The sequence below is a fragment of the Semicossyphus pulcher genome, unplaced genomic scaffold (assembly GCF_022749685.1).
Source record: "Semicossyphus pulcher isolate SPU_LCO1_2020_fin unplaced genomic scaffold, fSemPul1.0.p SCAF_4, whole genome shotgun sequence".
In the NCBI taxonomy this organism is placed as follows: Eukaryota; Metazoa; Chordata; class Actinopteri; order Labriformes; family Labridae; genus Semicossyphus; species Semicossyphus pulcher.
The window spans coordinates 32,399,027-32,453,600 of record NW_027211715.1 but is presented as its reverse complement, the minus strand read 5'-3'; the positions used below and the strand labels follow the sequence as shown (position 1 = coordinate 32,453,600).

Sequence of the window (54,574 nt, the reverse complement as noted above, 5' to 3'; positions counted from 1 at the left end):
ATAGTCACTGATAGATTAATGTAGGTATCTCTTTAATGCAGCTGGTAAAGGTGGAGATTATTTTAATCGCTTTAATATTCTGCTGTGATGCTTAATCTTTATTAATTTAACATATTTCATGTGATTAGAATATTTGATATACTCATGGCCTTCGTCCACGAACAATTTTTTTTTCGCTGGCAGTGCCCACGACCTTAATTTCAGAGCGCTTCTTGGCGGCACTCGGCGGCACTTGGTGGTGCTTGGCGGTGCTTGGCGGCTCTTCCGTCTCCCTCGTGGGTGACCGTTGAGTCTGTTTTAGATTGCTCTGTGGGTGGAAATATTTGGGATATGCAATATATTCTGTATTATTCTGATGTGTTTTTGAATCACGTTGGTGAAGTTTGTTTTGTTTTAAAAAGTGTATACATGTTTTAATTTAATTATTTTTCGGAGCCTCTCCTTCCTCCTGAAACCAACAAGCCATTCAAAGGTCAGACCTTAGCCACGATTGGCTGACAGTATTTGGAGTGACCGCATAGCCGCTCTCACATGTGTGCGATCACACGTGTGGGAGCGGCCGCACCGCACTGTCAGTCCAAAGTTGTAGAAAACATGGCTGCTCTAGGATTGGCTATTCAGCCTTATATGTACGAGCCAGAATCACCAGGAGGTTTCGGAATGGTAAGTTGAAATCTTGACTACAACTTGACTACAAACTCGTGCAAGAAGGCAGCCTGAGGTGAATGATGGTGAATGACGATTGGTCGATTTCAGCAGAAGCAAGGTTCCATGTAGAAACCTGCAGCTGAAACCATGAAAATGTGAGAATATTCATTAAATGATATGGCCCCTTTAATATTTTATTTAATAATTTTGAAAAGAAAAGAAAAACGATGGAAAGGAATTATTAACAGCAGCATAGCATATCTAAAGCATTCTTGGTTTCTATTGGTCCTAGAGGGAGATGTGACATTGAGGAGCGCGGCGGTGTTCCAAAAGTTGAACTATTTTCAGAGAGTGCTGTGAGCGCAGCGACAAAAAAGAGCTGACGCTGGATGCTGAACGCTAAAAGATCTGAACTGCAGTGGTTTTGTAAAGAAAATAGGCACTGCCAGTGCAAACACGCCGTAAGTGGACACAGGCCCTTATTATGAATAAGATGTAGTGGAGGAAAAAGTAGAAAGCAACAATGGATACACTCCGGTAGAGTACACGTAGTTAAAAAATGTACTTATGTACAGGACTTGAGCACTTCATTACTTTCATCACTGGCAGTGTTCACATCAGCATGAGCTTCAAAGCTGCCCATACATTCATTGATGCTCCACCAACATACCCACTTATTATTAGTTTTGTTACTTTTAGAGATGCATGTCCATTATTAGATATCTGCTGAGTGTGAACTGCACGGATTAAACACAGATCAATCCCTTGTTTGTTTTACAGCCACCATCTGTCTGCAGCCGATGTGACCTTACAGAGGCTCGAAATCAGCTGGCGTAGTGGAAAATCTCAGCGCGCGGAAACTTGTCGAGTTGTCAAGTATGAAACCACCATCAGCTTCAGAGTTGTACTACAGACGTGTGAAGTATGAAGCGCATTCATTCTTAACTCTCCAATGAGTAGATGAACATGTCCATCTTAATATTAATGTCTTATGTTGCAGCCATTGCGTCTGTATCGCAGCTACGCCGGAGGACATCTACTGGACCAATTCCAAAAGTTTTTGTTCCTATTTTTACCAATTTGTAAGAAATAGGGCCCAGGTTTAAAAATACCTAACCAACTTTGACATGCAATATTCACGACACTAAGATGCATTTCTCTTTGATAGGTGTGACATATCTTCAGAAGATTGTTGGTCAGAATAGCCAAAATTGGGCATACTAAGTAGGATGGAAGTATTCTTATTGGAATGCAGCCTTCTGCTCAATGTGTTACTAGTCCCGAATGCAGCCTTACAGGGCCGCTAGCTCGGCCAAAGACTCAGGTATTCTTATTTTCTATTATTAACGGAGTCTTCTCATGTTAAAATCTCCTTAGGGAGGGTTTCTGCACAGAGTTAACCGTTTAAAAGGGAAGCAGAGCGAGCAAAGTTAGAAAGAGAAAAAAAGTTACAGTTTTTCATGTTGTGGCAGTTTTTGAGTCAAGACCGATCATGTCTTACTCTTTACGATCCTGCCTTGGCACACAAGCAGCTCATCAGTAGGCCTGTTTTTACTTCCTTTGACCTGATGCAGTTAGCTAGCACAGATAAGGATAAAAATCATATTTTAATGATATCATATGATTGCCAAGTCAGTCCATGTTGTTCAAGGACACTCTCCCTACATCACCCGATAAAACTCAGCAGCTACTGAGGAATGTAACGTGTGCTTGTGAGTGAGTGGGATTGTGAGTTATGTGTATGAGCATGCAAGACTGAGAGGACGAGACAGAGAAGCAGAGACAGGAGTTCTAATCAGGGTTTGTTTGCTGTGTGTGATTTATTACAGTACAAACAGCTGTTTTTATTTAGCTCAAGCATAATTGCAGACTCGGTGTGGACGAGTGGGTGCAGAGGAATTTTTATCCATCATATTTTGGGATATGGCGGTAGATCCAGCAGACCTCCTCATGGACTCAGCACTTTTATTAGTATCGACTTAGCCTTGGAGCGTTTAATGCGCGCTGTCAGATAATAAATAAACCGCTCCAACATTTTTCTCAGGGGAAAAAAAGGCCCGCCTTGCCATCATGATATTCCCCCTGGCGAATGACATTCAAGAACACGCCTTTGCTTGTACACAAACTCAGAAGGATAATGCACCTTTGGCCAAAACAGCATTCCAGCGCTGGTCTTCCCTTTTTGAAAGCTACAGTTTGTGTCCTAATTTGCAGCTCTGCAAAGCTCTGGTGTCAAAAAATGATGAAGCACTTAAACTTGAACTCTGCATAGTGTGTTTTCAGGTTAAATAAGAAACTAAAACCCAGTAAGACAAAAACCTTGTCCTTGTCTAATGCACGAAATCCCTTTAAAACTGTCAAATTATCACTGAATGCAACACATGTACTATATGTAAGTATCTGTCTTGTCTGAATGGGTTAAATCATTTTAGGGAGTGTGCATCTGAGGCGTAGTCCCAGTGTTCCCACCCTTTTCCATCCCGTTTCATTCCTGATCACCAGAGACAGGATAAGGCTTGCACATTTTAATGGGTTTTGAAGTTTGTGACATAACGCAGGGAGTATGACAGCTCGTAAGTGCAGAAGCTCTCTTGTTTTGAAAGGCTAAGGGATAGGAAATGAGCATACTGCCAAAAATTCTTGAAGTGGTATTTAATTTAGCAGTAAAACTCGTTTAAATCTGAACAACCTTCCCGATCAGACACTCCCTGATCTGAGAAAGTCATCTGTGCCCTCAAATCTTTCCATTTTGAGTCCTTTTACTTGCTATTCTTCGGTATCACCCCGGCATCTTTAGCTCAATTCGTCCAGAACTGCTCAACAGCAAGAAGCCCTGTTTAGGTCTACCAAAGTCCTTCAAATGAAACGATTTTGTAGAAAGACTCTGCTCTGCATGATGACTGTTGGGATTTAAAAATTTAGTTTAGGTTAAGACAGAAAGAATACCCTAACCCCCCATCCAAAGGAACACTTAATTCTTATAACTGAAAAACTCAAAATTACTCAATGGTTTTCACTGAACAGCAGTGATACGCAGTGCATATAGCTGGCAAGATGACTATAGCACTATGAAGGTCAATCAAGGTCAGCCGTAGGCCGGAGATATAGTTGCAGCTAAACCTTTTGTTCACGTACAAAACCGGCTGCGTCATCAACCTACTGTTCACATACTTGTCTGTGCACTACATGTGTTACTGGAGGATACCTCTAGAGGGCGCACCAGAGAGCTCAGGCCGTACCAACCACTGTATGTGTGGGATGTAAACAGCAGACAGTCGCTGTGTCTCAATCCACGGGCTGCAAACTTTGAAGGAGGGGGTCCACGGAGGATGCTCCATTCATAGCCTGCGTAGGCCGTTAAAGCCGAACTGTAATGAGAAGGTCTGGTCTACCCTTGCGTCACCAAATGCCGCTCCTGTCGCCTAGCAACAGGTAGATAGCGGGCTAAATAGCTTGCATAACAGCCTTCGAAGGCTGCAGCCCCTGGATTGGGACACAGCTATGGCGACACTCGAGGAGGTTACTGTTGTGATAAATCTGAAATCAGTGGACAGAACACACCGTCGGGAACCCCCACTCCGTCTCTCCAACATCCTCCGTGCTCGGACGTAACGGTCCCGGACTTGTTTCCATTTAGTTTTGCAGGTTTCCACGTCGGCTTCTAAAATGGATCTTATCTGTCTGCAGCTGTTTGGCAGCGGCAACGACACATCGTACAGATGTGAATAATTGTGGACTTGGTCTATCAGTTTGTCTTCAGAACTTTCTGCCATTGTTGTTTCTGCTGCTGTGTTGTGTGCCTCTGCACTGCCCCTACTGGTCATGTGCAGACTGCATCTCGCGTACGGGTAAGTGTTTTTGAGGACGTGCACAGCCGACGCTCCAAGCAGACGCAGGGAACGCGGGGCAGCCATCATGTGCACATGAATTCGTACTTAACAGCAAGTATATCTCCGGCCTTGGAGTTGTGTGAGTGCAGGATTGTTCAGAGATATTTACCTTTCAATGCGTCTATCCAGGTTAAGCATGCAAATCACATCAGTCCATGTCTGACTGCACCTAGTAGGAAAAGTGATAAAGAAGTGAGCCAAGTTAACCTTATGGGACGGGTTGGACTCTGTGTGACAACTGTGTCAGTCTTGTTCAAACTACGGAGCCTCATGTAATTAATACGGTGCACACGGAGCAGCTTTGCTTTTCAGAGCAGTATCTTGGACCCATGTTGTTCAGCATATAGTTATTATAGTTTCAGTGCCATATCACTGTATTTTCCATCTGGCAATATAATAATATTCAGCCATAGTTAATTGAGCCAGAGAGTATGGTTTGAGAAATGCAGCAAAGTAAGGCTGCAGCTCTGGCTCCTGGCTCGCAGTGCATCCTGGTACATGTAGTCACTGCCGACACGGCTTCATGAAAATTCTCTTTCAGTATTGCAAGCACTGAGGAAATTACACTTCACCTGACTGCATTAACAATCAACACTGATAAGACATCTACATATTACATGGCTAAAATTCCCTTTTAAATAAAATAAACTATATTTGAAAGTAAAACATTTCAAGGTATAATAAGTAGGATGTTTTTTTTTGCATTTTGTCAACAACACATTCAAACTGGGCCCCTCCTCCTGGGCTCTTCGTCAGAAGCTCACTCTCTCGTCCGAGAAGATGCCCACCCTGCCGAGCTAACACCGACAGCATCCCGGTTACCTTTGTGCTAGCATGCTACCTCTCCAACAGAAAGAAGTCATGTTCGCCGCTCTGAATGGGGCCCAGATGCTAATTTGAACCACTCCCACACTCACCTGTACGCTGTGATTGGCTCAGGGAACCACAACAGCGCCCCTCCTGAAAACGTCCCGCGCAAAGTAAAACAACAGAATAGATGCAGAGGGAAGGGTCTCACAAGGGTCTGCACACACACTCACCAACACACATGTATAGAGGCCCATAAGTGGTGATTTCATATCATCCTACTTATTATAACTTAACCAAGTTAACATGTAGTTCTTTTGGAGCAGATATAACTATTATTTATTTATTGTCCCTTTATTAATCCCCGAGCGAAAATTTTATTTTTTCACTCTGTTAGTACAAACATGCTACACACACAAAGGCCTGAAATACACACATGCACAAACAGGAACCAGTGGACATGCATTGAAGGAGAGATGTCAGAGTGAGGGGGCTGCACATGGGAATGCACCCCGAGCAGTTGGAGGATTCTGTGTCTTGACGGTGCTCAGGAAAGGAACTGCCACCTCTCCGGCTGCCAGCCCCAATTCTACGCTCGGTCCGTACCGGGACTTGAACCGACCACCCTCCGGTTCCGAAGCCAGATCCCGACAGACTGAGCGACCTTGAGCTACCGTCTACCCCAGGTTCATACATTCAGGTTCATATTAACATATTCAACACCAATCTGCAATCAACTCCAGCTTGGCTCTGTCCCACAGGTGAGCTGAGGGAACCACCTGGGTGAATACAGGCTCCACACCCATGAACACACCCATCCTTTGCTGGAATGAAGGGAGGAGTGCTGTTTTTATTAATCCTACTAACAAGTGAAACCCCCTCCAACACACACACACACACACAGACACACACACACACACACACACACACACACACAAACAACTATCTTCTCAGGTTAACAGTGCTGTGCTGACTCAGACCACATGTGCATGTACAGACAGCTCGTCTCTCTTCACTCTGGCGATCTGTAAGAGGAGGAGCGTTTTAAATTGTTTTGTTTAGGTTTTTCCTCGTCTGAGGGGCTGTCTGATCTTGTCAGGTCTTTGGCCTCTTCAGCCTGCATGATCTGAACAATGCAGGCGTGTTTAAGTCAAGGGAAAGTTTTGAGTCACTAATCGAAAGGATTTAAAGCGATTAAGAGCGAAGATGATAATTGCTGTTAATCAGGTGTGGCTGCTCGTTCTGGCATTGTTCTCAGGATTCAAAGATATCACAGGAAACAAGCAACATGAAGGAAACATCTTATATTAGAAGGTTTCTTTGCCGTTTGTCTGACTTCCGCATTGAAGAAGAAGTGATTAAGACAAAACACAGACTTGTTGTTCATACACTTAAATATCTGTCAGCTTATTACTACAAGTAAGAGTTCACATAGTGAAACAAAGCAGAGCCGGTTATACACTCACTCATGGGCGCGGCCCTGCAGTGTCTTCTCTGCACTCAAAGCCCTCAAGGATATTGGCAAGTCCTGATAACATCCATGCCTGCACCTGTAAAAGCAGGTGGTGCAGAGAGGACAGATGTAAAAGTAATTATATTAATGAACCAGAAATATGAATCAACTGGGTTTTTACTTTGAAGAATTCACTAAGTTGTTCTTAATAAGTTCAGGTGACCACAAATTGGCAATCAGGGAAGGAAAATGTGTGTAAGAATAAAGGAATGAAACATTAAATACAGAAGGACACCTGGAGGGCGGAGAAAGGGTCGGAAGCTTTAGAGTCATAATCTTTAAGATTTTCATGTAAATAAATGTCTGTTAAGTCTCTATCTATCACCGAATGAGGTAACACTATGGTGACTGATGAAAGCCTTTGCATTTGCAGTATTACAGACTGGGTGTCTGTGGCGACTTTCACGAAAAAAATCACAAGCGGCGCCCAGTTAGTGACGCGTTTTCCATCAGCCAGCAGTGGTTGGTCTGCCAGAGAGGGTAGGCGGAGCTAAGCGGCTGCGTTTCCGCTCTCTGCAAGTGTTGCGAGTAAACAGTAATCTACTATGGCTGAACAAACAAAGAAAAGATGGATGACTACAGATACAACTTCAACAAGAAGTGAAAATCCAAAGAAAAAGAAACAAACTGGACGCTCAGATGAAGCAAACTAAAAAGGAAAGCGACCGTCAGCCAGGAAAATCAAGAGTTACAACCGGAGCCAACCGTGGACGTCACACATGCAGCACTGTCTGGATATCTGGGAAGTGTGCTCCCGCAATTGTCGTTTGTCGCCATCGGTGCCGCCAAAGAGAAGGAAACTGAGATCTTGGAGATTATAACTTTAAATAAAGTGAGTGTTTAGTTATAACCGAGTCTCTTCCACTGAGTCATATCTGTCGAAATGTTCTTTATATGTGACTCATTGATGTTGTTTTATAACTTATGTAAGTGCCGATGAATTCTGAAATTGGCCACGTCATTTGGATTTGTTTTGTATACACAGACACTATTTGCACACACTTTAAATTGTTTTGATAGCGCTCTGTTGGTGGAGGTTAGGGTGGAGCCGGGTACAAAGCCACCAGAAACCAAAAGACACAAACACACACACATGCACACACACACACACAGCAGTCATATTAGGAAAGGGTCTGGTCTCACATCCAAGAGGGTTTGTCAGCCATAAATCCCTAATAGAATATACAGTGAATCATAGGGAGTGTGGAGAATTACAGGAAGAGCTGTTAGTGTTGTGTTTCCACCTGTGCAGGTGTGTGTGTGCATATAAGGAAGGATAACAGACAGCCAAGACTCATTCATCGCCTGAGGGACTTTGCATAAAGTAAAAGAGGCAAACTGTGAGAACTGAGAGGAACACTGTGCTCAGTTTCAACATGGCCGCCTGCATCTCCATGTTTTTATGACATATCTGCTTGAGTTGCAGCTCAACAGCTACATGGAAGCTGCATATCCATAGGAGCTGTTAGGGTTAGTGCTGGCTGTTTTAAGCTGCAGCTCTGTGATCCTGTAACAGAGGTTTACCTGTGCAGCAGGGTGACATGGATATGCCTCCGGGGGACATGGAGACGGAGCCAGGTAGGGAAGGAGGGGGTGAATAGGAGGGAGGGGCCTTTACGGAGCTGTCACATGACACCTGAAGTAATGTGGGTCACTGGTCTCATGGAGACAAATGATGCTTGTACAGAGGAAGTCTTTCACTCCAGGCCTGTCAGTGCAGTACTTCAGTATTAGGAGTAGAGTAGTTGTGTAACTAAATGGACCATGATTTCACATGTTTATGTTACATATGTCTGACTTACATTGTGCAGAGACAGGAAGTCATGCATGTGTGATGGAGTATAAAGAGCACACTCAGGGTGGAGTTCAGTGTGGATGGACGGGTCACATCAACACACGGCTTTCACCCTTAGTTGACCACGCTCTGAGCCCCGTGTGAACTGTAACTATTATTCTAATTCAACCTTGTTAGCCGTACCAAGTAGCTTTGGTGCCTAAACTACACCAAACAAAGACTGTTTTTCAATGTTAACCATGTTTTTTTATTACTAATACAACAATAAAGGTCACCTGAGTATAACAACAAAGGTCACCTGACAAAGGTCAATCTTTCCATTCTTTTCTGCACCTCCAAAAGTCATAACATGCAAAGGCGTTGACCTGACACGTGTATAGCTACACTGGTGCGATGAAATAAAGGCCACGAATCATGCAGATGTCTTTTGATGATTTATTTTATCTCTCTCTCTCTCTAGCCGCTTTCCCACTGATCAAAAAACCTACTAACACCCGGCTTTTTTGCTTAATGGGAAAGGTTACAATCGGCATTCAGACCCGGGTCAAATGACTCTGCAGTAGACCCGGGTAATTATCGCCTCGGCTCCGATCGGCATTGATGGGAACACAAAACCTGTTTCGACACGCTAATCTCCGCCCCCTTCCCGGCGCGATGCTATGCTCCGTCTGTAACTTCTGCGACTCCTCGTCATCTCAGCTACAAATTCCACCCGTCTCTGTCCGAGCAGCGCTCGAACATCGTTCCAAATTTGTTGCCGCCGAGTTTGATAAACAGACTGAATGAGTAACAGACACAATAAAGACCTAACCACCGTAACATCTTCACTGTTTACTAACCCTGTCTCCGGCAAGTTTGTGATGTCAGACGGTGACGCAGCAGAAAAGAGGCCGAAGGCAGTATACTTCACTGGCAATGGGAAAAGTCTTTACGGGTCTGAAAAACCTGCGACAATCTGCTAATTTTGGTGGGAAAGAGGTCTTTCATCAGCAGACACTGTGAAAACTAGAAAATTAAATTATTAAAAAAATTAAAGACATAAAAGGTTCAAATATAAAAGTCATTTTTAAGTCTCTCAAGCTAGCGTTCGTCGAACAGGTTTGGACACGTTAGCAAACAAACAAAACATTATGCACAAATATGAAACAACTTAAAAACTATTTAACATGTGCGACTCTTTGACCACATGCAGAATAAAGTCTTTATATATATATCTGGGTATTCTCTTAACTAAACACTGGTCATGTGGCCCGTAACACTGTACTTCAAAATAAAACATAAACATTGTTTTCTGGTGGTATATTTTAGACAAATCTTTCTCGGTTTTACCTTTTTAAACATCTTATTTATTACATTTTTCAATCATTTTAATGGACAAATGAATTATACATATAACTCAATGAGTCTCTGAGACAGTTGAAATGGTCTTAAGCATTTTCATCCCATTAGATGATGTTGCCCTGCGTCTTGCTGTGCTCTCAAAGAAATCATAAATGTTTCCTCTAAAAAATCTGCTACAAAATAACATTTAACAAAACTGCACTCGTGCAAAAAGTGAGCGAGAGCAGCAGGAACAGGAGCTGCAGCACACTCTCTACTGAACTGACCTATTAGTCTCGATTGAATGCTGCTTGCTGCACTTTGCCTTTTAAAAATGTCAAACATGTGGAACTGAAACACAACATGCCTTTCTGCAACAGAATGTAATGCACTGTGAGCAGGTGTACAGGTTAAACAGATGAGAGAGGACAAGATAATTAATGACCTTTAAAGGTGCTGGTGAGTCTCTTTAAACTTGACACAGAGACAGGCTAACTGTTTGCCTCTGCGTCAAGTCTTTATGCTAAGCTAGGCTAATCTTCTGCAGTGGATTTGTGCAGCAACAAACCACAATAAATCATTATAATGATCATTCTGATAATAAGGACAATTACCCACAAGTAAATACACAGTGCAGACAATGACATTACATAAATTAACCCTTATTTAATTTGATTTAATTTGACTTGTACTTTTTAAAAGTACTGTGTATAGGTGTGTGTGTGGGGGCGTGGGTGGGTAGGGAGGGTGTGTGGGTGGGGGTTACTGTGCCTGAGAAGCCCTGGTATGTCATATAACATGGGTGTGGTTGGCAGACTGTAACAGATGACACAGAAACACACTCGGCCTCCGCCTCCCCCTCGATCCTAAACCTTAATAAGGAGGAGGAGGAGGAGGAGGAGGAGCAGGGTGGGGTGAGGAAGGAGGTGAGACATGAGCACAAGTTGTCACCTCTCTGTTACACCGTCAACCACACCCTGAATACCAGCCCCATGCCAGTCAGATGCATCAAGAGCCAACTGTTAGGCTGCTATCAGGTTTATACACACAAAATACACACACACACACACACACACACACACACACACACACACACACACACACACTCTCCCTCCTTCTCTCTCACACACACACACACACACACACACACACACACGCCTTGTCACATTATCCTGGCGGCAGGCCTCTCTGCTGCTGAGGGAAAATCTGTCACTCACTTGAATCTCAAGGTCACTCACACACAGTCATTTGGGAGCAGCTGCACACACACCACCTCCAGCATGTGTGTCCGTTTATCTGACTCTCACCTTCTTGCATCACTGCACCAAAGACCATCCAGCATTACGAGCTATACTGTTCTAATCATTTTGCTGTTACTGTATTTAAAATTGACAAACGGCTGCAAGGACATGGAACATGATCGCTTGACGCCCCCTCGCGGCTGACAGGCAGTACATCATCCCAAAACCCTGGCATCCTTCTTTTGTCTCCTCAGAGCAGCAGGAACTAATACTGCCTATTTATATGACGGTTATGAAAAAAACAACCGTATGACGCAAATCAGCCTCCGTGGGACGTTCAGCAAACGCAGCGCCACAAACAGCGTCAAAAAAACCTCCCGCAGATTCTCCGCTTGATCATATCATCTTAAGTCATCTCGAATCGATGGAAAACGTGAATAATTGAATCATAACAAGCTTTACATTCAGTGGAGAGGGCAGAGGCTGCACAAAGGGGATCATTGTTGCCTGCAGATGCCCGTCAGTGGTGCAGTCGTCCTTTGAAGAATCTCCAATCGCAGCGCATAGCGCGACCGAGGGAGGGCGGGGCTTGGTCTCCCCCCATCTCTGCTCCAAGCCCCGCTTTGGCACCGTGTCCCATTGACTAGACGGCGACAAACCGAGCAGCATTTTCCTCCACGTCTCTGAAGCCAGCACCATCAGATTGGACCAGGATGACTGGGAGCTTGGGTACACTGGATCTGAGATGCTAAGACATGCGCACCTCCAGGAGGTCACAGTTTGGACAGGTATGAGACCTGTGGCGCTCGTGGATGAAGGACCAGCAGATGTTTAGTGAATCCCAGTGTGGATGCATCTCCATATTCCACTTCTTCACCACCAGCAGGCCTGGCCCACTTCAGCCCCACATGGATGGATCCCGCTGTAGGAGCTGTACTCATGGAATACAAACCTCATGTTGGTGAGCATGCCTGCCTGTCCGAGTCCACCCGCCTCCGGGAGCCTCACCACAGCCCTCTCCTCCTGACACAGCACCTCCACACGGATATCCCCTGGTCGCTTCGAGCCCCCTCGCCATGAGGACGACTGCTCGGTGATTCGGTGCTTCTGCACGCCTTCACGGACCGGAGACCACCCTATTTTTGGATCGTGCTTTTGTTGGGTACACACAGGATTTATCTGCACTGTGGGCTTTCTTTGTGTCAAAGGGCTTAACGCAGAGTGCGCGGACAGCAACAGAGCGGGGCTTTGCTTCACCCGCTGTTGCGCCCAGCTGCTCTCTTTGTGGCCGGGCCGTGATGGCAGCCGGCCGGCCGGAGGCGCAGGACCACCCGCCCGAGAACGGCTTCACCCCGCTGGAGCACCCGGTGCCCCGGCTGCTGCCGCACATAGACGGCTCGGTTCTGCCGTCTCTGGGGGGCTTTGGGAAGCATCAGAAGCAGCTCGTGGTCCTGACCTGGATACCGGCATTGTTCATCGGCTTTAGCCAGTTTTCGGATTATTTCCTCCTGGCGCAGCCAAATGGCACGTGCGTGCAACCCCTCGCGAACCAGAGTAACTGGACCGCAGCATCCCTACCGGTCACTGTCACCGGCGCTGCGCCCGCGCTGCAACTCACAGACAACGGCACCGGGGAGGGATACGGGGACGGCAGCGCTTTACTGTGCGCCTGCAAGGAGTGGAGGCTCGAGCTTCAGACGGGACTTAGTCAGAATGTTGTTACCAAGGTAACGAGTGAGAACCAGATAGACCTACAGTGTTATCTCTGTTCTCCATCATCATCTTCATCATCCTCACCACTGTGTCTTCATCATCACTGCCAGCATCAGCTCAGAGCAGAGGCGCATACACCAACACAGCTGATTGACAAGTTACCCACTGACCTCAATATGAGTGTGTGTGTGTGTGTGTGTGTGTGTGTGTGTGTGTGTGTGTGTGTGTGTGTATGTATGTATGTGTGTGTGTGTGTGCTGAGCTCAGAGAAAACAGCAGCGGATGACTAAACTCTGCTGTAGGATGCACAATCTCTCTCTGTGTGTGAGTCTGTGTGTGTGTGTGTGTGTGTGCGTGTGTGTGTGTGTTATAAAGACTATTTTTAGACATTCATACATAACATATAGCAAATTTATACCAAATCACATAAAAGAACCAAGTCAACATTAAGTCAGCGCCCCGTGTTCCCCTGTTCTGTTCTGAGTCACACAAAATGCTTTCTTTCTGCGAGGCTGGATTGCACACTTGGCAACAAGGGCAACTGTCCCAGAGCCAGAGAAGCAGGGATGCACAACACACCCCTTCTCTCCTGATACAATGCTGATACCTCAGCTCGGTGTATCTGCAGGTGCCAATACCAAATCTCGATCACACAAGCTGGGCCACAGAGGGCTGTTTGCACCCAAAAAAAATGACCATACAAAGCATTTGTGCATATTAAGACCCATATTAACGTTCACAGCAGCGTTACTGCAGGAGAGATGGTGAGAGTCAGGGGACGTTGTTTTAGAGAGAGAGAGAGAGTCCATTGTGGTTGGAGGTCGGGGCTGATGAATAAGGGTAAAAGAAACAGGACTTAAACGCAAAGAGAGTTCTGCTTTATACTAAAAGTCAACATCTTCGTCTTTTAAGTTATGCAACTCACAAGTGTAATTCAGCTTACATAACTAGCACACTTATGTCAACCTGAAAAACAACCTCCTCTTCATTTAGTTTTTTTGGTGCCTAGCTATAACCAACCTGCTACAACTTCACAACACAAACCTCGTGTTCCGTGTGTTTTTCTGGTACTAATGTGTCGGTACAAGAACATGTCGACTGCATGGGTAGGGGCGCTCGCTTAGGAAGCGCTCCTGTAGGTCTTATAGAGGGCAGGAAACAACTGATAGGATCACATGGTTGGAGGCATGACGGATAGCAGAAACATACAGAGACACAGACGAAGAGTAATGTGGATCGTCTCCAGAGGCCCTGAAAGCTCCAGATTCCTAACTAGTCTGTGCTAATTTAACGTGAATATAATTACAATATATATGAGGCCTTCACATGCCTTATAAGCTAATCTTGATGGCACCTTGTTTTGGAGAGGGTCCCTGAATCCTTCATCCTTTCCGTCTTGCTTAAATGTTGCATATTCTGAAACTAATATGTTTTAATCACATCACAGCGTAGCCAATCTGGAGCCAGATCTCGCAGACACAGGGCTCCCGGGACCCCGGCTTAATCCTGCAATGCCCTTGTGAAAAATACTGAACTATAAAACTGTTTATGCCTTGAAATAGAAACACAAATGTATGAGCAGAGCACAATATTATTCCACTGAAACATCTCGAGCAGTGCATGATTGATATCCGTTTTCTCAGAGCTAATAGCCCATACATAATAAACGCACACTGACGGAGTTCTCCGGCCATTTTACAACCAAAACCATCATTCATAAGTGATAATCACCTCCTTTATTCTCTCCTCTCTGCTCCTCTGCACAGTCGGAGACTCGGCGGGGGATTCTGTAAATCACAGTTAAACACAACACCACTTTCTATCACAGCCTGGATCGGTCTGCCCGACTCTTGTGGACACTTTCAGGGTCGTGCACAAGCACTGAGTACACATTGTGCTTCCACACGTCCTTGGCTTACATTCAGATGCTGAGAGCTGCAGCGGTGTGTTCACTGACCCGTGTGTTTCGAGGAAAGAGTGGAAAGCTATTGATTTGTGTTATTATAGACACGCGCCCACATTCACACACTCACACGCTGCTCTTTCCTCTCACACACATACACCTCTGCACTTTTCCCGACAAGATGCACATTTGAATATTTCAGAAGCGTTGGTAGCATGTTTGCACACTCATCAACCTTCATGAATTATCAAACAGTGAGTCAGAGGGTGGAAGAGTTTGACAGACTTTGGGTGGTTTTCTGTGCAAAGCTGTTGACTGATTTCCCTCTTTGTGTCTTTCTGTTTCAGTGGAACCTGGTGTGTGACTCAGCCTGGAAGGTGCACATTGCCAAGTTCTCCCTGCTGGTGGGCTCCATATTTGGCTACCTAGTGATGGGTGTCATGGCTGACTGGTAAGCCGCCTCTTTTATGTCTGTTTTGTGCCTCTCTTAATTAACTCGATGCATTCTTCTTCAGGGTATAAATGCATCACTTTATCCACTTACGGGAAATTCTTAACATGCATTTAGAGTTGGTTTTATTTGCACATTTTTATTAGATCTCTGTCTCTTAAGATTTCTGCGTCAAGCCCAAACGGATGGAGCTGAATTTAGTGTTTGTTAATGCACTTTTTAAGCTTTCACAACCTTGGCCTTGTGGGTCTGTGAGGCTGTACTTTGAGATAGTGGTACGCTAACATTAGCATGCTAATTCGAAGCTAAATCTTAAAAGGGAAACTGGACTGAAGTTCTTGAAGATGTTTCACTTCTCATCCGAAAGGCTTCTTCAGTTCTAAACTGACTGGTGGATGGAGCTATAAATACAAGCCTCTGTATAGCATGCTAACAGAGTCATAATTAAAGTGCAGCCAGGCTTTTAGCATGTATTATGTTTACCCTGTTCCCCATCTTTATTTAGTTTATTAGTATAATTCTAACAGCTACCAAAGGGTCTGACAAATTAAGATTTTGACCTGTCCTTTGCAGTTGTCCTAAATCGTTTAATTGTTTAATCTTGATGAATCGTTTGATTATGAGTTTATTCAACGCCCCTGAAATGACATAAAGCTGCAGCCACCAAGTTTCACTCACAAAAATGCAACCAGCGTAAAAAGATTTTCACAACGCAGAGCTTCAAGTTCTTTCTGTCAGAAATCAGCAGAAAGAAGACAAACAGTTGATCAGCGTCAGCAGTCATGTAAAATGAAGCAAAACAATTAGAAACTATTAATAGCACAGCTGTCAATCACAACAGAGCCGTACAGTGACAGATAGGAAGAGCGAATGCTTCGACATCGTTCGTCGTTCTGAAGCAGAGCAGTCTGATGACTAATGTGAGGAGAGGTCGAGGAGACGTGAAAGTCACAGAGACAAAGAGAGAAGATTAAAGCCGCCTTCTCTTTCAGTAACTGCTGCACCGAACGAGCTGCTGTTACGAAACAGGAAACTATTCATCTCCAGAAACCTCTCAGTCAATTTGAAAAAGCCAAAATGACAAAGGTTTAAGATTGTGTAAGCTGTTTTATTTGAATTTATTTTGTTATGTTTTAGTCACATTTAAACCCCAAATTAATTCAGATTAATGTGCTATACCTCTTAAGTCAAATGGCTTCTGGATTATCTGCAGCTAATGTTTTTATCTTCATATTTTTATCTTTATATTCTCACAATTATTAGATTACTCGGTGAAATGTCCCAAAAAATGTGGAAAGCTTTTATTGCTACTTCCTAGAGGCCAAAGTCTCGTCTTCACATGTCATTTTCTTTGTGCAAACTAAAGTGCAAACCCAAAGAGTCTTCAGTCACTGCCGTAAATGACAAAGAAAAGCTGCTGGGTCTTTGTAGTAATCACACACAGGGGCTGTGGTCATGTTGAGAAGGGGTCGTTGCATTGGTAAAAATGTAACTCTTTGTAAAATGCAGTGTCCCTCAAAAAGGCACGTTTGTTTATAAAGCACCATCCATACATGGAGCAAGTTAACCTGCTTTACACTGTTACAAACAGAAATAACTCTCACTAATACAGAATACAAATCATAGTCAAATATACGAATCGGTCCGGTCAGAACAATGCAACAGTGTATGCTTCTTAAGTCTAACAAACATGGCACTCTGTAGGATTCATGCAGAATAACAAAACATTATAGAATAGCCGTCGGGATGCGACCAGCTGGGGTCTTCATCAGGGCCGCTGTCAGCTGCTGATATTTTGCCAGATAAAATAAATGCTTTTTAATTCTACATAGATCCTACAGAGCGCCTTGGAGTGTGTTTTTGAGGTTCAATTGCTTTTAACAATATTTGAGTGGAGACAGCAAATGTTTGACTTTTTTCACCTGAAAAATGACCAATGAAACGATGAACCGAAAATCGCTGTCAAGAGAAAGTTCTTAGTATGAGAAAATTGATAAATGGCAGAAATCCTCTAAAGCCGCTTTCCCACTCGGCAAAAAACCCGCTTACACCCGGCTTTTTTGCTTAATAGGAAAGGTTACAATCGGCATTCAGACCCGGGTCAAATGACTCTGCAGTAGACCCGGGTAATTATCGCCTTGGCTCCGATCGGCTTTGATGGGAACACAAAACCTGTGTCGACACGCTGACCTTACCGGCACGATGCCATGACGCGCACTGAAGTTCAGTACTAACCCTGTCTCCAGCGTGTTTGTGACGTCAGACGGTGACGCAGCAGAAAAGAGACCGACAGGAGGATACTCCACTGGCAATGAGACTATCAGCATCTATAAGCGGGTCTTCCCGGGTCTGAAAAACTTTGACAAATTTGAAAATGCACGAGGCCCAATCTCCCAAATTGTCTGGCTTAGCTAAATCACATTTTTGAAGCTGTGAGTGCCACAAATGATGTCTCAAAATATTTTGTTGAAAACCAAAACTATTAGCATGACTAAGAGAGGAAATGTGTTTACATGTAATTGGGTGAACTGGCCCTTTAAGCCTGCAGTTGACTGTTACATTCACTGTAGTCACGTCTGCAGCCTGTGAGCCACCTGAGCTGCAGCGTGGGAAAAAAAGTCCCTGCATTGTGTTCGGGATCAGTTATCATGGCAACAATGTAAAGAAATGTGCGGCCACGCAGGCCTCAGCTCTGACCTGACCCATTGACCTACAGACCCCCCCCCCGTCTCCTCTTAGACCAGGAAGTCAGAGGGACACAAAGCCGGGAACGTCCCCTTTCACCATCCTGCACATCAAAAGCTTCATTTCTCAGTTTGTGACGGTTTCTCTCTCTCTCTCTCTGCTTGTCTCTGCTTCTAAGGTTTGGTCGGCACCCGGTGTTGATTCTGTCGGTTCTGTTCATGCTGGTGTTTGGTCTGAGTGTTGCCTTCTCTGTAAACGTCACCATGTTCAGCACCTTGCGCTTCTTTGAGGGTTTCTGCTTGGCGGGCCTCGCTCTCTCCCTCTACGTGCTCAGTAAGTACATGCTTTCACCTCCTCACGCATGTCGGCTGGTTGATTTCTGCTTTCCTGCTGTGTTTCCTCATTCCTGCTTTGTTTATCTCAACCATTCATGACTGCCTGAGTAGTATGGATCTCTGGTTTCAAGCTATAAACACAATTTCCTTACATTACTTATAATAATCACCTTTACATACTGTTGTATCTCACACATTATTGCCTTACAAACACCATGATTTGTCTGTATCAATCAAACATTGAGTCATGTCTTCGAGGAGCTGTCAGTGTGCTAACCGTTAGCTATAATAGCTAACAGAAAGAGTCTTATCAAAAGAAATCCAGGAGCTGTATTCCTTCCTTCGTCAAGTACATAAAATAAAAATGCTGCATTCAAGGTTTCCATGATGTTGAAAATTGCTTTGTTATGGTGAGCTGAGCACTGAAATAGCCCAATTACGCCCATCCTGATAGAAAGGCCGATGGTGCGTTCATAATTGCATAAATGTGCGCGTGCATGAATGTGTCAGGGTAATATGGTTTTAGGGGGTTTGAAAACATTGTCACGCTATCGACCTACTTTTGAGTTCTCTCACAAGTTTTCAGAGTTATTTTGCTGGTGTCCCAACATAAGCAACAATAAACCCCTGAAAACTGACCAGAATCCAACATCCTGAAGTGTCCACTGTGTTCTGTACGAGACCAGTGCAGTTCAGTGTTTTCAGCGCAAAAATGCCGTCAGTGTCAGCAGTTTTTTGTCGCTGCGCTCTCAGATGGAAATAGTTCAACCTTTGGAATACGGCCGCGTTCGTTAATGTCACTTCTCCCTCACCGACCAGTCAAAATCAAGAAGGGGCGGGACTTCCAATATCAACTTGCAATGTCAACAACAATGGCAGAGGAGAAGCTAATCCACGCGTTTTTTCATGGGCACAATTTCCAGGTGTAGAGCTGCTGCTGTCTGTCAGGACACGATTCCTCTCCTCAGTTTTATGTTTCTTTAAAAAATAATAAGCACACAGAGCGATTTAAAACAGACTTAACCATCACTACTAAAGGAAGCGGAAGTGCCGGCGGAGAACTTTCGTAACCTAGCAACAGTAAGTGCTGGTGAGAAACGCTGAGGACACAGGCCCTCATTCTCACTTCCGTCTGACATTGCCAACATAAAATATTCAGTCAGTAAGCCCATCGCGCTTGGAAGGAAGTTATCAAAAATATTAAGAATATATCACGTAGTATCACTAGTTAGTAATTAGATCAACTAAAGCTTCATCGAAAATCACTCTCAGATTTGTAATAAATCAAATGACTAAAAATGCAGGCTGACAAACATGTTGTGCCTTTCACTCGGCACGTCCACACAGAGCTGGCACATTTCTCATGTCTGAAACTTTAGCGGGTTAAACGTCAGCCACTCAGCAGATTGAGGAAAGTCAAGAGTGAACGGCTGGTTAAGAGTTGGCTGTAACCAAAGCAGGAGGAATATTTGGGGCTTGTGCCATGGGCAGTTTTTGTCAGCAGACATTAGAGCAAAAAAGTTGGACTGAAGACAGGAACAGAGCGTTCGTGGTTATTGGGAATAAGGGAAAAACTGTTTAAAAACCTTTTGGGAGCTTCTTCTTTGCCAGCATCAAATGTTTGTTCATCATTGACAAAATCACGAGAGGTTTGACTATTAATACCTTTGCAGAGATTCATAATATTCGGAATATAGACAGTGACAGATGCAATTTGAAGACTTTTGCTTTCATTAGGTGTTTTTAATTACTGGGCACGACGGTGGCACAATTATTGGCTTAAATTCATAAAGTTTGTGGAGAGAATAAATCTGTTTTCCCTCCTCCCCATCTACAATAAAGTCCTCTATGTCTCCTCTGTCGCTCTGCAAAACAGCCAACAGCCAAGGTGTTCTTTACAATGACGCCAAGCTGACTGAGCATTATTCCCAAGAGTGCCCTCACCCTCCTCTGCATTCCCCACTGTCCCCTCTCCCTGCAGTGTCCTCTCTCTCACCCTCTGCAGGCCTCATCTCTTTCAGCAGATTAGTCATAACATTATGCGTGAAGCGAGGTCAGACTCGGAGCTCGGGCGGTGGGCCGGGTTTTGTCCCTCTCAGCAGGGGTTCCAGATAAATCTCTGCTGAACCGCTTCTAAAAACAAACAAACAAAATGGACGCCTCCGAGCCGTCTGCCGAGAGGCGGAATTAATCTGCGATGTATACAAGGGCAAACGAGACAGGAATAGAGCTGTGATTTAAAACATGGGTGGTTGTGAATGTGAGAGTGGAACAGGATTTAAAGCTATCTTATATCTAAGGCATAAGATGAAGACAACACTGTGAACGGGAGCTGGTTTGAGTCGGGATGCTGTGATTTATGTTACGGATTACGGGAGAAAAATGCCAAATATATTTAATTCAGTTAATTGGCCCCTGGAAAAAGCCACAGTCAGGCGCCATAGCTGTAGAGAAAGTTGTACAAACAGCTCGTGGTTTCGCCCATTCTAAATTCCTACAACACCCAGCATGCATTGCGTCCCTCCTTCTGAAAGGAACGGCCCAGCGAGAGACGCTGGAGTGAAATACTACCGTTTTCCAGTCAAGGAAATTGATTGCTGCAGGCGATGGCTCAGAGCGGTACAGAATCCAAAATTAACGACAATATACTGGTGGATCGTCTAAAAAATCTCCAGGCCTGCAGTCTACATCTCAAACCTGACGATTTTGAACGAGACATGACATCGGAGGCGGCGTCATAGACTGAGGAAGTGCAGTTTAGCGAGCTCCCTGGGCCCGTTGGAGAAGCGGATAGCGTCCTCCAAAGGGACAGAGCGATACTGCATTTGTTTTATACCATAATGGCGTTAGCTCCCCATAGTAGCATGAAAGGACTGAGGGTGAAAATCGGCGAACTGGCCCTTTAATGCATTTCTTAATGTGTTGTTAAAATCAGGCCTGTGTCGATACATGCATGCCTACCTGAAGACTTTAGAAAGACTAGTCTGACAGGGAATCTTGCAGGGTCACTGTTTACAATCATTTGAGCGGGAACAGAAGCAGCTTTAGGCCACAGCTGACCTTGTTTGTGCAGTGGGTGGTGTTATTGAAACAGCGGGGTTAGCAGGGTTAGCATTATTATTATTATCTAGCACGGCATCTCCTTTTTCTCTCCCTCTTCCCCTGGTTCATTAGAGCGCACTGTCACGGTGCTAACACCTTGTCCGCACACGGAGCATCTAATTAGTGTAACATTCAGTTAGACCACAGTGAGGTCAGCCTCATGCTAACTATCTGCTCTGTCTGCTGCTTCCTGTTTCTAGTTGTGGGATTTTAACATCATTAAACTTGTGGCGAAAAACATTTAATAATATTAACTAAGCATGTTTTATTTTTCTGTGAGGTTTCAATTAATCGTGTTTTCAATGGTTTCTTTTACATTACTGTAATTCCAGTGCACATTCCCTCCTCTCTATCCAGTTTGTTCATTCTTGTCACACACAGAAAATCACTCACACACACGTTTCCCATCTCTCTCCTGTTAGCACAGCCTGTTTGCCAAACAAAAATACCTGTAATGGGAGGCCATTTTTGTGTATTTCACTTGCTTGTGTGTTCAGTGTTGGCAATGACGGGATAAGTAGCTCTGTGTGTGTGTGTGTGTGTGTGTGTGTGTGTGTGTTTCGCTGGTTGTGTGAGAGAACAGATTGTATGCATGCACTTTGAAGTGGCACAAAAAGGTGTTTTTGTGAGTTTGTGTGAGGTGCAGATGAATGCAGTAGGAGGAACAGCCGACTCGCTGCCACAGAACGACTCGCTTTGAAGTAAACTCACATCATGACAGCCGATAATAGACACTGCCTTCTCATTCACATTGAAATAACACATGTAGAAGAACGGCACACGAGCTTCCAATAAACACAATCTCAAAGGCTCGACACACGAGCTGTGTGGGAAAGAAGCCCAGTTTGCACAGATTGGACTGAATATGAAGCTTCTCATTACTGTACCTGGTTTCTCCGTCTGTTGTTTGCCCAGAGAGGTGAGACAGTCGGCCTGCAGGAGAAACACAGTGCGGTCCATCAGGAATTTGGCAGTGGCACGTTGTGTCCTGCTGAAGTGCAGATGAAGCTGTGACCCGCAGCTTTAATTTGAAAGTGTTCATAATATGTTGGCTGAAAACCCGACGCCTCGCCCTGTTTTTGTTTTAAATTGACAGATTTTTCTGCTCACTAAATTTGATAAAAATTCCTCGATTATGCAAAAATGTCAACCAGCTCAGTGCATACTCAACCTTTGTATCGAGGAGGGCTTTGAGCCTCTAAAGGGCTGCACGGTGGTGCAGTGGTTAGCACTCACAGCTAGAGGGTTACTAGTCGAATCCGGGTTCGGATGTAGGAGGCCTTTCTGTGTGGAGTTTGCATGTTCTCCCCGTGCACGTGTTGGCTCTTTCCGGCTTCCTCCCACAGTCCAAATACATGCTTGTTAGGTTCGTTGGTGGCTCTAAATTGACCGTAGGTGTGAATGTGAGCATGAAAGGTTGTCTGTCCTTGTGTGTCAGCCCTGTGATTGACAGGCAATCAGTCCAGATGTAACCCCGCCTCTCGCCCAATGACAGCTGGGATTGGCTCCACAACTCCTGCGACCCTGAACAGACTAAGTGGTATAGATGATGGAAGCAAAAAATTACCTATAGCTGATTTTTGCATTTGTTGTTAAAGACTTGATGCACTAAAACGCGCCTTAGGGCAAGAAGTTTCGACTTAATCGTCATCGACAAACTGTGACCGATCAGCCGACCCTTTCTGCACACATTAAAATGATTACATGAATTTATCTTTGTCTCATAACAGCATAAAACCAGAATAATGCTATCTGCCACGAGAGAACCATTAAAACTTAGACAATACAAGTACAACAGAAACAAACGTCTCTTCAGTTTACTCCTGCAGACGTGTTTGCAGTTGCCAGTCTCGACTGTTTCTACCGTGTCTCCTGGCGGATTACATCCATGCATAAATTGCAGCCCATGGTGCCAACTTTTGATGAAACCTTGCTTTGTAAAATGCTTCTGTTTTTTGCCTAGTTGATTGAAAGACATTATTTTTTGAAGCGTTTCAAACCTGGCTTCAAATTCGCTTATTCACACGTCTACAGTCTCCCAAGTGGGGAAATGTAGTTACATTTGTAATAGAGGGATATTGTGGTCATTAAATAAACATTATTCCTATTGGCAAAATAAGACTGTAGTACCCACTAAGTTTACAGCACCTGGTTATCCAGGGAGTCTCATCAATGATCCTCGTTAGCGTCACTGCTGAGATCCTGAACGTCCTACAGGGCCAGAAACACAAGCAGTCATACGATCACACAGGCAGTAAACGAGCCAGCAATTTAGACAGAATCTCATTTGGAAGAAATAATTTTAACATATTGATCTCCTTTGTCAAACTTTGTACCTACCACTGCTGCGTGCTTCCACAGATTGCATGCCCAATGAGAGATATTACTTGTCTGCACTTTGCTTGTTTCGGGGTTTTGTCGTCCTCAGTTTGGTCGTCAGCAGGAGGAAACGTGATCTTAATGCTTCATTTAAAAAGAGATTATTGTCATCATCCTGCTGCGCTGTGCCGATTGTGTGCAAAAAGGACCAGATGTTTAAACCTTACACCAATTATAGATGCACTTGAACAGTAGGGTCAGCTCTAACGTGCAGAAGGCCAACATCATCAAAACACGGTCCTTAAACTGTGCTGTGCTGTGCAGCGGTGTTCAAACACAGCGGAGGTATCACTGAGTCGGTCACTGCTGAGGCTGCAGCAGGGAGCAGAGGAGAAAGAGGAGCACAAAAATAAGCATGTAGCACGCATGTGCTGTATTATGAATGAGTGTACAGTTATTAGCATGTATATGTGCTGTCTTCGCACTGTTTTTTATCATGACTATCCCCCACAGAAACACTCCTTCTGCCTGCCTGTTTCTCTCCCTCCTTCCAGCCTGTCACTTTAAATGCGCCGCTGATTTTCTGTTTCTAAATCCAGAAGCTCTCTCGCCCTTTCCATTTTCCCTCTATGCTTCCCTCGACTCTCCTCTGCCCCATTCATCCCATCCTCCCCCTCCTCCTCCTTCCCTCTCTCTCTCTCACTACCAGTTTATTACTGCCCTCACTTTCTCATTTTCTTGAGGCTCATTTGAAATCTCTCATCGTTCGGTTATCTCTCTGCAGCACGCAGCGCATAATAACCTCCACTGGAGACGTCAGCAGAAGCTTTAGTTTGCTTTGCTAATATGTGTTGATGTGTGTGTGCGTTTGTGTGTTATGCACATGTTTGTTTATTACACTAATTCTGCACAGGCTTATTACTTTGTAATTTAGCACCTTGCTCAGGGCCATCCTCTGGGAGCTGTAAGGAAGGCGCTTCTGTCTCCTCAAAGCTTTTTCCTCTACATTTCAGGAACACATCTATCATCTATGATCCAAACTATATCTGGAAAATGTTATCATGTCAATGTAATTGTTGATAAGGCAAGAAGGCACTTAAACAGGAACCTTTGAGCATTAAATACCCTCCCTCTGCAGGCTTAAGAGCTGCTCCTTTCGAGCTGACAGCAGATGTAGTCAGCTTGGATTTACTGCAGTTATATTTAATGAAGTCCAATGACAACTCAAAGTCAGAGCAAGAAAAGGAACATCACACACCCGCTGAAACTTCTTAAACCACGGCTGCAGCATGATCCGATTCTTTGCTATTGATCCATGAGCTCAATACGCTCCCAACAATCACCGCTTCCCCAAACAAATTACAATCTCTGCTGCCTCCTGCGGAGCTTCAGAGCTCCGAGGAGGCGTTAGGAACACAAGGCATCACATATTTAGCTCTGTTGTGTTGGAAACTCAAGCTATTGATTTGAGACATGGACTCTTACAGACTGAAAACCGCCAGGGGTCAAAGGACATGCAAAGGCTGCATCAGATGGAGCGAGTTGTTTCAGGTACCTGTGAGAATATGAAACAATCAGGGAGTTCAGTTTTAGTTTCTGATCTGTGAGTTTGAAGGTTTGTAGATGCCGAAACACTGCAACAAAGGATTTTAGCATCTTTAAAGTTGTGTCTGCAGCTGTAAACAACATAAATATGTTCTTCATTTTGCAAATTTATCACTGATTGGTAACTGCCCTGCCTTGCTGGATGAGGCTGCAATTTGTGTAGAACTAGTTTCAACATTTCTGCTGCCAGTGGATCGATAACCAGCACTGACAGACTGTTGACCTCAATAGTAATCTCTCTTTACAGATTATACCTAGAAATGTCGAATCTGGTATGGATTTTATGGACGGTAAGTGTTCTAGTTCCTGTTTGAAGTACGCTTGTAGTCCGAGTAATATTGACCAATCACGTATCAGCAGCCTGCGGCGTATGCAGGACAAACAGTCCGTGAGGAGAGCAGAAGCAGGTGGAACGTAATGCGCCGTAAAGACATCCTGGCTCCCATCGGCGTCATCAGACGATTTAGCATTTTATTAATATCTTTAAACAGACATCTGCAGCAGGTTCAAGCTGCTCTAGATCGAACATTCAACTTGAAATGAATTCCCTTTACGCTGTGTCATGAAAGCCGTTGAGCTTTCAGATTTCCCGACTTCCTCAAATGCATCAGATCGATCCGACCTCCGTTCAACAAACGAGCATTTTAAAGTAGTTTTCTTCTCCTCTTGAGGACAGACCTGACAACGCTTCCTTTGGACTTTTTAAAAATCTACATCATGATGTTGAAATTTCAGCAAACTTGTTCATTAAAGTCGATCACAAGAAAAACAGGTTCTTGTTCTGTAAACGTTGCAGCACGTGGGAAATCAAGTCTTGACTGGAAGTCGTTTATCGCTAACCGCTGGCTACACGCCCCGGCATGTTCACCGTGTCCCCAGAGGCTATATCGTCTTCAGACTGTGGCCGATGAGATTGCCTCAATAGCAACTTTATAAACTCTGAGAACGACACAGGCAGGCCTCGCCTAAAGTTGTCACAACTGTCACCATTCAGAACCCTGAGTGAGTTGTCGGCTCACCCTGGCTTCTTGTGTACATTTTACGAGGAGGTGGGCAGGAAAAAGTCTGCATAAAGTCGGGGTGAAAAATGTGGTTGTTTGCGTTTACACATGCAGCCCACCCGGACAATGTTGGGAAACTTTCAGGAGTTCATGTTTGACAGGGGCTGAAGTCAAGACTTGTTGAGACACATATTTGACTTAAACTTGCTCAAAGACAGATTTGACAGCTCTCTGTTGGAACAGCCACTGCGTTACTGGACTGGTTATCTTGATACTGACATGATTTGACTCTAAACAAACTGGAAACTGGAGATTAAAATCATTCAAGTCTCGAGTTTTGACTGTGTTTAATCAAGGTCAACTCAGGGAGCAAACTGAGGTGGAATTGAACTGCAATTTTCTCATCGAATCTTCGAGAGGGCTTTGCTTTCCCCTCAGGTGGACCTGAGACTTTGAATTGATTTCAGCTCACCTCAACTTCATAGTGATCTAAAAACTTAACTGTCGATTGACTGGACTCAGAACTTCAGAGCAAAAACATACAGGTCCTTTGTTTTGACTTACGGTACAATAAAAAGGCCTCAAAACATCAGACTTGTTGAACACATATTTGAGTTGAACCTGCCACAAAAGACTCGAGAACATTTCTGAGTTTGAACAAAGAACATTATGCTGCAGGAGTTATTCAAAACTTTCTATAGAAGGTTTGAAATATCCTTCCTTCAAAATTGTGTCAACACTTGAATCTGTTGTTCATGCTTTAAATCCCAGCTGACGGTAGCTTGTGTAGCAAGCTAAACATTTTCAGACACACTCCTCAGGCCTTCAGGGAGTTCACAGTTTGTACTCAGATACATTTTAAGAGAACGAGGTTTGTACGACCCAAAGGAATAAGGCTGCTGTTGTTTTACACCAGTGAGACAAGGTTAATACCGGTGCCTTTTCCACTTTGTCTCTGCTCCACAGAGACTTGGTGATCATGCACAAAACATCCAGTATAGCCTGTGTGTGTGTGTGTGTGTGTGTGTGTGTGTGTGTCTTTATGAGCTGAGGGGATGACTCCTGCTGACTCAGCTGGGGAAAAAGTACTGCCCTGTCATGCCGTGTCCTTGTCAGGCCCTGTATCTGGTTCCCCTCCCTGCTTCTCTATAAAGTCATCCACCTAAAGAGGCTCAGACCTCAGAGGTATTCCGTTTACAATGATGTGAAACAGAGATAACCAGAAAATCCTCTTTCGTCCAGATGGAAACGGCTCAAAAACAGTCGGATGAATTGCAGTAAAACAAGGTTCAGACGATCCTTTCCTTAGCAGGCTGAATCATAATAACTTTGGTGATCCTCTGACTTCTCTGGTGCCAGATACTTACTTGTCTGTATTACTAATTAGCCAATAATAGCATGCTAACATGACAAAGTATGGTGGTGAATTTAGGTGAACATTAGACCTACTAGGCTGCTGTTAGCATGTTCGTTGAACGTATATGTTAATGCTGTTGTTAGCATTTAGCTGTGTGCTTTTTACAGCCCTGTCCCAGTATAACATTGCAGAGGAGCTACCATGGCCTTTTTACATTGCAATTCAACCACAGCGCCGTAACGAAGTTCCACCGTCACGCCGCCGTCGGCATTTTACAAAGGACTCCATTTACACTGATGCTGTTTTGCCTCTGTTACTACGATTTCGCCTCGCCATTCAGCCTCTGTGCGTTTTACACAGAAGACGTAACAGAGGCGTAATAATCCCGCCTTGAAGGAGCAGTGTAAAGGCCAGTTCAGATCAATGATTCGCAACGAGACTGGATGCAACTCGCAACCGCCATCTGATCGTAAACGTTCTGAAACTGGGCCGTTCACATCAGAGCAACGCAACGGAACGCACACAGACACAGCTGACCGTCTCCATAGCAACGACGCACTGACATACCCCACTACTTCTGCGTTAATAATATATAGCATTAGAAGTAGGCCCAGGTTACATGAATTATCCAGCTGGATTTCTGTTGTCGTTATAAAAAGAAGTGGATGACAGTGACAGCGACATGGTCACAATGTTAGCTGTAACACTGATTAATAAACGCTGAAGACAGAGAGTTTGGAGAGAGAGGATCTGTATCCGTCTTTGGCTGCAGCAGCGCCAGAGGCAGGGTGCCTACGCCACTTTATGCTGTTTCCTGATTGGCTGAAGTGAAATAGCGTTCAGTTCTAAAACTGTCAAAGTCAAATCCTCTGCAACTCCTCGCAACGGCTTCAGAAGCTCTGCAACTAACCAGTTCACACTGTTGTAATTATTATTTTGTGTTATTGATGTTGGATTCGCAGGAGCACGTCTGATACTTTTAATTTAACATTCATACCCACTTCAAGCAAGTATTTGCTAGTTGTCTGTGAAAGGAGCCGGGGTTAAAACGTCTCTCTGGAGCTTTTTATGTTCTTGAGAAAACTACTTAGTCATTATCAGTTGAACAAGAGAGTGCAAGACTATGAATATCTTAGGGACTGTGTGAAAATATGCGCTGTTATGCTGTATGTAAATGATATTGCATCTCCTCTTTCTCTATGACGGATCCCTTTTTCTGAAAATCTATTAAGACTTTTGATTTCCGACACCGTTGGACAACACCTTGTAAGAACTACTTCTGCTAGAGTAACACACCATCCTTAATCTGGTTACTAAAACATTAATTGCAATCATCAATACTCTTTAAATCGCTTTCTAGTTTGGCGTATCAATACATCGACTAATCATTACAGCAGCGCACTTCTTCCTCCTGTGTCACCTCCTGCAGCCTCCCTACACATCCACGTCTCACACTTGCACAGACTGTGGTTCTCACTCTGAACTCACGCTGTTACAGAGCCAATTGTCTCTCCACTCTGCTCTCATGCCTCAGGCAAGGTTAGCAAGGGAGCAGCAGACAACAGAGAGCGTGTGTGTAGTGGTGTGTCAGCCGTTTGTCATCAAAGATTACTTTGGCCATTAGATCAGCTGCTTTTTGTTGCCTTCTCTTTGTTTCTCGTCTTCCCTTTCTTCCATTCTAGTTTTTGTTTTCCTCAGCCGCTGCGACTGTCCGCTTTCAGCTGTAAAGACAGTGGAGAAGCTGCTCTGTGAAAGGAGGAGGAGGAGGTGGGAGGGGGTAAGGAGGGTGGCTGGAGATGGGGGATGGTGGCTTTACAAAGGGTGAGGGAGCCACTTCAGCCCTGATGAGCAAGAGGGAAGAGTGGGCAGGAGGGGGTGGGGGTGGGGGATCAGCCCACAGGGGGGGCAGTGAGATAATCAGCACAAGGAGAACCATTCTCCCACTCAGCTGGAACAAAAGGTCCTTGCCAGTGTGTGTGTGTGTGTGTGTGTGTGTGTGTGTTGATATCCCAGTAGAGTCGGAGGGATCAGAAACCTCCCAGGAGAGTTGGGGAGTGGTTTTTGTTTTTGCGCAGCAGGTTTAGGGATGCATTACCACTGCCAAGGTACAGTTGATTTCTCTAGTCTGTGTGTGTGTGTGTGTGTGTGTGTGTGTGTGTGTGTGTGTGTGTGTGTGTGTGCGTGTGTCTGATCCATGCCTATTGGCTGCTGTAGATGGGGATAACACAGAGACTCTGTGCTGTGCAGGTTGTCAGATCATGCAGGCAGAGAGCAGCAGTGGTGGAAAGTAACTAAATACAGTAAATGCAAACAAGCACTGCACTTAAATATGATTGCACACACAGTTTTATCATAACTATTATCAACATTTCAGGTGCATTTACTTTCAGTGTCATTCCAACAAAGTGGTTTAGATCATCTTGCTAGTTGGAGAAAGAAAATATCGATTCACTTACAAGAAGAAAGGTGTAAACAATTAAAGTGTTCACTCAGATTTTATGATGTTGTTCTTTATACTTTGGCAGCTTTCCTAAAATAAAGCCCCCTTCACACATGCACTGCAATTTGTTTCTTCTTCTTTGGATTTTCACTTCTTGTTGAAGTTGTATCTGTAGTCATCCATCTTTTCTTTGTTTGTTCAGCCATAGTAGATTACTGTTTACTCGCAACACTTGCAGAGAGTGGAAAAGCAGCCGCTTAGCTCCGCCTACCCTCTCTGGCAGACCAACCACTGCTGGCTGATGGAAAACGCGTCACTAACTGGGCGCCGCTTGTGATTTTTTTCCGCGAATGTCGCCACAGACACCCAGTCTGTAATACTGCAAATGCAAAGGCTTTCATCAGTGGGCCATAGGCTCAATCACCATTGTGTTACCTTATTCGGTGATAGATAGTGACTTAACAGACATTTTTTTAAATGAAAAAGAGAGATTGTCAATTTAAGACGAACATTTTTGTCACTTTTACCCTTAACAGTTTTAGTCGGCGAAAACTCAAAACAGTTTAGTCGCTACTTTTAGTCAAGATGTTTTCTCTTTTATAACCAATTCACTCAGCCTAATACAGGTTCAATCTGCTGTAAAGTCCTTTCATCCTTCCATACATGAATTGTTTCCTGACGATATTCTGCACGGATAATATAGATCATCAGCTGAGGTTATATGTGTTTATGGAAACGGTGAGTCGGCAGCAGGTAATACTCAGGAACATTCACCGTGAGCAAGTGAGGGGGGCGATGATGTTTATATGATGTGACCGGTGTGAAACAAGAAGAAAGGCACATAACAGGATGATTAAAGACATCCAACGTTGAAGAAGGAGGATCATTTACAAGTCGACAACAGCAAAGACGTCTGCAAAGAGATGGAGAGATTCAGGAGCTCCTGACTGTGAGGGCCGAGACTCATACATTGTCGAATTACTGCTGTTGCTCAACTAAAAGGTCTAAACACACAAATGGCTCCCAGGCTGACAGACTGTGATGCAGGCAGACAGGGTGAAAAGAGAGGCAGACAGGCAGGTTGAGGATTACGGGTCATTGCAATTTCCTTTATCGGTCTCGGTTCCTGCAGGGAAGGTTTTAGGAGACATTAACTGTAAAACTGACCGTCTGGGGCCGAGGAGAACAGAGACGAAGGGATTTCCAGTAATACCTTCATTTTGTCTTTCTCAGCCTCTCTGCGACGTGTTCTCACTGAATTATTCTCTTATCTTCGTCATCTCTCCGTCTCTTTCTTTGCTTTCCCTCCGCCTGCGCCTCTCCTGTCTCTCTTCCTGCTGCTTGCTACTCTTTTTTATCGCTCCGAGTGAATGGAGGGACTATTTTTTGTCCTTTGGGGGGGAAAAGTAATTTGTATTCTGCCCATCTCTTCCTACTTTATCCTCTCCCTCCCGTTCCCGTTCTCCCCCTCTCTCTCTTCTTCTCCACAATAAGAAGTGATGCCACATGAGGCCAGGTTAGTGAGTCTCCCCCCTCCTTCCCTCCCTCCCTCCCTCCCTCCCTCCCTTTCTCGCTTCTCACCCCCCAACAATGGTCACCTTCAAAAGGACCTTGCCATATGGGCCAGGCCATCTGGACTGTACCATGTTACAGGCAGTAGGGGAGGGGACGGGAGCCCAGAAACTCTCAGCGAGCAGCTGAGCCACCTTAAAAGCCTCGCCGTGCAGTCCATCCTAACTTCATAAAGACGTCTGTTGGTGTTAAACTTGTGCGTTCTCTGGGGAAGGATCAGTAATAGTGCCCTCAATAATTCAGAGAGGAAATTCAATACTGGCTCCACCATTAAACAAACACACATCACACTCTTCCAGGCCATTAGGGCGGCTGTTGAGTTTATGATGGTAATCACATCCACAGACACGTCCACGCACATGCAGCTGATACATAATTCACACGTCTCCTGGTGCAGCAGCAATGCAAGAATCCATATTTTATGTGTAACTAGATCTCCCTCTCCTCTCTCTGCGTCTTTATTTTAGGGATCGAGCTTTGTTTGCCAGCCTGGCGTTTCTCCATGACCATGGTGGCCAGTTTTCTGATGGTGGGCGGGCAGCTCCTGATGCCAGGGGTGGCCGCTCTGTGTCGCAATTGGCCCGACCGCGATGACTGGCAGGTCCTGCAGATCGTCATAATCAGCCCTTTCGTTCTGATGCTTCCCTACGTCTGGTGAGTCCCACCCCCGGAGGAATTCCACTGCAGGGAGGGCGGGGGGCGGATTCTTCCCGCGCTGAGCCAGGCGATGGCTTGTACTGTACACACTGCACTACACAGAGCCGAGCTTCAACTTACAAACAATACTGTCTTTCTTCTTTTGTTCCTCTTCTTCCCTCTTTCTGTCTGTTTTTTGCTTTGACAAATCTTCTCTTTCTTTTCCTGCTGTCTTCATGCCCTTTCCATTCACCTCTCTCTTTTCCTCTCTCTCTCTCTCTCTCTGCAGGATTTTTCCCGAGTCGTTGCGCTGGCTGCTGGCCACCCAGCACTACAGGCGATCGAAAGCCATGATGCTGCGCATCGCCAGAAAGAACCAGGTTGACATGACAACAGAGCCGAGTGGAGTCCTGACAGGTGAAGGAGATCTCTAAGGAATATTCACCAGAATTAAAGAGCAGCTCCGGTCGTGTTTTAAGACATATAAGATGCTCTGCTTCAAACAATAAATTGTTTGATGTTTTCTCTGCAAAATATGTTTAATTACCTTGTAAAAAGGCCCCGCCCACTATGCATTTCCAACCGCCCCCTCTGTCGCAAAAACAAAACACGTCTCTGCCGTCGTTTAGTGGCAACTTGTTGAAACTTAGCTAGCTTGAAATGTAGTAATTATTAGTAGTAACATTAACGTTAGCAGTCAGTAGTTAGTTTGCAAAAATCACGATGACGGTTACAACTGGCTCGCGCATCAGCGAAGTGGTTGCCATAGGTTTCACATAATGATATGCATAGCTTCACCCCGTCCATTAACGGGATTGGCTCCTTAGGTTTGTGACGTCTCAAACCTGCCAATCTTAAACGTGTTGTTCAGCCTGTCCTTGGTACACTGCAGTTTAAAAGCAGACAGGCCCAGCCATGGAGATGATGCTCATGTTGTCCCTGATGTGTCTCATAGCACATGAAGAAAACCACATGGAGATGTTTACAAAGTTAAACACTTTGTTTCCCTGGAGGGGGTCTTTAAATATCTAAAATCTATTTTATATCTTCTTTTACTTTCTGCCTTTTGCATGCAAATCATTTTTATTTGCCTTCATGTTGAGCCTTCACTGGTTCCCAAAGCGTCAAATACCATGTCACAGCCCTCAAGGTTTAATGCAGAACAATGCAAAATACCTTCAAGTGCATAAAACGCTTCCCGCCTTAAACTAATAGTAACGTAAACCATCCCGGGAGCAGTATTTGATGCTCAGAGAAACAGCTGTTTGTAAGGTACTGGAAAGACTGAGACATGGGCCAAACAACACAGGACAACAGGGTTTGATTCCTGGGAGAAACCACAAGTAAACATCGCGAGCAAAACCTGCCCCGTGATGTCTCCCCTCCCCTTAAGCATGTAGCTATACCTAAACCTAACCACGACCATTGACATTAATTACGTATTAGACAGGCAAAAACAGAATACACCCTGTGTGCCTGATTGAGATATAAGTGTCAGTGTTTGACAGTCGGGGATGAGAGCGTGTTTCTATGTTATGTTGCAACTGCTTCTCGCTGTATGATGAAATGGACACGCAACCGACACCGAGTCACAAACAAGAATCTTCATATGTGCAAACATGCTGAATTTCTCAACCATTTATCTGATGAAATTCAATGGCAACCAGACATACACATATCGTACATGCTTCATTAGATCTCTTACTAAATGTCAATAAACTCAGACTTCTGCGAAATGCTGCCACTGGTGATTAGAATTATTATTAGTGTCGATCTTGTGATTCATTATTCATTAGAAAATGTCAGAAAATTGTAAATCACAAATTCTAGAGTCTAATGTCAGGTGTTCTGATTGCTGGTTTTGTCCAATACACAGAAGAAAGACTAAATATGTTACATTTACACATTAAAGGCACAAAAACATTGTATTTTATGGTGTTTTCGCCTTCATAAATGACGAATGGAGCATCAAAAAAGATGATAATTAGCCGTCTTGAAACAGTGCAGTCCTTGCAGAAGTGACAAGTTTGCAATTTCCCTCTCTTAGATCTCCCTCTCTCTTCCTCCCCTGCCTTGATTTTTGATTCATTGTCTCTGCCTCTCCCGGTGGCTGCGCAGACAGATAGATGATGAGAGTGGGCAAAGGGATGTCCTATATCAATCTAAAGGCCCCACGGCACATTAGCTTGTCTGTGCTAAAGGTCCCTCAGCGGCCGGTCTCTCATTACCTCCTGAAAGGAAAGGTCTCAAGGTGTGCGTTTCATGTTTCCTTCCAGAGCTGGAGCAGGAGCTGCACAAGAAACCCCAGAGGACCTGCATTGTCAAGATGATGAGCACCAGGAACCTGTGGAAAAACATCGTGGTGCTGTGTGTCAACTCGTAAGTGTGTCGTGATTGTGGCTTGGCTTGTACAATTTCTGTTCTAATCAAAGACAACAGTGTATGAATGACACGAGATCGCCCCCAAGAGAGAAATGAACACACGTATGTGAGTGTAACGCTCGCTGCCCCGTGGCAGATGCATACTCATGTATCCAACCGTTGTTATTCTTTCTGTGTTGTTCATGCAGGCTGACCGGTTATGGGATCCACCACTGCTTCGCCCGCAGTATGATGGACCCCGAGGCCCAGCCCACTGCTTTGTGCCACGCAGACTATTACACCATGGCTGGTATCGCCGTCGCAACCTGCCTGGCGCTTTGTCCTGCTGTGGGGTTGATGGGTCGGCGTGGAGGGCTGCTCACATTCATGATCATAACAGCACTGGCATCGCTGCTACAGCTGGGGCTACTCAACTGTGAGTAATCACACAGGGAAATACACAGCAGGACTAGCTGACTGTTAAAGTTGTGATCTCGAAGATCTCAGTTTCGTTCTCTTTGGCGCCACCTGTGGCAATAAACGGTAATTACAGGAGCACACTTCCCAGATATCCAGACAGTGCTGCATGTGTGACGTCCACGGTTGGCTCCGGTTGTAACTCTTGATTTTCCTGGCTGACGGTCGCTTTCCTTTTCAGTCTGTTTGCTTCATCTGAGCGTCGAGTTTGTTTCTTCTTCTTTGGATTTTCACTTCTTGTTGAAGTTGTATCTGTAGTCATCCATCTTTTCTTTGTTTGTTCAGCCATAGTAGATTACTGTTTACTCGCAACACTTGCAGAGAGCGGAAAAGCAGCCGCTTAGCTCCGCCTACCCTCTCTGGCAGACCAACCACTGCTGGCTGATGGAAAACGCGTCATTAAAGCTGCTTTCCCACTGGTCAAAAAACCGCTAACACCGGCTTTTTTGCTTAGTGGGAAAGGTCACAGTCAGCATTCAGACCCGGGTCAAATGACTCTGCAGCAGACCCGGGTAATTATCGCCTCTGCTCCGATCGGCATTGATGGGAACACAAACCCGTGTCTAATTTCCGCCCCCTTTCCGGCTGGATGCTATGCTCCGTCTGTAACTCAGTCCTAAAGTCAGGGGAAGGACATCTTTACTCAGCTTTTTGACTCCCTCCCTTACATCAAAATTAATTCTTGTTCTTTGTTATGAAAAGGCACAAAAAAAACCCACTCAGAAATGTTTGAATAACAGATCTTTTAACAGCTATGATTGGCCAATCGCTGTTGGGGGAAACCTTTAACAGGAAGTTACGTAAAACTCGGACATGCATTGCAAATAGGAAAGTTTAAATTCAGCACACTGACTTGCACGTTTTTCGTTCCAACCCCGGTTCATTAAAACAGCACAGACTGCATCTCTCAGTCTAATAGAAACTTCCCCCCGTTCTCCCTGTTTTGACCTACATATGCAGCACAGAAGTCATTATTTCAGGCTTCAGTGATAAACTGCTCTGAGTCCTCCTGAAGGCTGTTTTTCATTCTGCTTCTTTTGAGTCAGCACTGTGCTGCCCTTTGTGCTTACTAATGGCATGTTCTCCTCTTTATCCTCCAACGCTCGCTGATGGTTTCCAGTGATTGGGAAGTACAGCCTTCGACATGACACAGGTACAGCACAGTTTTGTGATTTTATATATATAAAAAAGTCATTGAGGTTCTAGTTTAAGCTGTAATATAAAGTAAAGCAGTCTGTTGTTGTTGAATTAGCAGCCTGTGTGTTGTGTCGGGTGTTTCTGGTACCCTTACGTTTTCTCTTCCTCCTCCGTACAGTTCTGCGAGACACTCTGAACAGGAAATTCTCGGTGGCATTCTCCATCATCGGCATGTTCTCCTCACACGCAGTCAGCACGCTCAGCATATTCTTCTGTGCTGAAATCACTCCTACTGTCATCAGGTGAGCCGGGACGGTCATAAACACACAGTACAACACTTCAGGGAGCTGTCTTACTTCTCATTACGCCCACACATGCAGGAGCTGATGATGCACAGAGGGGGAGAAGTCACGTCCTGTTTGCCTCCTACAGTAAATCAGTTTTTATCTGCCATTTTATCTCAGTATTAAAGTTGGGAATGTACATTTTTTGCACACAAATAAAAACGTGATGAATATTTGTTACGAAAGGACATAATTCATATAGATTGTACAGAAATCTCGTGTGTGCAATAATTATATACTTTCACAATTGCCACATAGTCCATACTGAACATTTTTAGACTGTATGGAGTTAACTACAGCTCTTGTTCTCATGTTGCTTATTGGCTCCACCTTGTGGTGCAGTGTTGACTGACATGTGATTATGGACTTGATGGCCGTAAAGGGTTCAGGATGCTTCAAATGAACGAGTGATGAACAGAGTCCTTCAAAGATACTTAAAGCCAAAGTGATGGCCTCACTTAAAGGGCCAGTTCGCCGATTTTCCCCCTCAGTCCTATCATGCTATCATTGGGAGCTAGCGCCATTATGGTAGGAAAAAAATGCAGTATCGCTCTTTGTGCCTTTGGAGGACGCTTTTCACGGGCCATGGAAAACCTCCGGCAGACTAAGTAAAACACGCCATCTGGCGGAGGCCAGGGAGCTCGCTAAACTACACTTCCTCAATCTAGGACGGCCGCCTCCGATGTCATGTCTCGTTCAAAATCGTCAGGTTTGAAATGTAGACCTCAAGATTTCTTAGACGATCCACCGGTATATTCTCGATGTAATTCAGATTCTGCACCGCTCTGAGTCGTTGCCTGCAGCGAAACGGTACTATTTCACTCCACCGTCTCTCGCTGGGCTGTTCCTTTCAGAGGGAGGGGCGCAATGCATGCTGGGTGTTGTAGGAATGTAGAAACCACAAGCTTGTACAACTTTCTCTACAGCTATGGCGCCAATTTCAAATATTATTGCTATTATCGATTGCAGAGAACACCAGCTTTGACTGACAGTGGCTTTTTACAGGGGAGAATTGCTCCTTTAAATGCGAGCGTAGAGAGACCCTGTTCCTTTAAGACAGACTACCTTTGTTATCAAGCTACTAAACTTGTTCTCTTACCTTTTCAGGGGTGGAGGTCTGGGTCTTGTCCTGGCCAGCGCTGGCTTCGGCATGCTCACTGCACCCATCATGGAGCTCCACAACCAGAAGGGCTACTTCCTGCATCACGTGATCTTCGCCTGCTGCACGCTGCTGTGCATCATCTGCCTGCTGCTGCTGCCGGAGCCGCGGGGCCAGCCTCTGCCCGAGAGCCTGGCTGACGGAGAGACCTTCACCCGGCAGACCCTGCTCCATCCCGGAGAGCAGCACCTCCTTCTTGCCAAGGCTGACGGGGACTACTCCCGCGTCCATGACACACCGTTACACCTCTCAGCCACTGGAGGCGCCACAGTGGCAGTAGCCACCGCTCTGGCAGCGGTACCTGCCTCGTACGCCCTGGCGACTGGCGGGGAGGTGATTGGAAATCGTGCCATAGCTAACGGGGTGTGAGCATCAAAGCAATAGTCTACTACCGTGCTGTTAATTGCTCGAGCATTAACCTGAATGGTCGTTGAACTTGTGCAAAAAAAAACTTTTAATGGAAAAGGAATCGTTCGGATGAACCAAATGAACTCTTTGATGTTGAGGTTTGAGATGGTGACGATAGTAAATTTGTGTAGTTTTTAGTGACTATGATTCATTCAGGAGTTGCCAAAAAATATTGTACTGGACTAAGTTTGTCTGAGGTCAGTGTGCGCTCAATAATATGAAAGTGTTCAGTGGTGATTTTGGTGCACTGCGGTCCGCTCTGTCGAGAATGATTCGCAGGAAAAGAAGCAGAATGCAGACGAGCGAAGATGCAAAGTCGAGCAGCTTTCGATGACGTGTGCTCTGTGAGTTTTCAGTTTGTAGTTTGACTCGTTGAGAGAGGATTCCACTGCATCGTATAACTCTTTATAAGTTATTTTGCACTAAACGTCAGAGACACAATCAAGTGTTTGTGATTTTCAGCCAACACATTGGAGATGCAGGGATTGGCTAAACCACTACCACTCTTTTTTGCATGAAAGGGCACAAATAGTTTTACATGTTTTCTTGGTATTTGTGGTCCCTCTTCTAGAAGTCCGATGCGGCACTTTATCCTCAGAGGTGAGGTCAGTGAAGACACTGATTTTTAAAGACACATTACTGCTGTTGGTGCGGGTGTATGATGGTTGTCTGATGACGAGCAGCCGGAGACCTTGGCAGACTGTATGTGTAGCCTATAGAGACTGTGAGTAATGCAAAGCGAATCTGAGAGTTGAACGGACATTAGAGTGTCTTATGACACGTCTCAGCATTTTAATGGCTTTATCGCGATGGCTCTGTTCTTTTAACATAACAGAGAATGTAATTAAAGAAAACCAGTATTTATTTTGTCATGCTGCCAAGGGCAATTTTGTTGAAATACCTCCTTAATTAGCAAATATTTCACTCCAACTTCTCACTCCTCGTCCTCTGTACTGTGGTAATGTTGTAATCCTGCTCCTAGGATGTGTTAACTCTAGACTGAAAGCACAATATTTTACAGTTTTTTGAAATAAACGTTTGTGAAGATTAGTATAGAGCAGCGTAGCCCAGGCCTAGTTGTGATTAGTGTACATTTATACACTTTACTACGTAAGTATCCTTTAGGACTGCAAAAAATGTACGGTGCGTATACATGTGCCATTCATTCATAAAGTAAGGATCATTCTTTTATAGGATATAAGCACATCGAATAGATAAACCATCCCATGAACCATGAAACGTACCTGAATCCACAGATCAAACATCCTCCATGTTCAGATTCATACTTAGTACTCAGCACGTATTTCAGACACCCCGTATGGTTTGCTAGTTTGTATGTTTTCAACAGTTAAACACTCTGAAGAAGGAAAAAAAAAAAGAACCACTAATGCTGTTTTCTAAGTGTTATTTTTTTAATATGATGCATTTGTACAAAAAGCCATAGGCCTACATGTTTTGATAATAAACCACTTAATTTATTATGTCAATAAAAGAACACTCGATGTGGCTGTTTGTGGTTATTGTGTTGGAGTATTTTAACAGTATCGAAAAGTGCCAACAAGTCCAACGTTCTTCCTTAAAAAAAAACACCACCAAATAATCAATGACATGTGTTCAGAAGTGTTCAGGATGAAGCTCCAGCTCCTTTTTGATCCTGTTTTCCACCAACAGACCGAGGTTCGAGTCTGTCACTGGGATACTGTAACTCACGTAAACTTGCTTTTTGGTCTTCTTTGCTACAAGAGAGACAGAAAAGGACAATTAGTTCACTGTGAGATAAGAAAATACATCAAACAATTTGCTAAAGTGTTGAAGTACACTAAACTCATCAGTCTTATAGGTTTGGGAGATCCTCGACACATCACTGTTTTTTGGTGAATGGATATTGTCAATGTTTTTGCATCCAAACGACCAAATATTTGCTACATGCTCGCTACATATTTATAAGATTATATCACCTGAAGACAGACTGCCTTGCCTTTTTAACAACTTAATATCAAGCAAGACTTGCTGGATTTTTGTACCTGCCCAATAAGCAATAAGAGCCATGCATCTTTTCCTTTCATTGAAAATGTTTTGGTTTATTAATGACAAAGCCTATGTTTCAACATCAACAATATTCCACAGTGTATAAAATACTTTTTGAGGTTTTTTTCATACATGTTAAGTAGTCAAAGGATGTAATTAAATATGTGGTAATAACTTGCTAAGACTTGAAACGTGCTCAACATCCGAAACCAAACTGAACATCACTATTGCTTTTATTTTTGTCAAGCGTGTGATATCGTTTCTGGTTAGTAAGCAGAGACTTTTTAAATCAATCTGCACGTGCTACTGCGGAAAAAGAAGGGTGACCTTACTAAAGCAAGTTTAAAGATGCACAGCACGTTTTAATCAAGTTTTAAGATGCAGAAAAATCTGAAACAGCAGCAGGATTAGGAGATTGTTTGCAGTGAAGATGATTAAAATTGATTTCTGGCTGTAATACACAAAAAAAATCACAATATCTGCAAAGAGCTCTTCAGCTTCTTAATAGCTAATTATAACTTTCTACATTAGCAGCAATAATAGGACGCATACATTCATACATCATTACCTAATCTCTGCGCCAAGGAATTTGGAGCAGTGTTGGACGGGTCCCCCATGACTAACGTGGATAAAGGCATCGAATCCTGCAGACAAAAGAAGTGAAACAGCATTAGCCCCTCTGCAAGGACATAAAAAATAATATTTTACTTTCTTATTATCCCTTTTAAAGACACATTCCCAAACACTTTTTGGATTGAGGACAGTTTAGTTGTCTCTGAGCTTGTGGTATGAGGATGTCATGGAAAACATACCAACACTTAGGCCTACACATGTACAGGAGAAGATCAGAAAGGAGATTAGACGTACTTCTGTGTCCACAAGAGTCACCACGATAGAAATCAGTCACCACAGAATGTATATATATATACAGAATGTATACTAATAATAATAACAATAATTACAGAACTGTATACATCATGTACACCTTTTGCTTATTTAGATAGGACTAGAATAGGTTATAGCACAGAAAACCGCACAGATATTGCTATCAATATACATACTGTAATTTTTATGTATGTGTATTTGAAAAATTAAAATCGTATAAAAATCCATTATTACATAAAAATCAGTGCTACTTTTTTATTAAAAGCCTACAAAGGCCTACCACCCCGAGAGATATACTGTGCAGTAAGGGAAAATACTTCAGTGTAAAAAGTGCGGAAAAAACTTTTAACAAACTTATGTAATCTCAGGTTTTTCATTTACCAAAACATTGCCCACTTTTCGGAAACCACACATCTGTTATAGCACCAAAACCAATGAGGAGAATTGCAGTTCATTTCTGACAACAAATTAACAAAACATCAATAAATCTTTGTAGAAAAAGCGTCCCATACTCCTGATAACCGACACAATTCACAATGAATGTAAACCTCATTAACAAAACCTGCACTATTCAATTAAAAAAAAAAAACCTGCATTAAATTACTCGGGTTAAGTGGGATAATATGTCTTTTATCTATTCTGTGTGGACCAAAACTACCAATAAACATTAAAAGGAGTCCACTCAGTCAGGTTGGCGTAATACTTACATATTTGCTGCTCATTGAGACCGCCAGGTTCGACAGCACCGGAGTCGAACCGACCCAAAGGAAGAACCCGCCGCTGAGCTTCATGACGTGAAAGTGAATGACCTGCTCCATTATCTTCTCTGAAAAATTGTGCACCGTCACGGCATCAAACGCAGCTCCGTTTTGTGTTTCGGTCATTTTGGTGAACCTTAGCTAGCTGCAACTAGCAAGCATCAGAACTCGTGCTAGCTCGCTGTAAACAGAACAAGCCACTTCCTGGTTTTGAAATATGGCAGTCAAAAGCAATCGATCATTGATATTCAGTTGCGTGTGCAGCACAGGCACAACTGATCGTGGAAAATATACTGTTGATCGATCGCGAGAGAAAAAGACACAATATTTACTGTCTGCATTCAAAACTAAATAAAAATGAATACCAGTAAAACAGTAATCAATGCTTACATTTTTTTAATATATATATATATATATATATGCTGATCCAAAATTAGTACACGTACAAAAATATTAGCATCAAAATAAAACACTACCAAAAGTATAAGTACACATACCGTAATAGCCCATTCAAAATATTATAAATCATATTATCGGATTTTACTTTACTTTGCTGCTAGTAAAGTTGGAGTTCACAAAAATTACAAAATGATTTACTTTGTTAATTTCCACCACTTGAAATAAGTCACCATCTTGCTTTATGAAAAATAAGTATAGAAAATTTTTGTTATGAAAACATTGAAAGTAAAATATACTTTTTATTAACAATTGGTGGATCAATAGTCAGCATCAGGAAAATAGAACATATCTTGTGTATCTTAGTGTAAATATTTGCTTAGAACTACCTGTCACCTTGTTTTTCTTCACATAATGATCAGTCATTAGTAATCATAATCAGTCGTTATTTCACAGCGTTAATTAATCCTTCACTCTTTCAGAAAGTCTTCCACCAGTTTGTTGAATTCATCAGCATACCTCAGGTGGAGATTGTGTTTACCCTCTGGCATCAGGTGTAATCTGCATATGGAACCAAAAAAATGGGGAATGCACATGTGACATATATAATGTCCTAATTAATTGAAATATATCGCTGTTTTTAAAATGTGTTTTTTGTGTGTGGGCTCACCTTGATCCTTTGATATTTTTGAGCAGGAAGTGTGCATGGAAGCTGGGCACTACGGGGTCTTTCTCTCCGTGGATGATGAGGGTTGGACAGCTGATTAGGGGCAGAACCTCAATGCAGACACTCCCTGAGCAGAGGACATTAGAGTAAAATTATTTCCTCCAAATGTATCTATTGATTTTATTATCTCTAAAAGGTTATCAGTTGAAAATTGCTCACTTGTGTAATAAGTAACATCACACAGTCAGTACCTTCTGGACGTTTTCCAAACTCTGCGAAGCAATCCACCCAGGCCTCCCAGGTCCTAGCAAATGTTTCTGCTCCATACACCTCCTCCATGGGCTGCCTCATTCTTGCACTCCACCCAGAAACATCACGGACCCCTGTGCACACACAAGAACATGCAGTCATTTAAGATAACACCATGCACAGATCACACAGTTCAGGAAAAAAAGCAGAGGAGGAGTACCCTCGTAAATCTGGAGGTCCTGCTGTGTGACGTAGGCATTGGCTCCCCAAACAACTATTTTTCTCATCAGTTCGGGGTTCTTCGCTGCAGCTATCAGAGCCGTCATTCCTCCGTCACTCCACCCCAGCAGAGAGAACTTTCCAAAACCCAACGCCTGCCAATAAAATGTATATATAATATACATTTCCAACAACAGCCTTCAAAGGCAGAAAGTAATGTACACATTGAGATAAATTGGCTCCAGTTCTTCAGTTCTTATAAAGGGTTATTTGGACTTTTTTTTTAGCTAATATGCTCTAACCAGTTATGAGACAGTACTTTGATTTAACGGCGTGACAACTAAATAATACATTTTAACACTTTAATATACTATACTTCAAAGTGCTCTTAACTGAACTTTTGTCTCAGTCCACGCTCTCAGATTTACACATCCATGTTCTTCTCGACCCACATGATCCCAAAGGTGGAGCTAAGCTATTACATTGGTAATAATTATCCCCCTTAGCTGTTCAAAAAGCAGATTTAACCTTCATTAGATCCACGGCATCCTTTGCATCTCTCTCAAAGAAGTCTGGGGTGAATTTTCTTTCTGGGGGGCGGGACTGTCCATAACCAGGGGGGTCCCAGGCCACGACAGTGAAGCACTCCTTATTCAGAGACTTCAGCTGAGGTTTAAAATCAGTCCGAGTGCTTCCTGTGGCAGAACAGAACAAAATGGTTATAACAAGTTTAAAAGACAGAGACACTGTGTTGATGTGGTGTGTTTTGGTTGCATTTACCCAGAGCACCAGGAAGCAGCAGCACAGCGTGGTTCCCGCTGCCTGTTCGCTCATAGTACACATCCACTCCATTAACACGCTGCCTGCCTGAGGCCACTGAAGAGCTGCAGGCAGGCACACAGAGAGACAGACTGTTGGATGGTTTCATAGTAATGAATAGAATAGATTTCTCTTGTCAAATATTTGGCTTTTAACTGACAGTACAGTAAAACCTAATATGACAAACAATACTTCATAATGGTTAAAACAGAAAACATGAGAACAAATCAGCCCTAGAAACAAGCTCTTTCTTGCCTGGCTGTAACTGTGATGCCATTCTGTCTTTTGTTTCTACTTGCAGCTTGTACAGGTTCACAGTTTGCAGGTCAGTGTCACGGGCTTGTCAACATGAGCCGTGCTGAGAGGAGGGACTTGCAGTGACCCTTTTATAAAACATTAATCAGCGTTTTACATGCAGCCACACGCCTGCGTTAATGTTAATCTCTCTCATTCCAAATGCACAATATTATCTATATCTATGATAATTATTATAAACGTTATCAGAATTACTTTGCACAGAAATGTTTACTATTATCTTAAAAAAGACAACACCTGCAAACTGAGATTATAACTGCTGGTAAAACCAATGGTGGTTGTATACAGTATTTGTACACAAAAAAGACTTTTTCTTAACTTTTGATATAACCTCCTAAATTATAGCTTAATGTAGATATACCATAAAACAATACTAATAATTATAATGATAGATATTAGGCCAACCACCTTACATTTCTGTGAAACAGCTTGACAATGTGCTTCCTTTAGATTATGAACATTTGAAAAGCATGTGCGTTCACACAGTACAATGGTGCACTGCCTGGCATAGTGCGCCATCTTGTGGATTTGAACAAAACAAACCTCCAAGAAAAAAAATCAAATAATGACGGAGAAGTCGCTAACAGAGGACAAGCGTTTCCTGTTTTGAGGCTGCAGCGTGAAGCAGTAAAGTCCACATGTGCATAGAAACATGCAAATATCACAGATACACACGGTGCGAACAGTTACCAGTACGGCTGCAGAGCTGTCACTGCTCGCGTAATGTCACTTCTGCATTTAAGGAAATGTCCTCCACGGACAAACAGCGCCATGTCTCACACTTCCACTCAGTCGGAGCACTTCTCTTCGCCTCTGCAGGGTTTGTTTGTGTGGTTAAAGATTAAATCGACCCTGGTGTAGTCTAATCCTGCTTTCTGCAGGAAGCTGCAATTGGTTCGGCACTTTCAGCACGGTTCTTATTGGCGAAAGTACGAAGACGAACCGAACGGGAGCATTTACGTAAACGTTATTATATAAATCAGCTTACACTGTTAATATAATGATATTCCACAGCTCCTTTAATTTCCTGAAAATTTCCAATGACGTGTCCTTGAACGACTTCCGTAGCAGGAAAAATAGAGACAGCGTGATACAGTAAATGATAGGTGCACAAGCAGATGTTGCTTTCCACAGAAGTTTCCTTAAAGGTAAAGTTCCATATAAATGCGACTATTCATTCAGTATTAATTTAAATTTTGAAACTATATATATATATATATTTTTATTTGCCTGTTTACAAAGTTCACATTTTTGCAAGTTGACAAGATGCTGTGCAGTGAATAGAAGACCTCTGGTTGCAAATAATTGGAATAAATGTGTTCGAGATGCAACATTTTAGGAAAATTAAAAGAATTTGAGACTTGCAAAGAAAAAGTTTTGCTTTATACGGGGTATGCAGGAATTAATAATATATTTCCTTTTTGATTGACAAAATATATAATATATTGACAGCATATATTTCAGCACTGTTGCGCTCCTCATATTTGCACTATTGTCTTTCTTCGGCTTGTAGATACTAGTTCAATATTTAATGTTTAATGTAGGCTTGTACATATTAGTATAATATTTAATGTTTAAGCGTGCAAAGAGAGCAAGGTTAAACCAGAGTGTGTACATACCTGGCCAATAGTCAGTCACAAAAAAATAATATTATCCTTCATAGTGGCTGGACTTGTGTCTGGAGTCAAAAAGACTTAAAGAGAGAACTCCTTTTTAGAGCTATTATGAACACTATTTGATAAAACTCCAATAACAGAAATTCAAAAACACTTATTTGGAATTTTTCATGGTTAATGCTAGAGAACACCACTAGAGATGGTGTCAGAAAACAAGTGTACCGTCTGACCAACCAGTGCCAGAATAAACAGTCTGTCTCTGGTTCAAGGATCTGAAATGTGAGGATGAACTACCTTCATATCACCTGACCGTAGAAACAGTTGTTAGCTGTAGTCTTGGAACAACAGTCTAAAAGGGCTATACCGTGTGATCTACTTGTGTCTTAGCATGCTAGGTGTAAGTTCTGCTGGGTGTAATGAAAAAAAAGAAAAAGTCACACTAGAGGTAATGTTAAATCGTCAGCATCTCACATCCTTTCATATTACACGTCACAGCCCCCCTCCTCCCACACTCTCAGACACACACCTACACACTGTTTTCATACACCTTCTAATCCAAAAGGCCCTCTTTGCTAACGTGTCATGTGTCTGTTTATCAATGGGCTGACCCTGCACTTGTGATGAGCTGTTCAGACCTACTTCTCTGAGACGCGCAGCTTTTTGTAAACGCCTCCACTCTCCTCTGCCTGTCAACACGTCTGAGCTGTGCCACACTCTGAACCACACACAGGAACACAACACAAGACAAAGCCGGGCTAAAAATATCTCAATCGCCCCAGAGCGTTGTGTTGAAGATGAAGCAGAATTTACTGGAAATGCAGTGAGAAGATTCAAGAGGAGGTCCACAGAGAATAAACACGTAATTTAAAATAAATTGGGGATTCTTAGGTGTAAGAGATCCGCAAGTTATAGACTGATAGTAAAGTGAATATCTTTTAAATGTTTTGTTAACATAGAGAGATAGCTTTGTTAGTAGCCTATGACACCCGGTAGGTCCACTCTCGGTCCAGAATCTGGTACAAAAATGTTCCCAGAGGATTAATCCGTCCGACCTTGGTGACTTTCTGACTTTTGCTTTAGCAACAACAAAAAGTTGACATTTGTTATGGAGAGAAATATATTGCCAACTATCAGCTGGATTGCCATGAAATTTGGTACAGATATTCATGGTTCCCAGAAGATACATCCTATAGAATTTGGTGATCCCCTAACATTTCCCTCAGCGCCAACACCCGGATTCTGTGGCAACTTCGGGTAGATTGCCTTGAAATTAGGCAAAGATATTCATGGTTCCCAAAGGATATGTCGTACTGGGTTTGTATTCCCCTGATTTTTCTTTAGCTCCACCAGCAGGTTGATGTTGTTCTAGAATGAGATTCTGTGGCAACTATCAGGTACAGATATTAATGTTTCCCAAGGATAAATCCTTATGACACTGCCTATCGCCTTTAATGTCACCAACATGTGGACATTGTAGTAATGATGTGGAAAAACCCTGACAGCTATCGGACAAATTGCCATACCATTTGTTTCAGACATTCATGGTTGCCTGAGGATTAATGATTTAGGTGATCTTCTGACTTTTACATTCACACCATCAGACTTTCATGGCTCCAAGAGGACAGGTTGTACTGACTTGGTGCCAACTATCAGCTGGATTGCCATTAAATTTGGTACAGATATTCATGGTTACTAGAGGAACACAGATTTTGGTGATGCCCTAACATTTCCCTCAGCGGCCAACAGCCAGATTCTGTGGCAACTTTCAGGTTGATTGCCTTGAAATTAGGCAAAGATATTTATGATTTCCAAAGGATAAGTATGACTGGGTTTGTAGTACCCTGACTTTTCTTTAGCTCCACCAGCAGGTTGATGTTTTTGTTCTAGAATGAGATTCTGTGTTAACTATCAGATACAGATATTCATGGTACCCAGAGGATTTTGGTAATAATGGCGGAAACCCTGACAGCTATCGGTCATGTCATGGAGAGAAACATGTCGCTAAATTTCAGTTGGACTGGTATTAAATGTGGTACAAATATTCACGGTTTCTAGAGGATACATCCTATATTTTGGTGAACATTCCCCTAGCGCCAAGAGTCAGTTGGTATTTTTGTTTTGGATTTAGATTCTTTGGCAACTTTCGGGTTGATTGCCATGAAATGTGTTACAGATATTAATGGTTCCCAAATGATATGTCTGACTGGGTTTGTAGTCTCCTGACTTTTCTTTCAGTGCCACCAACAGTTTGATGTTTTTTGCAGTGAGATACTATGACAGCAGGTTTGATGCCATGACATTTGGTACAGACATTCATGGTTCCAGGAGGATAATTCCTACAGACTTAGTTAATCTTCTGACTTTTCTTTAAGCACCTCCAGCAGGTGGACCGTTTTGCTATAAATTGAAACACCTCACTAATTAGTTGAGTAGACAGCCGAAAATTTGGGGGTGATATTCATGGTTCCCAGTGGATAAATCCTACTGACTTCAACCTCTGACTTTTCCTGAAGTGCCACCAGCAGGTTGACATTTTTTATATGGAATGTACTCCCTTGCCAACCATCGATTCGATCGCCATATTTGGTGCAGACATTAATGGTTCCCACAGGATAAATCCTACTGACTGTGGTGATCCCCAGTGTTTCCTGTTAGGGTCTCCAGCAGGTTGACATTTCTGTTCTAGTGAAATACCTGAACTGTTGATTACCACATAATTTGGTTCAGATATTCATGATTCCCAGAGACAATATATCCCACTCACTTTGTGAATCCACTAGCTCATACTGTGTTATATTTATCTGGTTTACTGCCATGACATTTGGTACAGAATTTATGGCTCCCAGATAATAAAGCCAACTGATTTTTTCCTTTGCTACCAGTGCTTTGACAACTATCAAGTTGCTTTCCATTACATCTGCTACATACAGTATATCAATGATGATTAGAAGAATAATAATGACTCCTGACCTCTTTTAGAGCCATCAGCTGGTCAAGGTTTTCACATAAATATTTGCTAACCGTATTTAACTAAACATGGTAAAGAAATAAATCTATAAATTGCCTCTAAAGCAATGAGCCGAAGGTTTTAGTATTTCTCTTCATTCACCATTAAATGTGCAACAATCAATATTAAAGCTTGGAAAGAAAAACTCAGAGTATCTGCTTGATTGAGACGACGTCTTTGATCGTATTTGTCTGACTAGGACTCGGCACCATGAGCACATATCCAAAAGAGCGTCTGTAAATTATTAAATATTAAAATATTGAATTTAAAAAATTTGACATCAGCCTCTCCCAACCCTAAAGCAAAGAAGAGGACGACAAAATATATAACATCAATTAACTTTCATGTAATATAAAGAAAAGTATCAAAAAATCACACTAAGACGCTGAAGTTGAAAAAGAAATTAAGGCTTTTAAAGCTACCACTCGTTTGTCATTTATTGTTAGTTACATGTATTCTCAGCCTCATTCGGGGCTCCTTGTAGGGTATCGGACCTCAGCAGATAGTGATAGCCTGGCGTGGCCCTCTGTTGGATCTGTTCTCCTCTGCCCTCTGGCCCCTCAACCATCTTTGTCTGGCTGGTATGTGCCTATCCACAGTCCCATGACCCTCTCTCCGTGTCTAAATATAAATACCCATGGAGGGTGTTCCACTGTTAAGGTCACATTACGTCATCCCTAGCAGCATTCTCATTCAAGTAGCACTCAGGGCATGAGCTGCGAACGCGTCGAAGGCTTTATGATATCCTGGGTCGTGGAAAAAGACATCAGGCGTGGTTTCTAAACGATGGGCCGCAGAAACAGATTGTTTTCCTGAGGAGAAGCTCGACTGGAGAGAAACACTTCTGGAGAACTGGATGATACACAACTTGAGCAGTAAAAAGAATCCTGATTGTGCCCTTACCTTGATGCGCTTTTCTCCAGACTTTTGGCTGCCATGGGTAATGGAATAAACAAGGTACAGTTTCAAACCTTAAATCCAGAAACATCCAAACTTCTACTTCTTCGTGTACTTTTACAAAGTCTACATCCAGCTTGTGACTGAGTTTCTAACACTCTTTAGGTCCTGCCTGAGCTTTATCTTGGAAATCTCAAAGGTAAGATGTTCTGTCTCTTGTGATGTGAGTAAATGTTTCATTTATTTTCAGGATAATGTAGATCATGTTTCAGTTCCTCATACAGACGGGCATGTGGTGAGATGCTACACTGAGCTCAGTTTCTATAGAGTGGAGAGGTCACAGTGTAGAACAGGATGATTGAAGAAATGTTTTTTGATGTAATAGAAAAAACCATTACACTCTGTTTTTTTGCTGATGCGAGCGCAGGGGTTGGTGTGTAACTCTCGGCAGATGGAGGAAGGTTGTGGGGGCGCATGTGAGTGTTGGTGTGGGTGGGAATGCCCCAAAGTGTGGGGGTGTCCCTAATTTCAGCTACTATATTCTACGTCCTTCAAAAATGCAGCAAGTGCAATTTTTAAAAATGTGCACAAACGTTAAATTGTGACTGGCTGGAAATGTCTTAAAATATGGATTACTTTTTGCAAACATGACATGTTTAGGGAACCACTGTTAAACAGGAAATCTGACACCTGTCATTAACTATGACTTTAAATCTTCTTTTATTCTTTTTACTCACTTTGCCCTCATACTGCCCCTCACTTTGCGTGCAAAAGCACGTGTGCTAGGCCGCATGAGAAGAAGTCAAGCTCTGTAAAGTGGCGACAGAAGCAGAGAAGTTGAGAAGAAAGAGTTAAATTCAAAACACACTTATAAATACGTACGTAGTACCTAGAGAGATCGAGGCAGTCTTCAGGGAATGGACGGGAAATGCTGCGTCTATAAACAAAATGTGTTATCTCAGCTTTCGTGCACATTTTAACTGTTGAAAAACAAATTAATAAAGCGTATTAATTAAATATTTCATGGATTGAAAAGTTACAGTTACACACCAAATTGAATGGTTCTTGGTGGAAGTTACTGCTACTCTGCTAATCTTGGTCTGCTAGCTTAGGAGGCCTTTGTGGTTGTTAGCTTTAGCTGGGTTTTTATTCTGCAAAATATTTTACATGGATAACCTCATTATGTTAAATAAAATGACATTAAAATACCAAAATATGAGAAGTATCATAGGGCAAATTTAGCTTTAGCTGAGGCTATCTCACCAGCTAACGTTAGCTTTCTCTAGTTAGCTCCTTGCTTTGTCTGATAGTTGGGTCTGTTTTTATCTTGTTTTTGTTGTAATTTGTAGATGCTGTTTTAACAGAAATTACACATTTTCATTGCATAATTATTATTGTAATAATTATACATAATTAATTCATGGTTAGAAAGTTGCCAAGAAGTCAGATGCTGCACTTAATTTTAACCAAACATGTGGTGACAGAGGGCAGCGTCTCTGCTCTGCGCTCTGCAGAGGGACAGACTGTTACCAGCTTTAATGTCACATCATCACCATGACACCCCATAAAAATACCTGCTTCATGACCAACACACTCAGGGCCTCCTTTCATCTCATGACCTTCAAGCCACTGGCTTACAGTGTGAGTTACATAATCAGGGAGTGTTCTCCCTACAAGTGTCTTTATGATTTATATTCAGTGCTTTTATGTTTACCTCATTTTATCATAGGCGGTGTGTTGTGTGTGACAGGGTTGACAGGGTTGGTTTAGCTTTGTCTGGCTGGAGGGTTCAGTGGTCTCGAGTATCAGCATCCTGCAAACTTGCAAAGCATGAGAAAAAACTCCTCAAGACATCTGTCCAGGGTAGAAAACACTTGGCTTCCTTTACAGACCAAAATTTGATTAAAACAATTACAGTTTCTTGCTTTGGCCAAGCTGCTAGACTGTTTTAGAAACATTGGTTTTCCGGTTTTTCTTTCAGTTCAGAACAAGAGTAAAACTTTTTAAGCCTTAAAGCCACCTTTACCTTGGAGACCTTATAGGAGGGGGGCTGTTGTTGGGTAGAAAATGCTTTATTTAGGTTGGACTTTACATGGTGTCAATCGTGATTGGATGGAGGGGATATTTAAGGTTTGTTCATTTTGTTTTCAATCTGCAGATGCACGAGACAGGGAGCTGCTGGCGAAGCACAACATCACCCACATCCTGTCCATCCATGACACAGCTGCACCCGTCCTGGAGGTGAGCTGCCTCCTGTGTGTCTTACATGGGCCTGTGTGACCCTCTAACTCTCACACTGATTCAACCATTAAGCGCACAAACCTCCCCTGTGTAGTTTTCCCCCTCAGTGTCCCACGATGCTTAGTACTCCTTCTGAAAGTGTACAATGTTAGCGCCAGACCGGCCGTTTAATGCCATCTGCCAGATAAATAATGTGATTATTGTTTGGGCTAATTTTCCCATTAATTGACTGAGTCTGAAAAATGTTCATCAGAGCTGCCCCAAACCAAAGATGGCCTCACAAGTTGGAGAAGCAGGAATCAGCAAATTGTCTGCATTTTACACATGAAATTTAAACAGTTGATAGTTTATCGTAACTGTGTGATGATGAATGAATCATTTCAGCTCTAATCTTCACTAAACCCGACAAGGACTCATCTTCAGCGATCTGTTTATCGTATGGCATCGCTGTGGTCGAGTTTTAAAAGGACAAATAAGAAGAAAATAGGTTGTGAAGATTCAATTTTACACAATATCTCCCATTTCTTTATCAAAGGCTGATGAAACAGACCACTTCAAATGGTGTGAGAGTGAGATGTTCTTCTTTTCAATGTTGCATGAAAAGTCCTTTGATCCTTTGGAATTCACCTGGTTCCACAGAAGAAGCTCTTCTGACCGTCGTTCTTCAATCGCTGTTGGACTCCTGAGAAACCTCTGTGTGCCGTTTATAGTCCGAGCTGCAGCTGTGACACAGATGCAAGTCGTACTCTGGGATGTATGTTTCACTCCTGATGCTTTTAGCTCAGCAGCTTGAAGTCCATAAAGTCTTGAAAGTGGAACTGCATTAAAATAAAGTCTCTGGCTTTTCATGGCTGCATTTAGACTTGAAGATTTGTGTATGACCGAGTGTGAAAGGTGTTTTTCTTGAGTGTACGTGAGCGAGGGAGTGTGAGAAACTGGTGGATTGAAAGTAGAAATTTACTGTCAGTCATTTCCATTTGGTTACAGATGTGAGAGCAAACTGTCTGCACAACTGTAAAGTTAGATTTTGAGATGTTGTCTTCTTATAAAATGTAAATGCCTCTCTTGATATGGAAAATTTAATTCTTCTGTCGTTGCGTGAGCTTAGTCGTCCTCTCGCTCTCAGTGTTTGACTGGTTTTTGAAAATCCTGATCTCCAGTGTCCGCTTTCACAACTTTCATCTTTTCTTGTTGAAAGCGAGCATGAGAAGTGCTCAGAGATTTCTGTACACTTTCTCCATCCATTGCAAGCATGTTTCATTGAACAAAGAAGAGAAACAGCAACTCGTATTCCAGTATCACTACCCAAACTGGTCAACCACCAAAACTTAATGAAGGTCTTGGGCATGATATTAAGAGTGTCGGGCCGGCGCTGCCCTTTAAACAGCTTTGATCTCCATCGTTTGATCCTTTATCTCACATTTAAAAGAATGACGCAGCTTTTTTTTAATCTGTGGTGTAATGATGAGTCAGGTCTGTTGGCCCAAATGGCCAGATGGTTTTTATTTGCATACCTAACAGTCAAACTGCTGATTGATTTCTTGGAAGACAGCTTGATGGTTCCTGAGAGAGGAAGGTCGAATTTGCAACCACCAAATCTCTGAGGTCGGACGTGCCCTTTACTCTACAGTTTGTGGCTTTCATTAAGCAAAAAATAAAATGTAAAAAGTCAGTTTCATTTACCCAATCTGAGCCTCAGAGGCCTTTTAGCAAGTAAAGAAAATTACACTTTTATATCCAGTTTGCATGCGCCTTGTTTGGGAGTGTTCGATTTCACAAATCACTGAGTCATCCTTTTCAGAAACTTCAAGAGTGATGCTGCAAAAAATACGAGGACTTGTAGCAAATTTTTCGATAACCTGGCTTTTTCTGTCAATCATTTCATCAAATGCAACATTCTCCTTGGGTGTGATAGTGTTAAAGTGTGTGTGCATGAATGGCATGAGTCTGTATTTGGTGTGTATGCAAGCCGACCTGTAAGGAGCACATCCAGAGCTCTGTGTGTCCCAGAGGACTCAGGGGTTTTTGCAGCCGTGCAGTCATAACGGGACGAGGTAGTTTCTGTCCACTGCCTGAGCCATCAGCTGCCAGGTGCACAGTACACAAACACCCACACTTATACACATACACACACACACAGAGGCAAACATCGTTAAGTCATGACCGACCACGCCAGCAAGGTCAGAGGGGCAGGGTTTCAGGGGCAGTCCCATCCAGCCAGAAACAGGAAGTGTGCTGGAGCCGATGTTCGAACAGAT

The 54,574-nt window shown here is 43.2% G+C and overlaps 4 protein-coding genes across 4 annotated transcripts in view; 2 read left to right on the top strand and 2 right to left on the bottom strand.

Moving 5' to 3' along the window:
• Positions 1-12,473: 12,473 nt before the first annotated feature.
• On the top strand, positions 12,474-39,725 carry LOC138607867 (solute carrier family 22 member 23). Its single transcript, XM_069680522.1, has 10 exons — positions 12,474-12,941; positions 15,178-15,281; positions 18,145-18,299; positions 32,165-32,351; positions 32,623-32,750; positions 34,610-34,712; positions 34,904-35,130; positions 36,292-36,324; positions 36,487-36,610; positions 37,760-39,725. The coding sequence occupies exons 1-10, from the start codon at positions 12,513-12,515 to the stop codon at positions 38,178-38,180; spliced, it is 1,911 nt and encodes a 636-aa protein (XP_069536623.1). The 5' UTR covers positions 12,474-12,512; the 3' UTR covers positions 38,181-39,725.
• Positions 39,615-42,083, bottom strand: psmg4 (proteasome (prosome, macropain) assembly chaperone 4). The gene is made up of 3 exons (XM_069680523.1): positions 41,840-42,083; positions 40,816-40,891; positions 39,615-39,955 (listed from the first exon to the last, which is right to left on the bottom strand). The coding sequence occupies exons 1-3, from the start codon at positions 42,014-42,016 to the stop codon at positions 39,834-39,836; spliced, it is 375 nt and encodes a 124-aa protein (XP_069536624.1). The 5' UTR covers positions 42,017-42,083; the 3' UTR covers positions 39,615-39,833.
• Positions 42,084-42,316: 233 nt separating this feature from the next.
• Positions 42,317-45,530, bottom strand: bphl (biphenyl hydrolase like). The gene is made up of 7 exons (XM_069680349.1): positions 45,246-45,530; positions 44,202-44,305; positions 43,950-44,116; positions 43,423-43,576; positions 43,205-43,336; positions 42,957-43,080; positions 42,317-42,847 (listed from the first exon to the last, which is right to left on the bottom strand). Exons 1-7 carry the CDS (start codon positions 45,326-45,328, stop codon positions 42,757-42,759), a joined length of 855 nt encoding a protein of 284 aa, XP_069536450.1. The 5' UTR covers positions 45,329-45,530; the 3' UTR covers positions 42,317-42,756.
• A 4,367-nt stretch (positions 45,531-49,897) lies between these two features.
• Positions 49,898-54,574, top strand: part of LOC138607363 (dual specificity protein phosphatase 22-B-like) — a 10,654-nt gene continuing 5,977 nt past the window's right edge. Inside the window, exons 1-3 of the mRNA XM_069679950.1 lie at positions 49,898-50,135; positions 50,241-50,274; positions 52,234-52,316. Coding sequence (XP_069536051.1) covers positions 50,115-50,135; positions 50,241-50,274; positions 52,234-52,316 — 138 coding nt within the window. The 5' untranslated portion in view covers positions 49,898-50,114. The remainder of the gene's footprint in view (positions 50,136-50,240; positions 50,275-52,233; positions 52,317-54,574) is intronic.

Excerpts from the sequence above, each read along its gene's own strand:
- LOC138607867 (XM_069680522.1), top strand. The coding sequence starts at position 12,513 with ATGGCAGCCGGCCGGCCGGAGGCGCAGGACCACCCGCCCGAGAACGGC. Across the intron at positions 18,300-32,164 it reads TCTCTCCCTCTACGTGCTCA|GGATCGAGCTTTGTTTGCCA; the intron begins GTAAGTACATGC and ends TCTTTATTTTAG. Across the intron at positions 34,713-34,903 it reads GTGGTGCTGTGTGTCAACTC|GCTGACCGGTTATGGGATCC; the intron begins GTAAGTGTGTCG and ends TTGTTCATGCAG.
- psmg4 (XM_069680523.1), bottom strand. The coding sequence starts at position 42,016 with ATGACCGAAACACAAAACGGAGCTGCGTTTGATGCCGTGACGGTGCAC. Across the intron at positions 40,892-41,839 it reads TCTCAATGAGCAGCAAATAT|GATTCGATGCCTTTATCCAC; the intron begins GTAAGTATTACG and ends TTTTGTCTGCAG. Across the intron at positions 39,956-40,815 it reads TTCCTTGGCGCAGAGATTAG|CAAAGAAGACCAAAAAGCAA; the intron begins GTAATGATGTAT and ends TCTCTCTTGTAG.
- bphl (XM_069680349.1), bottom strand. The coding sequence starts at position 45,328 with ATGGCGCTGTTTGTCCGTGGAGGACATTTCCTTAAATGCAGAAGTGAC. Across the intron at positions 44,117-44,201 it reads GCTGCTTCCTGGTGCTCTGG|GAAGCACTCGGACTGATTTT; the intron begins GTAAATGCAACC and ends GTTCTGCCACAG. Across the intron at positions 43,337-43,422 it reads GGACCTCCAGATTTACGAGG|GGGTCCGTGATGTTTCTGGG; the intron begins GTACTCCTCCTC and ends GTGTGTGCACAG.